Source organism: Triticum aestivum, chromosome 4D, assembly GCF_018294505.1.
Source record: "Triticum aestivum cultivar Chinese Spring chromosome 4D, IWGSC CS RefSeq v2.1, whole genome shotgun sequence".
Taxonomy (NCBI): domain Eukaryota; kingdom Viridiplantae; phylum Streptophyta; class Magnoliopsida; order Poales; family Poaceae; genus Triticum; species Triticum aestivum.
In genome coordinates, this window is record NC_057805.1 from 180078992 (window position 1) to 180151080 (window position 72089).

The 72089-nt window shown below is 46.0% G+C and overlaps 1 protein-coding gene across 1 annotated transcript; it reads right to left on the minus strand.

The window, feature by feature from the left end:
* Nucleotides 1-16200: 16200 nt before the first annotated feature.
* Nucleotides 16201-51940, minus strand: LOC123097204 (O-fucosyltransferase 1). The gene is made up of 9 exons (XM_044518924.1): nucleotides 51793-51940; nucleotides 51580-51715; nucleotides 46860-46941; nucleotides 46685-46761; nucleotides 46306-46394; nucleotides 31166-31289; nucleotides 30811-31094; nucleotides 29560-29689; nucleotides 16201-17099 (listed from the first exon to the last, which is right to left on the minus strand). The coding sequence occupies exons 1-9, from the start codon at nucleotides 51798-51800 to the stop codon at nucleotides 16467-16469; spliced, it is 1563 nt and encodes a 520-aa protein (XP_044374859.1). The 5' UTR covers nucleotides 51801-51940; the 3' UTR covers nucleotides 16201-16466.
* Nucleotides 51941-72089: the final 20149 nt, after the last annotated feature.

Below are 72089 nucleotides of genomic sequence, written 5' to 3' on the forward strand. Positions count from 1 at the left end.
GGGTGCGTTCTAAGGGAGCTTCGACGTAGAGGGCTTCGTCGCCATGGAGTCCTTCTTCCTGGGCGCCATGGATGAAGAAAATGATGAAGAAGAACTAGATGAAGTTGACGCGTCATCTGCTATCCAAGTTTACGCCAGTGCGATCCCCCTGCCTGGCGCGCCAAAGATGTCGGTGTGGATTGACTATCTATTGGGTGATTTGATCCCCTTGTGGTTCGGCGAGGGGTTGCAAAAAAATCAAAGACCAGGTGTAATAGAAGACGCCAGGATTTACCCAGGTTTGGGCCACCTTTGAGGTGTAATACCCTACTCCTGCCTTTGGTGTATTGATGATGTTGTGGAGCACAAGTACACGGAGCGCTCTTCCCCGACAAGGTGCAAGGAGAAAGCAGCTAAACGGGTAGGCGTGCATAGAGTTGGAATGGGTTTGAACCCTTGTAAAGGTTGCCCCGGCCCTCCTTTTATAGCTCAAGGGGTTACCATAGTGACAAAAGGGTCATTACATAATGATTAGATAGTGTACAATGCTATCATACCTAACTCTGCTAGTTAGGACAAAAAGCATTTAATGTATCGCTAGGTGTCACGAGGAGGACGAGCCCCGGCAAGAATGCAGCACCGCCTACCCAGCTAACTCCTATTAGCTTGACACGCCATTTGGATGGGTGTCGATAAAGGTAATATTCTCTCTAGAGTGCCGACACATGCTGGCAAACGCCATCTCGCTGCTGGCAGGCTCGACACCTCACCGATGGGCGACCACCTGGCTGGTGAGGTGGAGCGCTAGTAGTTGGCGGGGATTTGCCAGCCTCGGGGCTTGCCGGGCCTTCTTCTTCTTGCCGGCAAGGGATGCTTCTGTACTGGTGATTGTCTTGTCTTCTCCTTGGTCTTCTTGCGCTCCTCGATCATGGTCCAGCCTCCGTCAAGACCTTTTGTCGGGAGTGCTGCCACCATTCGTGCATAAGTCTGGGGTACTAAGGACCCCGTTCTTAGTGCACCGACAAAGACGCCTCCTAGAGATAAGATGGAAGCAATTCCTATCTAATCCCGAACAATCTCTAAACGAGAAAGCTAACTTCCAAATGATCGTAAGGTAACGACAGGTCCGAACGGCCCGGCAACCGCTCGATCCGCTTCTCTCGCGCGACAACCGCCCGATCCTCTTTTTTCAATCTCCCGCGTGAAAAGAAAAAAAAAAGGTGCTACTAAGAATCAAACACACGACCTGTTGGTTGAGGCCATAGCACATTACAACTAAGCTAACTTACTGTTCTAGTTTTTTATGCAAATTAGATGTATTTTTATACCTTATTAAGTGAATGCAAAAGAAAAACACTCGATCCGCTTCTCTCACGCGACAAACCGCTCGATCCTCTCTTTTTCAGTCTCGCGTGAAAAAAAGGGGGCTCTACTAGAGAATTGAACACACAACCTACCGGTTGAGGCCACAATGCGCTAACACTTAAGCTAAGTTTTTGTTATGTTTTTCTATATAGATTATATGGATTTTATACCTTATTAGATGAGTCGAAAAGAAAATCAACCGTGCCTACTTTGACGAGTGGAGAAAACCATCTGATCCAAGTTTTTTAATGAATTGATGCATCGTGTTATACTTTTCCTTTTTTATATGATGAACATTTTCTAGAGAAATAAATGTTCCACACCCTATAAAATTCGAGCAACGATCTTTTTCTCATGTGTCATCAAAAAAGAGTTTGTTTTGAAACATTGCTAATAAATTCTCTGTAATGGTCCTGATAATTTACGCACCACAAACATGATAGCTTGCGTACAAACATCGCAGTAGCTTCTTTTTACCTGAAAAAACTATTAAAAACATCATGAGTAACTTCTGTGTAAATGGTATGATAATATACGTATCGCGGACCTGATAACTTACATATAAATACCATGGTAACTTATAAGCCAATGAAAAAACTGTCCAAACATACCCTTATAAGTTTTGTGCAAGTGTCGTGGTAACTTACGTACCACATACCAAGCAATTGACACAATTAATTATCCAGATACAAGGTAGTCTCTCCTCCAAGAAAAGGCGGGTAGGGTTTCTGCCTCCCGTCGGCGGCGCCGTCGATCTACCATGTCGCCTGTGGCCTTAGCGCCATGGGTGCGCGGTGGATCCCGGCGCTTGCCGGCGGGAGGGCTTCATTTTTTTTGTGGCTTTAAGTTTTGATGGGGTTTGTGTCTCGCTCGGGAAGACGAAACGGCGGTAGCTTCTTCAAGTTATCGGGCTAGATGTACTATAGTTATCAACATAGCTATTTTGTAGTTATCGGGCTAAATGTACTATAATTACCAACATGGTTATTTTGTAGTTATCGGGCTAGATGTACTATAGTTACCAATATGATTACTATGCAGTTATCGGGCTAGATGTACTATAGTTATCAACATGATTAATTTTTGGATCAGATACACCGTCAATACATGGTTTAGACACCCTTCACCTCATACTGCAGACGGTTTTTTATAGTTTGGCTTGTTTCGTCATGCTAGAACAAAAAGACACGCCAGCGACCAGGATTCGAACCATGGCCGTGCACTATGGGGCGGTGTCGGTAAAGTAGCAGGCACATACGTCTTTATACTAGTACTATCGACATGTCCTAGCCATTATGACCGTTCCTTTTGTTTATATGTCTTTTTTCGATTTCTTTTATCTATTTTCAGATTTTAGTATTCTTCGTCTTGTATGCAGTGTGCGTATTGTATATTAAAAACTTATACACATTATACACAGTGACCATAATTTTATAATATACCTTGTAGAAATATTATAGTCACTGCGTACTACTCAAAAACTATAGTCACTGCTGTGACGCCCCCGGTTCGACCGTACACTAATCATACACGCAAATGTGTACGATCAAGATTAGGGACTCACGGGAAGATATCACAACACAACTCTAGACACAAATTGAAATAATACAAGCTTCCTATTACAAGCCAGGGGCCTCGAGGGCTCGAATACATAGCTCGATACACAAGAGTCAGCAGAAGCAACAATATCTGAGTACAGACATAAGTTAGACAAGACTGCCTTAAGAAGGCAAACACAAAAGCAACAACGATCGAAGAGGCAAGGCCTCCTGCCTGGGACCTCCTAACTACTCCTGGTCGTCGGCGGTCTCCACGTAGTAGCATCCGTCGGCGATGGCATCTGACTCCAGGGATCCACCATCTGGTCACATCAACCGGAAAGAAGGAAGAAGGGGAAAAGGGGGTAGCAAAGCAACCGTGAGTACTCATCCAAAGTACTCGCAAGCATCAGATCTAAACTAAGTATGCATTGGTATCAAATGGAAGGGTTGTGTCTGTGGACTGAACTGCAGAATGCCAGAATAGAGGGGAAGGCCTAGCCTATCAAGACTAGCATCTTCAAGCAGCTCCAAGCATCTTGCAGCATGTAGAAGAGTAAAGAATAGCAGTTTATAATTCACAAGCATGTTGTAGAATTAATGCCCAGAGATCCTTCCTCGACTCCCTGCGAGAAAGCAATCCCGGAGCCACATATCCATCACATATATCAAGTATCCATTTCTAGTTGTATAAGATCAGGATACAATTCTGAACGTCCATTACCGTGGACACGGTATTCGAATATATATCTTCCCTGCAGGGGTGCACCACATTACCCAACACGCTCGATCACTCTGGTCGGACACACCTTTCTCGGGTCAATGCCCGGCCTCGGAAGATCAACACGTCGCAGCCCTACCTAGGCTCAGCAGAGAGGTTCCTGCCGGTCTACATCCTAAGCGCCCCGGGGTCTTGGGCCCATCGCCCGTTGCACTCCGGGTCGTTGCGTGCAGGCTGGATACCAGCACCGCCTCGGATGGCCAGCACGATCCGACCGTGCCGCCATGCTGAACTGGACGTCTGACAAAGCTTTGGCTGATACTGCGACGTCGAGGCCCATAACTATTCTCGCGTGGTGGTTAGTGCATACAGGCCAAAGGCCAATTCAGAACAAATACCCAAACATGTTAGTGCATTAACAATTAAAGTAGTGACGGTTGTCGGGACAAGCCCGGAGCTATCATCCCTCCTGGGCTATACCACTAAACAGCCAGCCGCCACCGTCACATCACATGGGTGCTCTCCGGGCCCGTCCGGCTTTCACAACGGTCTCAAGAAAATTCAAGGTAACTGTGTGTCCAGACATCAAGGGGAAAACCCGAGGAATCACCACCGATGGATTCCACTCAATGTAATCATCAAGGTGAACGTAAGAGGGACCACCCTCGAGGTTCACACTTGAGGTGTTGCACGACAAAGCCGTATCAGAAGTGATTAAGGAGGAAATCACCCTCGATGACCACGGCCGAATAGCTACACTACAGAGATCTCATCAGGAGTGATGTATGAGGTTCCACCCTCGGCACTCGATGGTAACCCTGCAGAGTCGAGCAACAAAAGGGGCGTCATGTGATGTGAGGTGTCAGGCTCTGGTCGTCGATCACGTTGATCAGGTCGTCGATGATGAAGCAGGGGCAACAAGGACAAGGTGGGGGTCACTGATGGATCACTAACCAACCTATAGTAAGCAGTTTAGGATAAGCAGGTAGGTAACAATAGCAGGTACAAAAGCAGGCTATGCATCAGAATAGGAGCAATCAAATACTATAGCAAAATCTAATGCAAGCATGAGAGAATGGAATGGGCGATATCGGGATGATCAAAGGGGAGGGCTTGCCTAGAAGCTCCGCTGAAAGGGAAGAAGGGTCGTCGTGGACGTAGTCGGTCACAGGGGCATCGGCAGCGGTCTCGGGGTCTACCGGATAGAAGAGGGGGAATAAACAATAAATACAAAGCAAACAAGTGCAATACTATGCATGACAAGTCAAAACCAGCGCTAGGGGTGTTCTAACGCAGTGCTACACGATACCGGCGGAGGGGGATAACATCCGGGAAAGTTTTCCTGAAGTTTGGCATTTTTGGACAGATGAAACGAATGGGGAAGGTTGCATGTTTGCTACGCTAAGGGCGTGTGACAGAAGAACGGAGGTCGTATTCCGATTCGTCTCGTCGTTCTGAGCAACTTTCATCTACAAAACGTTTTCATCCGAGTTATGGATTATTTTATATGATTTTCTATAGTTTTAATCAATTCTAAAAAATTTGGTTTTATATTAATTTGTTTTAATCCGAGTTGACCAAGTCAACTTTGACTAGTCAAAATGGCAGGGTGTGGCCCACATGTCATAGGTTGTACCTAAACAATAAAATAAAACTAATCTAATTGAAAGGGGCCCACATGTCATCTACACATATTCTAATCAAGTAATTTAATTAACCAAACTATTGCTAGACTAATCATGCTGGGCACTAGCATGTTGGACGAACATGGTAGGCACGCATGCACGGGAGTGCACAGCGGCCATGGCCTACGGCGGCAGCAGCAAGCAGTAGCCAAGAGCAACAGCGGTAGGGATTAAGAGCAGCAGCGACAGGGATTAGAAGCAGGGAGCAGCAGTAGTGGCGGCATAAGCAGCAGCAAAGCAGCAGGCGCGCGCAGCAAGCGATGAGGAGCAGCAGAACGCAACAGCAGTTCCTGCAGGAGGCACGCGGGCGCGGGCGCGGGCGCGCGCAGGGAGCGGCCGGCACGCGGGCTGGGCGCGGGGCAAGGCGCAGCTAGGGGAGCCCAGTGCGCGGCCACGGGCAGGGGGCGCGCCCAAGGAGGTCCGCGGGGCGCAGACAGCACATGGTGAGCGCAAGGTCGACGACGACGGCCTACGGCGTCTACGAGGATAGATCGAGGACGGGAAGGGGGGAACCGGAGAAGAGGCTCACTGCGGGTCCGATGGCGCGCTCGAGGAGGCCGGTGAGGTCGCGGTGGTGTAGATCGACGACGACGACGTGCGGTGGCCGAAGCAGAGGAGACGAGGTTGATGGCGATGGCTACGCAGCTCCGCTCCTAACTCCGATGCCCGGAACAGACGCGGACGAACGCGACGAATGTCCAGGACGTGCTCCCGCCCGCCGGAGAGGTCGGTGGACGCGTCAACGACGGCGAGGAAGCGGTGACCGCGTGAGCTTGCGAGCTCAAAATCGACCCACATGAGAGAGGGGGGCGATGGGGATCCAGGGGGAATGGGAGAGGGCGAGCTAGGGTTTCAGGGATGCTACCTTATAGGCCGAGGGGGGCTCGTGGCGGCCATCCATGGCCATGGCGTCGTGGATGCGTGCCACGCCCTCCCTGTCTCCTGTACAGAGGAGGGGATGAGGCGGAGGTGGGCTGGGCCTGTACTATGTATGATGGGCCAAAGTGCACAGTAGTTAGGTTCCTTCTTCATTTACTATTTTCTGTTTTCTATTTTTGTTTTATAAAAGACACTGCTTGTATTTATTTAAGCTATTAAAAGATTTTGCAAAATATGGAACTTGGCCATATAAATGCCCCGCAATATTTGGCACTGCCATAAAATGGTTGGGGTAATATTTTAAGTCATTTGATTTTCGAATAAATGCAAAGGAACTAAAGTGGATGTTTTAGTCACTCCTTTTGGGTGATAACTTTTGAATAAGCAAACAAGTGACCTAGTTTTTCTCCACCATAATTAACTATGGATTATTTGCCATCACATGAACTTTTTAGTTTTGACATTTGAAAACTTTAATTGTTTGACTTTATTTTAAATTTGAATTTAGAATTAGTTTGAATCAACGTGGGATCTAGCAACAGTAAAAATGATGACATGGCATCATTAGCAGGGGATTACTGTAGCTTGATTATCTGGGCATCACAATTCTCCTCCACTACAAGAAATCTCGTCCCGAGATTTTAGGAGGTAGAAGGAAACAAAGCGGGGTATTCATCGCGAAGACGTTCCTCGAGTTCCCAAGTGGCTTCATCTTCAGAAGGATTTGACCACTGAACTTTTAGAAATTTGATAGTCCTCAGAGGGTGCGACATTCAGCTTGAACGAGAACGCAGGTCGGATGCTCTTTGTAAGTGAGATCATTTGGCATGGGTTGAGATTTATAAGCCATGGGGTTGTTCCAATAAGACTTGTGACTCAAGGCATCGGCCATGTCATTAGCCTTGCCAGGGGTATAAGAATTACCGTAGTCATAGTCTGAAATTGTTTCCATACATCGTTGTTGACGGAGATCCAGATCTAGCTGAGTAAACAAATACTTCAGACTTTGATGATCGGTGAAGATCTCGCAACGAGTACTAAGAAGGAAATATCGCCACAACTTTAGTGCAAATTTAACTGCAGCAAGTTCAAGGTCATGGACTGGGTAGTTCTTCTAGAAAGATACCTCAGAATCCACAAACGACTGGAGTGGTTTCAATTCTCACAAGAGGAGAAGCATTTCACGCATTCAAGGAATAAATCCGGGCTTTGGCATTATGAACAAGATGAGCATGGTAGCTTACTATCTCACTCGAAGGATGTAGTAGATGGACGATTTTAGTGGCGCAAATGATAGAAGCGGTATGTGTATTCAACCATTCCATGCCCAGAATGAGTTCAATATTGGGTGACTTCAAAACAATCGAGGAAACATGGAATTCCAACAATTCAATTTCCACGGGGACGTTGTGACTAACCATGGTGGTCTGATATTGGCCTGCAGAATGCGGCTTGGAATTCTGGCCAAGTGATGGCGGTTGCAGCAGGTAAGGAACACGTGTGGCGGTCCCACCATTGAGCAGCAGGGCCTTTCAGGTAATAAGCCGCGAAGTTGACATAGTTGGCAGGGGCTACATCAGCAGACTCCAACTCGAGAGTGATGTGACGGAGCTAGTCATCAGCATCCAGTGGCTGAGTTGAGCCGTGGTAGATGACAGGGTTGAGACGCGCAAAGCATTGCAGAGTCACTGGGGCTAGTTGCGGATTCATATTGGGACGCGAAAACTAAGCCACGACTCCTACCATGAACTAGTGATTCAGCATCAAACTGTTGTATCATACCGGCCATGTATTCGGGAGGTGGTGGATTGTCGCCACCACGGCCACGATCAGCGGGTCTAACTATCCTGCTTAGATGCAAGATGGTGTAGTTTAGAAAGGGGCGGAGCAAGTGTATTGAGTCATTCATGATGTAATTTGAACATGAGCAAAGGCACGGTATGTACAAAACAGTAGTCATTAAGACATACATATACATATACAGAGCCATTTGCACGTTGTTAGTATGAGTTCGGACAAGAGAATCATCCTAGACATACTAGGCGTCACGTATGCATGCGAGGGAGGGATACAATAGCGGGACATAACAAAGGCTACATCAGCGTCGGTGAAAACCTCTGAAGCGAGGGATTAGCAAGTGACGACGCAGGGTGCCCTCGATAGGAGGATCTACGGTCAGTGAATATTATGAAGCAGAACTTGGCTCTCAATTCAAGAAAGGCATATTACCAAACTCCGGATGAATGTGATCATGAGAACCTAGGATAGAGTTAGCAAAATCATTTAACCCGAATAGAAGAGAGATTAGAGTCCCACAGTATAGACGAGGAATAAAAGATCCTAATACCACCCAATTGGCGACGTGGACCCATAAGCCACGCAGCCATGTTAGTAAACCCGTTTTTCAAAGACTAGACTCAACTTCGGCCAAGGAGTTGGAAAGGGGGATCCTACAGGCAGTCGGCTCTGATACCAACTTGTGACACCCCCGGTTCGACCGTACACTAATCATACACGCAAATGTGTACGATCAAGATCAGGGACTCACAGGAAGATATCACAACACAATTCTAGACACAAATTGAAATAATACAAGCTTCATATTACAAGCCAGGGGCCTCGAGGGCTCGAATACATAGCTCGATACACAAGAGTCAGCAGAAGCAACAATATCTGAGTACAGACATAAGTTAGACAAGACTACCTTAAGAAGGCAAACACAAAAGCAACAACGATCGAAGAGGCAAGGCCTCCTGCCTGGGACCTCCTAACTACTCCTGGTCGTCGGCGGTCTCCACGTAGTAGCATCCGTCGGCGATGGCATCTGACTCCAGGGATCCACCAGCTGGTTGCATCAACCAGAAAGAAGGAAGAAGGGGAAAAGGGGGTAGCAAAGCAACCGTGAGTACTCATCCAAAGTACTCGCAAGCATCAGATCTAAACTAAGTATGCATTGGTATCAAATGGAAGGGTTGTGTCTGTGGACTGAACTGCAGAATGCCAGAATAGAGGGGAAGGCCTAGCCTATCGAAGACTAGCATCTTCAAGCAGCTCCAAGCATCTTGCAGCATGTAGAAGAGTAAAGAATAGCAGTTTATAATTAACAAGCATGTTGTAGAATTAATGCCCAGAGATCCTTCCTCGACTCCCTGCGAGAAAGCAATCCCGGAGCCACATATCCATCACATATATCAAGTATCCATTTCTAGTTGTATAAGATCAGGATACAAGTCTGAACGTCCATTACCGTGGACACGGTATTCGAATATATATCTTCCCTGCAGGGGTGCACCACATTACCCAACACGCTCGATCACTCTGGCCGGACACACCTTTCTGGGGTCAATGCCCGGCCTCGGAAGATCAACACGTCGCAGCCCTACCTAGGCTCAGCAGAGAGGTCCCCGCCGGTCTACATCCTAAGCGCCCCGGGGTCTTGGGCCCATCGCCCGTTGCACTCCGGGTCGTTGCGCGCAGGGTGGATACCAGCACCGCCTCAGATCGCCAGCACGATCAGACAGTGCCGCCATGCTGAACTGGACGTCTGACAAAGCTTCGGCTGATACTGCGACGTCGAGGCCCATAACTATTCCCGCGTGGTGGTTAGTGCGTAAAGGCCAAAGGCCAATTCAGAACAAATACCCAAACCTGTTAGTGCATTAACAATTAAAGTAGTGACGGCAGTCGGGACAAGTCCGGAGCTATCACCCCTCCTGGGTGATACCGCTAAACAGCCAGCCGCCACCGTCACATCGCACGGGTGCTCTCCGGGCCCGCCCGGCTTTCACAATGGTCTCAAGTAAAGTCAAGGTAACTGTGTGTCCATGCATCAAGGGGAAAACCCAAGGAATCACCCCGATGGATTCCACTCAATGTAATCATCAAGGTGAACGTAAGAGGGACCACCCTCGAGGTTCACACTTGAGGTGTTGCACGACAGAGCCGTATCAGAAGTGATTAAGGAGGAAATCACCCTCGATGACCACGACCGAATAGCTACACTACAGAGATCTCATCAGGAGTGATGTATGAGGTTCCACCCTCGGCACTCGATGGTAACCCTGCAGAGTCGAGCAACAAAAGGGGTGTCATGTGATGTGAGGTGTCAGGCTCTGGTCGTCGATCACGTTGATCGGGTCGTCATGATGAAGCAGGGGCAACAAGGACAAGGTGGGGGTCACTGATGGATCACTAACCAACCTATAGTAAGCAGTTTAGGATAAGCAGGTAGGTAACAATAGCAGGTACAAAAGCAGGCTATGCATCAGAATAGGAGCAATCAAATACTGTAGCAAAATCTAATGCAAGCATGGGAGAATGGAATGGGCGATATCAGGATGATCAAAGGGGAGGGCTTGCCTGGAAGCTCCGCTGAAAGGGAAGAAGGGTCGTCGTGGACGTAGTCGATCACAGGGGCATCGGCAGCGGTCTCGGGGTCTGCCGGATAGAAGAGGGGGAATAAACAATAAATACAAAGCAAACAAGTGCAATACTATGCATGACAAGTAAAAAGCAGCGCTAGGGGTGTTCTAACGCAGTGCTACACGATACCGGCGAAGGGGGATAACATCCGGGAAAGTTTTCCTGAAGTTTGGCATTTTTGGACAGATGAAACGAATGGGGAAGGTTGCATGTTTGCTACACTAAGGGCGTGTGATAGAAGAACGGAGGTCGTATTCCGATTCGTCTCGTCGTTCTGAGCAACTTTCATCTACAAAACGTTTTCATCCGAGTTACGGATTATTTTATATGATTTTCTATAGTTTTAATCAATTCTAAAAATTTTGGTTTTATATTAATTTGTTTTAATCCGAGTTGACCAAGTCAACTTTGACTAGTCAAAATGGCAGGGTGTGGCCCACATGTCATAGGTTGTACCTAAACAATAAAATAAAACTAATCTAATTGAAAGGGGCCCACATGTCATCTACACATATTCTAATCAAGTAATTTAATTAACCAAACTATTGCTAGACTAATCATGCTGGGCACTAGCATGTTGGACGAACATGGTAGGCACGCATGCACGGGAGTGCACAGCGGCCATGGCCTACGGCGGCAGCAGCAAGCAGTAGCCAAGAGCAACAGCGGTAGGGATTAAGAGCAGCAGCGACAGGGATTAGAAGCAGGGAGCAGCAGTAGTGGCGGCATAAGCAGCAGCAAAGCAGCAGGCGCGCGCAGCAAGCGATGAGGAGCAGCAGAACGCAACAGCAGTTCCTGCAGGAGGCACGCGGGCGCGGGCGCGCGCAGGGAGCGGCCGGCACGCGGGCGCGGGCGCGCGCAGGGAGCGGCCGGCACGCGGGCGCGGGCGCGCGCAGGGAGCGGCCGGCACGCAGGCTGGGCGCGGGGCAAGGCGCAGCTAGAGGAGCCCAGGGCGCGGCCACGGGCAGGGGGCGCGTCCAGAGAGGTCCGCGGGGCGCAGACAGCACATGGTGAGCGCAAGGTCGACGGCGGCGGCCTACGGCGTCTACGAGGATAGATCGAGGATGGGAAGGGGGAACCGGAGAAGAGGCTCATTGCGGGTCTGATGGCGCGCTCGAGGAGGCCGGTGAGGTCGCGGTGGTGTATATCGACGACGACGACGTGTGGTGGCCGAAGCAGAGGAGACGAGGTTGATGGCGATGGCTACGCAGCTCCGCTCCTAGCTCCGATGCCCGGAACAGACGCGGACGAACGCGACAAACGTCCAGGACGTCCAGGACGTGCTCCCGCCCACCGGAGAGGTCGGTGGACGCGTCAACGACGGCGAGGAAGCGGTGACCGCGTGAGCTTGCGAGCTCAAAATCGACCCACAGGAGAGAGGGGGACGATGGGGATCCAGGGGGAATGGGAGAGGGCGAGCTAGGGTTTCAGGGATGCTACCTTATAGGCCGAGGGGGGCTCGTGGCGGCCATCCATGGCCATGGCGCCGTGGATGCGTGTCACGCCCTCCCTGTCTCCTCTCCCGTACAGAGGAGGGGATGAGGCGGAGGTGGGCTGGGCCTGTACTATGTATGATGGGCCAAAGTGCACAGTAGTTAGGTTCCTTCTTCATTTACTATTTTCTATTTTCTATTTTTGTTTTGTAAAAGATACTGCTTGTATCTATTTAAGCTATCAAAAGATTTTTTAAAATATGAAAATTGGCCATATAAATGCCCGGCAATATTTGGCACTGCCATAAAATGGTTGGGGTAATATTTTAAGTCATTTGATTTTCGAATAAATGCAAAGGAACTAAAGTGGATGTTTTAGTCACTCCTTTTGGGTGATAACTTTTGAATAAGCAAACAAGTGACCTAGTTTTTCTCCACCATAATTAACTATGGATTATTTGCCATCACATGAACTTTTTAGTTTTGACATTTGAAAACTTTAATTGTTTGACTTTATTTTAAATTTGAATTTAGAATTAGTTTGAATCAACGTGGGATCTAGCAACAGTAAAAATGATGACATGGCATCATTAGTGGGGATTACTGTACCTTGATTATCGGGCGTCACAACTGCATTCAAAAAATTATACACCGCCTATATATTGTATAATTTTTTTTCGTGCAGTATATATTGTCTAATGATCTAATATACAATATACGATGTTTCTTTATATAGATAATATACAATATGTATATTGTCAACATTATGGGCAGTGACTATAATTATATAATACAATACGTATATTGAAATACTTATACTATATTGAAAAAAGTCACAGTTAACATTATAGTATAAAGAAATACGTATATTGAAAAACTTATATTATATAATTTTTAAATTTATGATTAACATTTACTATGCGATATTTTTTGTAAGAATGTTCATCGTATATATGTTTGTTCGTGTTTCCCTATTTACAAAAAGTTCACCGTATATATGGTTGTTCGTGTTTCACTATTTATAAAAATGTTACACGATACTGAAAATGGTATATGATATTAAAAAAATGTTCATCGCATCATATAATTAAAAATATGTTCATTGCATCATATATTACAAAAGTGTATTCTATATATATATATTCATCACCCAGGGTGCAGAATAAGTTATTCTTCACCCGAGGTAACCTTACGATCGCTTCATAAATAAATTACGTTTGGAATACAAATAGTTACATTCATATTGATTCACTACGTAAAATTTGATATAAAAAATAAAAAAGTAGATTATAAGACCAAAAATATCGCATTTTATGTATGTTTTACACTATGTTTTTACGTTCATAATTTTACGTAACATAAAATATTCTTTACGGCGAGTATATATTTTCTTACATTCTTTTTTTACGTATAAAATAAGACAAAATTTATGAAACCTAAAAATACGATGCATTGACCTCAGAATAGAGAGGGGGTGAAGAATAACTATTCCTCACCCAAGGTGACGAATAGCGCTATTTTAATATCAATGCACCGTAGTTTTACATTCCGTAAATTTTGACAACTATCAATGCACCGTAATAGCGCTATTTTAAAATAGCTCTATTCGTCACCCTGGGTGAGGAATAGAGAAACGGTGAAGAATAAACCTAAAATAGCGTTATTCGTCATCCTGGGTTATTCCTCACCCAGGGTGACGAATAGTCAATCCCTAAATATAAAATTAGGGTGAAAAATAGTTATTCCTCACCCAGGGTGACAGAATGTAAAATTACGGTGCTTTAATATTAAAATAGAGGAAGGGTGAAGAATAACTATTCCTCACCCAGAATAGAGAGAGGGTGAAGAATAACTATTCCTCACCCAGGGTGATGAATAGTCAATCCCTATATATCACGGTGCATTGATATTACGGTGCATTGATATTAAAATAGCGCTATTTTAGGTTTATTCTTCACCCTCTCTCTATTCCGTAAAAAGCACTATTCACCCTGGGTGAGGAATAGTTATTCTTCACCCTCCCTCTATTTTAATATTAATGCACAGTAATTTTTACATTCCGTAAATTTTAGCTTATTTCATATGTAAAAAGAGATTGTAAGAAAATATATGATCGCCGTAAAAATATATTTTATGTTACGTAAAATTACAAAGTAAAAACATAGTGTAAAATATAAATAAAATGCAATTTTCTGGTCTTATGACATATAATTTTGTTTTCTTATGTCAAATTGTACGTAGTGAATCAATATGAATGTAACTATTACTATTTCAAATGTAATTTATTTATGAAACGATAGTAAAATTACCTCGGGTGAAGAATAACGTATTTTGCACCATGGGTGATGAATAGCATTACTATATATAAAAATGAACATTTAAATATATATTGAATACTTTTAATATACAATGATCTTATTTAAATATAAGATGAACATTTAAATATACGATGAACTTTTTCCCTATTATAAAAAATGTTCATCATCTACATATATTTTCACTGCGTACGGCCCGAAGAATACCCAAAATCTGAGAAAAGATAAAAGAGACACGAAGAAAACGAGTACAGCAAAAAAAAACAAGTGTGCCAAACTATAACAGAGGATGTGCGAAGAATCTTGTGTTGCAGTGGCAGCGATGTCTAGCTGCGAACCTGAAGGCGCGGGTTCAAATCCAGGCACGCGCGGTTTCTTTTTTTTATTTAAATCCCGTGGCAGGACCCTCTTTTAGGCAAACAAGGGATGAATGCGTGATTAAATAAAAAGTAAGGGCCTTTTTGCAAAAAGCAGCACCTGACCGGCGGGCCCCAACGGTCAGATACACCGTCAATACACTATTATACGTGGTTTAGACTATTTTGTAACAGACTGCCTCAAATATGGTACTGGCATGTAAAAATTATGAAAAGTTGTACCAATCTGCACGCACTATCCTAATTGTGGTACCTTCTTGCAATTAACTCATTGAAAACATACCTTCGATAAATTATGCGTAAATAGCATGGTAATATACAAACCACAGGCATGTTAACTCACGCACAAACATCACGGTAACTTTGTCATGGAAAAATAGTTGTTAAAAATGTACCACGATAACTCATGTGTAAATAGCATGATAATAGACACACATCAGACCTGATAACTTACTTAGCCCAGCCCTGCTAACTATTTGCATGAAAAAAAGTCGTCAGAACATGTCAGTATGAGATTTAGTTTCGAAGGTCTCATCGCAATGGATTTTATATGTGAAAACAATTTTTCTATTGGACCAACGATTTTGAGCTATAAAATATTTTGAAGTCTCGAACACGGAGGACTAGGATGACATTAAACATTTTCTCTCTAATGCATGCACGCATGTGCTTGTGAAGAGAAGGTTGGAGGAACTTTTTTTGTGCCCCGGTAATTTCTGTGTAAACAACATGATAACTTGTGCACCATATGCATGATGGTAATTTTTTATTAAAAAAAGTCATCAGAATGTATCAACATGGGATCTAGTTTCGAAGATCTCAGTCGCCACGACTCTTTTATGAGAAAACAGTTTTTTAATCAAAGCAACGATTTGAGTTATAAAACATTTAAAAATTTTGAATTCGATGAAATCTCTGCTGACATCAACAATTTTGTCTTACATGCATGTATGCAACCATTAGGGGAAAATAATACTGTATGAGTTTGGTTTAGGAAAAAAAAAGGAGCACCGCGTACACCTAATAGATATACTACTTGATCAAGTCGTTCGGATGTGTAGCTACCTTCCGACTGTTCAAAAGTTAGCACAGTCCATCTCTAAATACCAAATATTCTCTAACACTCCCATTATGCGGCGCTTGCTGAAACTTGAAAATTGCACTTAACAGATAGCAAGTGAAAGAGACATCTGCAAATGCCCTCGCCGTACCAACTTTGAAGACCACAATGGCGTGCCGCTAGAAACAGCTCAAGAAACCTATGGTTGAGGCATCACCTAACGAGACCTAGTGACTAATGAAACCGATGGTTGGGGCATCATCCCACGAAACGTAGCTTGCAATCTTTCACCACTGGCCAGAGGGTTGGCGGTGTGCTTTCATTCGTAATGTAAAGTTGGGTTCTTGTTCCATCATGTGTCTCCAACAAAACACCAAGCTAGTAATCATCACAGAAACGAGAAACGGGGAGCCAACAAAAGAACACTTTGGTGCACCCGCTCCAGTGAGCACTATATTTTCAATAGTGCCAAAATGGTATTCTGAAGTTCCAAAAAAACTAGATGCACATATGGATGTACACTACATGTGTAATTTTTTGTGATTTTTTTGTGATGAAATACTACCTCCATCCCAGTTTATTAGGCCCGACCGTACCCTCGATAGTCAATCCATTCGAAAAAGCAATAATCTGCTACGGGCATAAATGATCCAGTCTCGTCCTCTTAAGACAATAACAGTTTGGTTCCTCAGTTAAATCACAGTCTCTTCGGTTTGGCTGATTGAAACAGTCTGACTAGTGGCTTTCACTTCTATACTTTCTTCATTCTCTTCACTCCGAAATTGATTCTCCAGAACCTCGTATATATTGTCTGGTGGGCATTTGTCTGCATGATTCCTAGGGTTCTCCTGGCAAAAGCACTCTGGCCATGAGTTTGTATAGAAAGGTTCCGGATGAATGCGCTTGTGGGGGCCACCAACATATGTCTTCATCATGACCTGCCTCACTCGCTCCTCAAAACCAGCTGTCGAGCCTACTTCCCTGTCCATGAATATCGGAGCAAGGGCCTTCCTATTTGGTGTGATGGTGGTACGGAAACCATAGTATAGGCGGTGACCAATGAGGTTGTTTGCAAAGTTGCTTGGACCGTCATATGTGGGCATAAAAATGTCTGATAGGAGACAGACCATGTAATCAACTGCAGAACCTGCCAGCCCACGGGTATTTTCTTCCAGCTTTCCAGGTCCAACGGAGCTATGGTTTTCTAGGCGCGGAAACATAGCCTTGAAGGGCCTCATGAAGCGTTTCCCACCAAAGAGCTCTCCAGAAGCAAGGTAAATGTGTGTTGTATTATCAAAGCCCAGTGCACGAAGGATAAGACCTACCTGCACAACAACATTAATGTTTATTTGAATTAGCCATGTGAAGTTTTCTTCAACCAAGAAGTTCAGCTATGAAATGTACATATTTTAATGTCTGTGAACAATTTTGAAATGTTTACCAAGCATATACTGTTTTCCTGCATATGCTTCAAACTTTGATTCCTACTCCCTCCGTCCCAAAATAAGTGTCTCAACTTTGTACTAACTTGTACAAAATTGTACTAAGCTTTAGACACTTATTTTGGGACAGAGTATAATTAATCTTAGTCCATCAAGATGTCCCATTTACAACATGATAGTATATGGCATCAAAAATGCATCGCAGCTCTCGGGTGCCACACCCCCCTATATGAATATAGCATTAAAAAAAATCAGAAAATTTCAAAAAAAATCTGAAATTTTGGGATATCAAACCTGGGTGCCCATTGTACACCAGTATTCAGTTTCTTGGGGAATGGGTGGCCGTTGTATCCGTGGCGAGGAAAATACGGTCCATCCAAATTTCTTTTTCCTATACATAGGAATTTTGTAACTTTTTTACCTAGATTACCACGGGCATCCATTCCCCACCAAACTGAACACGGGTGTACAGTGGGGACCCAGATTTGATATTCCAAGATAGACTAGAACAGTCAAACAGTGGTGTAGATCAGAGTATATGGATCTTGCTTTCAGAGGAAGGATAAACTCCACGAAGATTAAGGTGGAGGTACAGAATAGCAGTTGTGCACCAAGCTTTCTGTCAAGCCAGCTATATATTAGACTAAAAAATGGTCCACTTTTCAACCCTGAACCCTAAAACCATAGGAGTGGCAACCTCAAAGTATCAAAACCGTCTACTTCGCATTCTCGGGTGGCTATACAAGTGATTTTGGCTGACATGGATAGTGCATGCCTGTCATGTCATGTCATCAAACAAACCACTTCATGCTGACGGAACGGGTAAGGTTTGTGTTACCACAGTAAGCTCTCACCTTCACCCGTGCCATATTTCACCATCTATCTATATCTTTCCCTGTTTGATGATGTGGCAAACAAATGGCATCAACAGTCTGACATCAGCCAAGTCTTGATATCACAACAGTGGGTTTCGAAGAGAAATACTTGGGCCCTCCGGTACATCAAGGACAAGTTTAGCAAAAGATGTTTGGATTGGAGTGAGAAGTACCTCTCTGATGGTGCTAAGGAAGTTCTTATCAATCCATGGTGTAAACAATCCCAACTTATGCAACAGTATTTTCAAGTTTTCGCCAGGGCTGTGTGATCGCAAATTACCCGGAAATTCTGGTGGGTTGAGGAGACAGATAAAAGGAAGGTACATTAGATGGCTTGGGACAAAATTGTTTGACCAAAACTTGAAGGTGGCATGGGCTTTAGGGACCTGAGACTGTTTAATCAAGCACTTCTTGCGAGACAAGCCTGACGCCTTATTGCATACCCTGAAAGTTTGTGTGCTCAGCTACTCAAAGCGAACTGTTACCCTTCAGGCGATCTTGTTGATTCTTCTTTTAGTCAGAATGCTTCGGCTTGTTGGCAAGGGATCGTTCACGATTTGGAGCTGCTAAAGCAAGGTGTCATTTAGCATGTGCACACAGGAGAGAAGATCCGTATATGGAGAGATAGCTGGATTCGGAGGAACTCGAATGCACCGATACTTCAGGCAACTAGCGAATCGGTATCGGATACCGTATCCGATACCGATACTCCTCTGATACGCCCCTGATACGTATCCAAGGAGTATCCATGAATAAACGATTTAAAACAATTCAGATACTTGAAGGATACTTTTTCAGTTCATTTTGGATACGGCCCAGCCCATTTAAGAGACCACTGAGCCCAGTTAAGAGGCAGACAGCAACCCTAGTACCCCAGTGCTCCCTTCCTTTCCCTCCCAGTTTTCGTTCCTCTCTCCCGAGCTCACACCAGGCGGCGGCTGGTGGCTGCGTACCTAGCAGCTACTCACCCAGGGCCGGCGACGAGCTGCTACTCCTCACTAACGCCTCCTGTCACGCAGCAAACAAGCATGTACACTTCTCTTCTCCTTTTCTCCTGCCCAGCCAAGCTCATCCCCTCTTCTTTCTCCTCTGATATGTGAAGATCTCATTTTTCTCATCAGATGGCTCCTCCTGCTGAACCTCCTACTGTACCTACAAATCTAAGCGCACCATTGTGGAGCCATGTTCAAATCATAGAGAAATCACCTAGAGGGGGGCAACACTAAATGGAAATGCGACTACTGTGGTCATGAAGCTTTGAGTAGCTACTCTAGAGTTTCTGCTCATTTGCTAAAGAAGACAGGGAACCATGGAATCCATGCATGTAAAAACGTCACAGTTGGCATTCTGAATCCTTTTTTTTTTTGAAAAATAAATAAATAGTAAAACGTATCCGTATTGGCACTTTTTCAAAATGACGAATTTACGTATCCGTATTGGTCCGATACTGATACCCGTATCCGTATCGGTGCATTCGAGGGAGGAACCTAAAGGTCTCTAGTCTGAGGGGCCGCTCCAGACTGTCTGAGTTAAAAGACCTTATACATGTAGCCGATAGTGGCAATGAACACAGCGAGCGAGAGAGAGTTGTGTGCTGTGAACTTGCAGCTTTTCTGTCATCGTTCTTCTGCTTTTATTCAACCGAAAACGATCGTGGCTTGTGCCCACGATGCCCTACACGAGCCATGCCATCCCACATCCCAGGCGATCGGTTTACAAGTGCATGTCGTGCAAAGACTAATTTAGCTGAAAACTAGCTACGGCTAAAACTAACAAGCTGAAGAAATAACAAGATTAGCCAACAAACTCCCCCTAATCTACTTATTCAGCACTCTGACAATGCCGATGCGGTCGCACAGCTCCTGAAAATGGGCACGTCTGAGAGCCTTCATCAGAACGTCGGCGAGCTGATCGCCAGTGCGCACATACTGAATGTCAATGTTGCCTGTCATCGACGCACTGGAAAAGGAAATGGTAGCGGAGCTTGATATGTTTGCTCTTGTCGTGGAAGACATTATTCTTGCTCAGCTCACTGGCTGACTTGTTGTCGATGCAGAGCTCGACGGTGTTAGAGTTACAATATAAGTCATGTACCCCTTTGTATTTATCCCGTTGTATAAGGGGTTTCCTGCATATGTTCCACACCTGTACATGTATATATATCGGCCTATGGCCTCATGGGAATACAAGTTGCATATTCCTAACATGGTATTAGAGCCTAGGTTTTTTTTTCCGCACTAGCAACTGGTGCTCTCCCGATCAAATCTCTCGCAACGCCGCCGCAGTTGTCTTCTTCCCCGGCCGTGTTCCTGCTTCTCTCCCACCTGCCCGCCTCATCCTCCCAGCCGCAGGAGCTCTTCCCGCTCGTGAACTACCTGCTGCAGATCGATCGGCGGGTTGAGGCTGCCCCGGTCAACACCGTTGGTTTTTCGCCGCCTCTCACCCGATCCGGCCGCCATCGCTGGTCTTCGCTGGATCTGGCCGACCCTTGCTGGTCTTCGCCGTCCCTCGCCGGATCCGGCCGCCCCTTGCTGGCCTTCGCCGTCCCTCGCCAGATCCCGCCATCTCCGGCTGGATTCGTTACCCGGGCGTTGGCTGCGGCCGTCTGCATCGGGAGGTCTTGTTCCGCGAGCGCTAACTGCTACCACTGCATCGGGACCCTCTGTGTTGCCTGATCCGATCGGGCTCGGGTCCTTTGACCTGGCCGTTGTGTGTGGATTTTCCACTGATTCGGCTGATTACTAAAAAAAAAAAAAAAAACATGGTGTCTCTCGCCTGCTCTGAGGTGATTCCTGACGGTGTTTTCAGTGTTTGCTATACTGACCCCGTCTCGCACATGTGCCTTTCTTCAGTGCTTGGTGCTCGTCCGTCTGTGCTATCGTCCCCTGTGGCGACTCTCGCACGTGGTGATTGTCGCTCTACATCAACTCCTCCTGCGACTTTCATCGGTGATTATCGTTCTACACCGGCTCCTCTCACGGCCCCCATCGGATGTGTTGATGCATATGACTCTATTGACCCGCGTCTTCCTTTGGCGCTTGGGGCTTGTCTGCATGTGCCCTCGTCTCCTTCACCGGCCTCTACGGATGATGTTGGTTATGCTATGTCGCCTCCTCTGGCGGCTTCCACAGGTGGTGGTGGGCCTGGTGGCCGCTCCTCTCCCAGTGCTACTGCGTCGTCTACTTCAGCTATGTACTTCACCGAGCAGGAGATTGTGGGACTTCGTGGTCTGCTGACCGCCTCCGGCTCTTCATTGCCGGGTGCATCTACGTCGACCTCTTCAGTTGAGCTCCTGACTGAGCAGGAGATTACGCGCCTTCGGTGCTTGCTCGTTGCATGCTCTGGTTCTTCACCGATGGGTTCTGCTGGTTCTGCTACTGACTCCTCTGGCATTGTGAGACCACCTTCAATACAGTCAGGTACATCTCCATGGATTCTTGATACTGGAGCATCTTTTCATATGACTCATGATTCATCCACCTTGTCTTCTATTCGTGCTCTTGATTCTCCTATTCATGTTCTTACTGCTGATGGTACCTCCCTCCCGGTTAATGGTCGAGGCATTCTTAGCACCTCATCTTTTCATGTTCCTAATGTTGCTCATGTTCCTCGACTTACCATGCAGCTCCTTTCTGGTGGTCAGATTGTTGACTCCGGTTGTCGGGTGATTCTAGACTTTGACTCTTGTTCTGTTCTGGACCATCACACTGGTGCTCTCCTTGGTGCTGGCCCCCGACACCGTGACTCTCAGGGTCTCTGGGAGCTTGACTGGCTTCACCTTCCCTCCGCTGCCACCGCCGCCAGTCTTTCCCCCTCTGTTGCCTTGTCTACCAGCTCTTTTCAGCAGTGGCATCATCGCCTTGGTCACTTGTGTGGCTCTCGTCTCTCATCCTTAGTTCGACGTGGTCTTCTTGGATCTGTCTCCGGCGGTGTGTCTTTAGACTGTCAGGGTTGTCGGCTTGGTAAACAGGTCAGTTACCTTATCCTCATAGTGACACTATGTCTCAGCGTCCTTTTGACCTTGTTCACTCCGATGTCTGGGGTCCAGCTCCTTTGCCTCGAAAGGAGGTCATCGCTACTATATTATTTTTATAGATGATTTCTCTCGATACACCTGGATATATTTTATGTCTTCTCGTAGTGAGGTGTTATCTATCTATAAGCGTTTTGCTGCCATGGTTCACACTCAGTTCTCTACTCCTATTCGTGTTTTCCGTGCTGACTCTGCTGGAGAGTATATCTCCAAGATGTTGCGTGGAGTCCTTGCTGAGCAGGGTACTCTTGCCCAGTTCTCTTGTCCTGGTGCTCATGCTCAGAATGGCGTGTCTGAGCGCAAGCATCGTCACCTTCTTGAGACGGCTCGTGCGATGATGATCGCTGCCTCTCTTCCCCCTCATTTTTGGGCCGAGGCTATCTCCACTTCCGCCTATCTCGTCAACCTTCAGTCGTCCGCTGCTTTGCAGGGTGGTGTTCCTTTTGAGCGTTTTTTTGATCGTTCTCCCGATTATTCGATGCTTCGCCTGTTTGGTTGTGTTTGCTATGTTCTTCTTGCCCCTCGCGAACCCACCAAACTGACCGCTCAGTCTGTTGAGTGTGTCTTCTTAGGCTACAGTGATGAGCATAAGGGCTATCGTTGTTGGGATCCTATCGGTCGTCGGATGCGTATCTCTCGAGACGTGACTTTTGATGAGTCTCGTCCTTTCTACCCACGCCCATCTTCCTCGATTTTTCAGTGGAGGATATCTCTTTCCTCACTTTTCCTGACTCACCTATCACCCCCGTCGCGCCTGTGCCTATTCGTTCCACTCCCTCTGCTTCTCCACCCTCAGTCGATTTGCAGCCACCATCTTCCCCGGTCTCCTCGCCTAGCATGTCACCGGATTCTACACCTTCATCTCCGGTGACTTCTTCGTCGCCACCCCCCGATTCTACCTTGGCGATTCCTCCTTCTATTGTTCCATCTTTTCCTCAGCATTACACTCGTCGTTCACGACCTGTGGATGCCTCCTTGGATGAGTCGTCCTCTTCCTCTCAGCCTACTTATGGCTTGCGTTCTCGTCCTCGTCCGCCTGTTGATCGCTTTGGATTTCCCACCGCTGGTGCTGCTGTTCTTGAGCCGACTTCTTACCGTCAGGCTGTTGTTCATCCTGAATGGCAGTTTGCGATGGCAGAGGAGATTGCTGCTCTTGAACGCACTGGTACCTGGGATCTTGTTTCTCTTCCTCCCGGAGTCCGTCCCATCACTTGTAAGTGGGTCTACAAGGTTAAGACTCGCTCCGATGGTTCTCTTGAGCGTCACAAAGCTCGTCTTGTGGCTCGTGGTTTTCAGCAGGAGCATGGTCGTGATTATGACGAGACTTTTGCTCCTGTGGCCCATATGACCACTGTTCGTACACTTCTTGCTGTTGCCTCTGCACGCCACTGGTCTATATCTCAGCTTGATGTTAAGAATGCCTTTCTTAATGGTGAGCTGCGTGAGGAGGTGTACATGCAGCCACCACCTGGGTATTCTGTTCCTGATGGCATGGTATGTCGTCTTCGTCGCTCTCTCTATGGCCTTAAGCAAGCCCCTCGCGCCTGGTTTGAGCGTTTTGCCTCTGTGGTCACTACTGCTGGTTTTTCAGCAAGTGCTCATGATCCAGCATTGTTTATTCACCTTTCTCCTCGTGGTCGGACTCTTCTTCTTCTCTATGTTGATGACATGATCATCACTGGGGATGACCCCGAGTATATTGCCTTTGTAAAGGCCCGTCTTAGTGAGCAGTTTCTTATGTCTGATCTTGGACCTCTTCGCTACTTTCTTGGGATTGAAGTCTCTTCTACCTCTGATGGCTTTTTTATATCCCAGGAAAAGTATATCCAGGATCTTCTTGCTCGTGCTGCTCTTACTGACGAGCGCATTGTTGAGACTCCTATGGAGCTCAATGTTCACCTCCGTGCTACTGATGGTGATCCTCTCCCTGACCCGACGCGTTATCGTCATCTTGTTGGCAGTCTTGTCTATCTAGCTGTCACTCGTCCGGACATCTCTTATCCGGTTCATATTCTGAGTCAGTTTGTCTCTGCTCCCACATCGGTTCACTATAGTCATCTCCTTCGTGTTCTCCGATATCTTCGGGGCACGATCTCTCACCGTCTATTCTTTCCTAGCTCCAGTTCTTTACAGCTTCAGGCCTATTCGGATGCTACGTGGGCTAGTGATCCTTCTGATCGCCGTTCACTTTCTGCTTACTGTGTTTTTCTTGGTGGTTCTCTCATTGCCTGGAAGACGAAGAAACAGATTGCAGTTTCCCGTTCGAGTGCTGAGGCTGAGTTGCGAGCCATGGCTCTTTTGACGGCAGAGGTGACTTGGTTACGGTGGTTACTTCAGGATTTTGGTGTTTCTGTCACTACACCGACTCTGCTCTTATCTGACAGTACAGGTGCTATTAGCATTGCGCGCGATCCTGTGAAGCATGAGCTCACCAAGCATATTGGTGTTGATGCTTTCTATGTGCGCGCTGCTGTGCAGGATCAGGTTATTGCTCTTCAGTATGTGCCTTCCGAGTTACAGTTGGCAGATTTCCTGACGAAGGCCCAGACTAGAGCACAACATGGCTTTTATCTCTCCAAACTCAGTGTTGTTCATCCACCATGAGTTTGAGGGGGGGTGTTAGAGTTATAATATAAGTCATGTACCCCTTTGTATTTATCCCGTTGTATAAGGGGTTTCCTGCATATGTTCCACACATGTACATGTATATATATCGGCCTATGGCCTCATGGGAATACAAGTTGCATATTCCTAACAGACGGCACCGTCCTGGCGCCCGAGCAGCTCACCTATCAGATACCCTGGCATGCCACGCCCACCATGGCAACATACTCCACCTCTCTACCTCACAAGACGAGAGCACCACTATGTTGTGATTTGCCAATTTCAAGGACACGGGGCACCTTCCGAGGATGAAGATGGTGCCGCTTGTGCTCTTCCGATTGTCGACGTCGCCCGCCAGATCTCCCACTTGAAGCCATTGATCTCCGCCGGTGACGATCAAGTCGTCGACGTACACTCCAACGAGAAGGCGCTCGCCTACAGCGCTGCGCATGTACACCGCATGCTCTGATGGGCACTTGTCAAAGCCGAACGCAGCGAGGCTGCTGTCAAGCTCCACGTTCCAGGCGTGTGGTGGCTGACAAAGACTGTTGAGGGCTTTGTGCAGGCTAAGCACCTTGCTCTCGGCACCATCGCACACGAATCCAGGAGGCTGCACCACGTACACCTCATCAAGGTCACTCTTGAGGAACCCGACTTGACGTCATGGTGCTGCACATCCCAGGCCTCCTAGGCAGCGACAGCGAGCAGCACGCGCACAGAGTCGAGGCGAGCTACTGGTGCAAACACCTTGAAGTCGATGTCGGCGCGCTGCACGCAGCCCTTTGCGACGAGCCGAGCCTTGTGCTTGATCATCTCGCCGACGGTGTTCTTTTTCTCCTTGAACACCCACTTCAGACCAATGGGTCGCTGACCTGCGGGAAGATCAGAGAGGGACCAAGTCCTATTAGATTCAATGGGCGCCATCTCGTCCATCACCGTGGCCCGCCAAGCAACATAGGGCTCCGCGTCGGGAAAATTCGCCAGCTCGCCCTCCGACATCAAAAGGCAGCGCTCCGCCTCTCCCGGGTTAGTCGCACCCTGATCAAGCAGATCGGTGACGCGGCGACACCAGTGCACGGCGTCGGGGTCGTTGGCATCATTGAGCATCTATAGTGGCGCGAACTCCACTTCCTGCATGCCGGCAAGCTCTAGGGTGTTGGCTGCCATGGCAGCGTTCCTAGGTGTTGAGGAAGGACCGCTGGGGTGGCTGCCATGGCAGGGTTTTCGCCCGCTGCCGCAGATGGTCCTGGTGCTGCCATGGCCGCATTTCCGCCTGACGCTGCCGTCGCCCCTACATGCACGATGAGGTCGATGGTAAAGGTGCCACCAAGGTGGTCCGCCTCCTAACCCCAGCTCCAGCTCACATCCTCGTCGAAAACCACGCCACAAAAGACGTGTAGACAGTGGCTGGTGGGGTGGTACACCCGATAAGCTTTGGACCCCGGCTCATACCCGATGAACACCATGGGCATTCTTCGGTTGTCCAGCTTCTTGAGATTTGGCCGCACCATCTTGACATGCGCGACGCAGCCAAAGACGCACAGGTGTTCGACCTCAGGCTTCTTGTCGTGCCAGGCCTCGTAGAGCGTTATCGCCTCGACGCTCCGAGTGTGCGCATGGTTGAAGATGTACATGGTGGTCATTGTCTTCCTCTAGTAGTCCGGCATGCCGTTCGCCTTCATCATGTTGCACGCCATCCCGACCATTGTTTGGTTCCGCATTCAACAACGTCGTTCTACTGCGGCAAGTACGGCGTTGGTTCCTCTTAGAATAATCTGAGGCGTGTAGAATCTACCGAGGACCCAAGCAATCACACAAGACACAATACCGAGATTTGTTAACAAGGTTCACCGAACATCGGCTACATTCCTAGGGCCTGACTATGAGCGCTCCTCCCCATGATACCGCTACAATACCGCACACCGGCAACCCAGGCTATCCCCACATTATATAAGAGGCCTAGAATAAGCCCTACTCGAACACGTCGCCGTACCTTATCTACACACGGTTTGAATCCAAGTCCAACTGTAACCTACCTTGTACAAGTATTTGACACAATTCCAGCAAAATCCACCGTGGCAAATGTTCTCCGCCATCTTGGATTCTTCCATGCGTCGAACCTCCATGTACATTTGATTTAACATTATACCATGTCTCTCCTGGGTAGCTAGCCCACACCACCTCAACCACCACTACAGAGAACCACCGATGATCACCAACAAATTTTGAGTACCACATTTTCATCAGACCACTGGGCCCTAGTCCGAACCACGTATCTCGCTTTACCCGCTAAAATAGGCTTCGATTCTCGATATCCTTACACCGTAGCCCCTCCATCATCACCAAATGAAGTCTTCCATCACTCCAGCTCCACCTTCAGCATGACTCCATGTAGCTGGCCGTGCTACCCCGTGCCCCGTCGACTTTAAGTTCCCATCTGTACGCTGTCTTCAATCAACCCTGTGTCATAGCCATAGTCTTGTCGAAGCAGCACAAGCCCTCAGGTCCGCACCACGTGTTTCCACACCCCATAAGTCGGTCACTATCAGCATCACGCTCATATGTCATCGTCGCTGAAATCACCGCCGTTTTCTATACTGACCGACTCACGTCGATCCATTAGACTGTATAATCCAACCCAGCTGAACTTAACCGACTGGCGACTGCAACCGTGCTCCACCCTACGTCATGTCAACCATGCTCCCGGTCAAGTCTCCTGGAAGCCGCACAAGCCCTCTGTGTATGCATGATCAAGGGCAGAGCTACGGCTGGGCCAAACCAGGCCATGGCCCACCCAGCCCAGCAGGAATTCAATGAAGACTGGTACTGTATCTGGGCCCTGAAAGCGAAATTTCAATGGTATTTCCTAACCAGACCTGTTTTGGCCCGCCCAGAGAAGTGGCTGAAGCTCCGCCACTGTGCATGATCCTGCATTCCTGCCACAACGCGCTCCAGACTCCTCTGAGCCTTATACACACGATTCGCCATCCTCGGTTCCCGTTTGACTGCTAGCCGAACAACACCACTGCTGCCATGCCGCCATCTCCTTGGCGTACGAAGCAAAAAAACAGTAGTCCAAGCAATTCCATTACTATATCAGCTCCACACCTGTAGCACCCCGTGACTTCCTGACTAATTTTCTTGTTCTCTTTTTTTCCACGCTCGAGATAAACATGCTAGCAGCCAGCGAACCCCATGTTCCAACGCGCTGCAACACCTTCCAGAACCGATTTTTATTTCTTAACCAAATCTCATACTGGGCAGCTTGCCGTGGCAGCACCACTCCCCACCTAGGTTTTGACCTTCATAGCAGCTCTCTACCTAGGCTTCCGTCAACAGCTGCTTCCGCCATCCCACAGCGCACCAGCCAGCCCCTCTTGAGGCCAACCCGCCTCACTCAAGCCTCCAGTAGCTGTACGCTAGGTCTTCTACTGCTACCCACGCGCATGCGCACGTGCACGTGCCCCTGCCACATGCCACGTAAAATCGTCCGCAGCCACCACTGAGTTCTGCCAATCGAATCAATCTCGCCGAGATCACCCACGATGAGGGCCTCTGCTGCTACATGTCTTCGCATTCCAATTGCTTCATCGTGCCCATACCTTGATAGCCACATCGCGTGCAGTCTCAAACTCATCGCCTCTGAACCCGATCTGATCTTCGCTCCTGCTGCCATGTGAATCATACGAAATTGGCACTCTTCCTCTAGATCAACAATCCGTGACCTCCTTGAACCTTCCTCATGATACCACTTGTTAGAATAATCGAAGGCGTGTAGTCGATCTACCGAGGACCAAGCAATCGCACGAGGCACGGCCGATTTGTTAATGATGTTCACCGAACATCGGCTACATCCCTAGGGTCTGACTATGAAAACTCCTCCCACGGCTACAAGACCACACACCGGCCACCCGGGCGCCGTCACATGCCGCCGGCTCCCCCTGCATGCCTGTGCTAGTATGTTGGCATAGATTATATATGTGTCTACCACGACATTATATAAGAGGCCTAGGATACAAGTGTCCTACTAGAACATGTCTCTGTACCCTATGTACACAGAGCTTGAATCCAAGTCTAACTGTAACCTGCCTTGTACAATTATTCGACACAATTCCAACAGTTCCTCCTGTCTATAACAGGACTGCCCATGAGCTTGCTCAATATGGGTGTACTGTGTCGTGTGGGGGTGTTCTGCAAGGCTCTGTCCCAACCTGCGTCTCCACGGCAGTGTTGCACGATTTTATACCAAATTATTTCTTCCTAAGTAATACACCTTTTCAAAACAAAACAAAAAACTAATCGTAAAACCACCTAAGGTTGTACAGAGGACAATTTATACAGTTCAAGTTTCCAACTCAGAATGTAGTTGAGGGCTGAAAGCTGAAGTGGACTTTTAAAAAAGAACATTCAACGTTCAAAATAATAATTAGCGAAGTAAACAAACTGCAATATTTGGTTGTAGCCAGAAAGTGGCACTCTGGCAGGTAAGGTATGTGCACTAAATAGCAATAATATTTGGTTGTAGCTTTGGATATACTAGACGGGTAGTATCGAAATCACTAAATTTACTCATAGTTCTGGATAGACTTCTGGTCCAGAACAATCGTTATGCCATGAAGGATAAAATTTACTCAGTTGGCCTTCAATTTGGTATTCCAGTTTACAAGTACTCCCTCCGTTCCAAAATAAGTGTCGCGGTTTTAGTTCAAATTTGAACTAAAAGCACAACACTAATTTTGGAATGGAGGGAGTAACTCCTAATTTCAGAACATAGTTGAATAAGTACCACTACAGAAATATCCAGAGCAATGTATCTAAAAAGATTCATTACCTCTTCTGGAGTTAAAGGGCACTTTCCAATGAGCCGTCTTTCCCTATAGACAAGTTCTTTTTCTGCAAAATTTTCCTTGCGGTACTTGATCAGAATTTTCTGTTCCTGAGGTGTAAATATATCAATGCACCTGCATTTTTCATGTAGAAAATAAGCCATGGCCAGCAATGTAAAACTAAGATATGCAAAATAACCACTGCATTTATCAAATCTTTGTTATCAGCGATGTAGCATCAAGGTTTTGGATTCCAAATGCTAAAAAATCTCATGGGGCACCGAGATTTCTGGTTACCGTGGTAACCAGAAAAAACAGGCCGTTACCGGAGGCCTTTTTTAATGAATTTTGGATCCAAACAAAATTCATTCAAAATTTATTGAGTTTGAAATTCGGGATTTTTCACCCGGTAAGGCGATTTCTCATGGGGTACCAAGATTCACGGTAACCGGTTTTTTCTCCCGGTAACCACATCCCTGTGTAGCATAGCTTGTCTCTAGTAAAAAAACAAGCTGATCATCTGTAGAACTATAAAAATGCAATATAAATGTATCCCAAAGTTCTAGTACAAGAGAGCACAAATGACCATGATACAGAATATCAATGGTGTGAGTTTATCATTTCCCATCTTACTTCTAAAGGTTTTGAGTTGGTGGCAGATTCACCCACCCTTCTCTACTCTCACATGTGGGATCTTTTTGCCAAAAAAAGGCAGAAATAAACAATTGAGGCAGCAGCGGAGTCAAACTTGGCACCTTATCAAGAGGGTTCTAGCTTCTTACCATCTAATCCATACACAAAGGGTATAACAAAGAAATCAAACGGTATTTATTGAACTAGCCCACAATCGAAGTGCTGTGTTTTTATTTTATTTTGAGAGGATTGTTATACAACCCAAATCAGGATGAAGCCTAAGTTAGATGGTATAACCTATTTAACTGTTTTTAAGATTTGCGAGCACATTGATTTATTATGAGTCCAGTGCAAGCCACAGGTACTTTGCTAGTTTGGTTAATGACATCATTTCAAAAATTTGATGAAAAGTTGAGTAATGTTATGATATCTAAGGCTCTACAATGCTCTTGTTAGCTTTTCTGTAGCCTACAATGAACTGCAATAAAGAATACATGGATGCGTTTCTCCATTTCTGGATGCATAGCAAAGCATATATGATGACAAGTGAATAACAAACTGACTATTATAAATGTGAATGACTGAATTGTGTAATCACACAGTGTGGTTAGTCAATGTTCTACCCAGCAAAAGCAAGCATATCCATCTCAAACCGAAGATGAATCGACATGAAATGGCCTTCTGAGCGGAGCTTATTCACTATCTCACTGCTTGTTTTCATGATGTTTGGCTTGAATCGTAATGCATGATAATTCACCCGGCATCGAAGTCTCTGGATCTCTGGATCATTTATATCTTCTGCCAAGCGATGTGAAAATGGAGTTAAATAGATAGCCCCATAACTCTTCATCTTCTCTAAAGCAACTGTCGTGTACCAAGTTACCGGTGCATCTCGAGGTGGCCGGATCTGTTAGCAACACATATTAGTCTCTGGAGTTATTCACTCGTATAACTGAAACTAGTGAGCTTTTCTTTCACCTGGTAGGCTTTCAGCTTCTTAGTTTTTCCGTTTGTAATGATATCTGGAACGCTCGTAGCAATACGGACATCATATTTTAATGTCTTGATGAAGTGGGGAACATCATAAATACCTATGAAACCACTGGTTGCATGTATAAATAGAAACCATAAGTAAAAACATCAAACAGGAACCATCATGCCAAGATCATTCAGAACAAACCAAAAATGCTGACAAAAAGGCAGTTTCAAATATATAGAACAGCAAAGCTGAATTTAAATGTTCCTACGAGGAATGAAGCACACTACATGTAAATCATTTGTGAAGCCTATTATCTTACTTGATTCCTATAACAGAAAGATACTCCCTCTGTAACTTAATATAAGACGTTTTTTCACACTGTCACGGTGTCAAAAAACGTCTTGTATTAAGTTACGGAGGGAGTACCACGTAGCTGGAACTCGAAAATCGAACAAACAGTACTTAATTTTGAGAATATGCAGAAGTGTCTTTTGCTTAAGAAATGGAAATAATCTGTTTTTACAGATGAAGGGCTAATTCAGTTTTACAAGCAAATCAGAGGAATAGAAAAAGTAAAGGATTAAGATGCCCTACCCAGGGCTTCGCCCTTTTAGGTCTCTGAAAAACCAGTTGACATGTGCGACCCAATCAAGGACGCAGTACTTCTGCCTGAGTTCCTCTGGATCCTACTCATCAGGATTACCGTGCTCTCTAATCCTTCGGAATTTTCAATGAGGTCTTACCAAATACTAAGAATCCTAAGGAATCAGGTCAATATGGACGGACACAATCCTAAGGAATCAAGTACTTCTATTCCTATGAAACGAATGCTAAACATATGAAGAAAATCCCATAGGAATCCTCCAAAATTTCCTCCAAACCGAATGAGCCCGGAAAGAAAAACGACGATAAAAGGATTTGCCTGGCATTAGATTGCAGCACAAAGAGGAACTTATGTCATAGAAACAACTTAATTCTGGCATTACTGCATAGCTACAGGTAGAAGGTCTAAGCAATGAAAAGTAAATGTAAATGCCACATGTACAGCTATTACACAATTTTATAGTGTAATGCGGGGCAATTGGTTTTGTGCCATTTGTCCAACCCGAAATGCTAAGAGTTACTTTTAAATGGCTTGTACTGAATATGCCAATGATTCCATTACTTGCATAAGACCTCATTTGTAAAACTTGGTCGGAAATTGCACATTTAGAACACCTTTTATAATTATGAAGCAGCATTTGTAAAACCTGGTCAAAATGCCAACTAGCCGAGGCCAAGAAGGTTTTGACTGAGTTAAATTTTAGATTTTCTCATTTTACAGGGGGGGTAATCTCCAGCCCAAGCATGTATGGACAATGGCCCCAAAGATGCTGCAACAGAGCTCGCAACAAGGACCAAACAGCACAATTGCATTGATAGCCACATTGATGAGTTGGGCAACAACAGACGCACATGTGATATGGCAGCAGAGTGCATGAACCGCTCAGGACTCAAGACTCCATAAAATGGTGGCACAAACTAGGCAAGGCACCCACATATGGCAAAGGTCACAGTGTCAACGTGTGCGAGCCAGTGTGGCTAAGCGACAAGGCAGCAGCCCAGGAGTAACTACGTAAGGTTAGGCAGTGATCGAGGTGTGATTCGACGGCATTTGCCACACGAAGCAGTCGACGGGCACATTGTTGTGAATTGTGACTACATAGCCTGGCACTGCACCAGCAGAGTGGTGCGCAGCATCGTCTATTATGCTATTCTCATTGCCGACCTGTAACTCCCATAGTATGCCTGCTTGATTGGCTCCCATAAGCCCTACTACTCGTGACGAGACTCACGTCCTTCGGTCCAAAAGCTAGAATTGCATTACGGTCTGCTTGCTTCCGAGAAACCCGAACTTCATAATGTTTGGGATAGTTATGTGATATTCTTGGAACTGAAAATTGTTTTCAAAAACAAAGGCTAGAAAGATATGCGATATCTAAAGGAGTGTTCTGTTTGCAAATTCTAGAGAAGTGTTCAACTATGTTTAAGACTGAAATGTGTAAGATCCGGAAGAAAGCCAGTCATGTGTTGACGGTGAAAACTTGTAGAGAAAGAACAGAACCAAAGGATGTAATGAGACTCACACGCCTAGGGAAGTTCAGGGCTCATGCCACTCTTAAAGTTGTTGTTTCTTCTGAGAATAAAAGAAATATTGAAGTAAAACTATAAGTAAAAGGCAGAAAGAAAAGAAGACCGGAATGTCCAGCTCAGGTATGAATGTCATACAAGTTATGAGATGTAAAGGTGGTTGGTCAAGTAAAGTGTAATTCTTTGGAAATATGATCAATTTGTTGATCACTAATTCTTCGGTATTGTGGTTAAAAGGTTAATCACAAGGATATCGACTCGATTGCATATTATTGCCAATCATTGCAAAGAAACTCCGAACGGCCTAAATGACCAACATATAATGAGGTTAAAATATTTTGATGGATTGTAAAAGGTTACAGTATTTCTATCAGTGTATTTCCTCTGTATTTATTATCATAATTCATTTTAGAGTTTTTGTACACTCTAGCCCATTGCATAGAAGTTGCAAGGAGGTTCTTCATGACAGAACAATAGTTGTTCGATGTTATGAAGGAGGTTGTTGATGACAGAACAATAGTTGTTCGATATTATGAACAAAAGGGCATACTCTTATTGTGAATAAGATGTATATTATGAATATCGATAATAAAATTGAACATCCATAACACAGACGCTAAATGTCGCAAGACTAAAAGAATACCATATCTGTGTGGCACTGCATTTAGTCACATTGGAGAAACCAGCATGGAGAAATTTCATAGTGATGAATTTTGAAGTCAACTGATTGAGAATCATCTGACACTTGCAAGTTTCGTCCAATTAATGAAGTAAACTAAAATGTTGTTCGCAGGCCATAAAGAACGAGCAACAAAAATAATTGGAGATATGCATATCGATGTATGTAATCCAATAAGTGTTGTTGCAAGCAGTGGATTTATCTATCTTCAAGATGACTCAAGTAGATATTTATATTTACTGAGACATAAATCTGGATCTTTTGAAGTGTTTCAAAAGGTTTTCAGAATGAAGTAGAAATTATTGTAACAAGAAAATTATGTTTCTACAATTGGATTGCAGAAAAGAATATTTAAGTTACAAATTTAGCAAATGTCTGATGAGCTATAAACGAATTGTATAGGTTGCACCTCCTAGAAACACTACTGAGAGTAGATTGTTTTGAGTAGATGCAATCAAACTATGTATGACATGGTGAGATCAAAGATGATTCAAAGTGATGCTTTAGAGACTGTGGCTTTTACACTGAAAAAGGAGCGCCATCAAATTTATTGAAATAAGTGCTACTTTGTAGGTTATCCCAAATAGTTGGGTATTCCTCTATCACTACGCCGAGGCAAAGTGTTGCCACAGAGTGCGAAAGTTTTGAAGAAAATGTTTTCTACAAAAGAGTGAATGGGGGACAGTGCAACTCGACAAGATTATGGAATCTTCGTAATCAGCTCAAAGAAAAGAAACACTGGAAGTAATTCTATAATTTCTTACTGCGACGGATACGAAAGCCTCTACATGAGATATAGAGACTACGGTCGAACTTGCAGCTGAACTATATAGGTTGGGAAAATTCATGCAGACCTTTGTGGTATGCAGACGAAATATTGTTGGGCAAACAATGAACCTATAAATCACAAAGAAGCGTTGATGGGCCCTGACTCCGAAAATTGGCTATATGCCAACATAATCCGAGATAGTATCCATTCATATAATTCAAGCTTAGAACTTGATGAACCCTTCGAAAGACTTAGAGTCTAAAGAATACTAATGGATCTATAAACTGACAAAGATAAAGATGTTTTACAATACTTGACCTGCTACAAATAGTTTATGACAAGATCAAAGAATTGACTATGACGAGATTGTCTCATCATAGTAATACTGTAATGCTTAAAGTCAGTTCGGGTTAAACTAGCAATTATTAAATAGTTCAATTATGAGATAAAACAGATGGATGTCAAAATGATACCCATGAGATGAAAATAGAACCAAGGTTGCATGTTTGATACGATCCAAGGTAATTTTGTCGATCCAAAGGATGCTAGTAAGTATGCAAACTTCAAGAGGTCCTATAATGATCTGAAGCAAGCAGAGTGGAGTTGGAATCTTCGTACTGATGAAATGGTCAAATAAATTGATTTCATCGAGTAAAGCGAAGATGCTTGTATTTACAAGAAAGTAAGTGGGAGCATGATAATATTTCAAAACATTATATGTATATGACATATTGTTGATTGGAAGATATGTAAATTTCTTGACACAGATTGACTTTACTGAAACTAGTTTTTCAGTAAAATACTTAGGCCATGAATAGTCTTGGTATTAGACATAATGACCTATGGAGATAATAGTGTCTAATCAGACTTAGCCAAGATACATATTGACAGAATACTAAAGCGGCTTAGTATGTAAAATGTCAAGAAGAGTTTCTTGTCAATGTCACATGGAAGGAGTCGGTATCCTGAAATACTAATGAGCAAAATATGATTTCAACTACACTTGTATTCCATGTATGTAAACAATCAGATATTTCCAATACTCCCAAGTTAATTGTAAGTAAAAGTTACTAGTATGGTCAAATTGTTGATCATAGGACAAAAATGAAAAATGTCGTTAAGGATTAATGACATTTTCTCACACACGAAGAAAATGAAGAGATCGTTGTAAGGAGTTACATCAATGAAGGCTCGTTGTAAATAGTATATCGATAAAATCTTCATCTGTGCTCCAAGTGATTTTTTTATTTCAAACTAAAAGTGATTTATGGTGGCATAGTAAGTTGGAATTGGTCCAAAAAGTTACTATGGTGAATTCTATAACAGAAGGCTAAGTATATTATTGCTTTAGAAGCAAAAATGAAGGGTGATGAATCGGAAGTTCATTCATGAGCTTGGTATGGTTTCTAGATGATTGTATCACTGGAACACTATTCTTAATAGTGCTTCCATAACTCGGTCTAATGAATCAAAGGTTCTACCAGTGATTCAATATATATAAAGCCGGTTTCACACAAATTATGAATTCATATGGAAGCATGATAGATGCATAGAAATGCAAATGATACACGTGGATGAAGTTATCAGATTCGATAGACGACGTCTATACCACAAGCAAAGCATGGACTGACACCAGAATGCCATTGGTGTAAAAGTTAAAAGTGCTAACAAGATTATTAACTCTAGTGCAAGTGGGAGACTGTTGGAAATATGCCCTAGAGGCAACAATATTGTATTATTATATTTCCATATTCATAGTTAAGAGTTTATATTTCATGCTATAACTGCTATGATCCTGGAATATGCGATTCAGTGAAAAACTCATATGCACGTGTGGAATGATAAACGGTAACAATAGGTTCCGGGTCTCGCCTCTAAGACTGGCTCAAGTGTTGGTGGTGATCACGTTTTCCGGATCTTGGGATATCGTTAAGTGTAATGATAGTCCTAAAACAACATTGAGGGTATGACGTTAGAAGAACGATCATATTGAATCGACCCAATACTTGTCTGTTATACTATGTGATTATATCGTCTAAAATCATCTGTTATAACACGAATTGTTAGCATGAGTTTTAGTTCCTCAGACCATAAGTGTCTCGGTCACTTCGACTGTGGGCTTTGGGGTTGCTCAAACGTCATCTGTAACAAGGTGATCATAACAACAACTTTCAGGCACACCGAAAAGTTTGACAAGTGACCGGACAGCTCGAGAGTGGGATTTGCTCCTCCGACGATGGAGAGATATTCTTAGGGCCCTCTCGGTGTGACGGCATCCATCGTCGTCTGGCAGACACAGGTGACTACATCACGGGGATGTCGGAACACGTCAACAAGAAAGAAGAACAAAACCGGTAACGGGAGCAACGGTTTAGTGAGCATGGTGTTGACTCGGGAGGATACTGATGCACACCGGGTTTTGTAAAGTATCGCGAAGCAAAGGGAACATTACATGATAACCAAAGGTTCACTCGAATATCATTCATGTAATCATAGGGACCGATATGGATGTCCACGGTTCCGCTATCGGCCATTGAATGAAGGGTTTCGTTCATGTCTATGGTTTACCGAACCTACGGGTTCAGAAGCTTAAAGTAATCACGATCTGCTGAGTGTTAATAGGACGGGAGTGATGAGAATATATTTATGGAATTGTTTCATTAGTATCCAGAATAGTTCCAAGAGGTTCCGGAAGCGCAGAATAGTTCCGAGAGGTTCCGGAAGCGTTTCGGGGTCACCGGAAGGGTTTCGGTGAATATCGGGTAATACCAGGTATTACCGATTAATATATATAGGTGGGAAATGTTTCCGGGGATGTTAAATTTTATATATAATGGTCTGAAAATGTTTAGAACAAATATATATTTAATTTAATATCAATGGGCCTAATAAAGACAATAGGTGGAAGGAAACTTGGGCTATGAAGGCCCAAGTGGAGGTGGCGCCCCCCCCCCCCCCCCCAAATACGAATCCTAGTTGGGGTGGGAGTTGGACTCCCCCCATGGCTAGCGCACCAAGGGAGGCTTTCCTCCCTTTGTGGCTGCCCTCTCCTCCCCTCCTAACCTATATATACTAGAGAATTTCTCCCTATTGGGACACAAGTTTTGGAGCCTCCTCTAGTTGATCTAGTGCACGTTCTAGTTGATCCTAGTTGACTAATTAGAGCGAGCCCTAGCCACCTCTAATCCTCATAATTAGAAGCCCCGTGTGGTTCTAAACTCCTCCCTCTAATTCTCCGTCGACGATTAGCTCTGGACAGCGAAGCGCTGCCAGATCGTGAAGACCGTATGCTTGCAACCAAGTAGAGAGGCCGTGCTTTCGGTCTTCTGTTCAAGGGATCGTTCGAGGCGGTTCGCGGAATCGTCATCAACGTTCAAGAGACTCCAGGTACAATCTACACCGACTCGTCTACTTTCGCTGCACTCCCGGGGTCAGTAACGATCGTTGATCACAACCCGTTATGCATCTTCATATTGTTCCTGGGTGATCGTAGGGCGAATTTTTTTTGCTTTTTCTACTATGTTTCCCAACAAGGCCGGATGAAGCTGGCAGATTTATGTATGAATATAGAGTAATATGTCTTGTCACAGAGGCAAAATTGGGAAACATGGAATGATGAACCCTAGCCACAACCCAACTGGTTATATAGGTAGCGGGGTCAGGAATAATACGCGGTAAAAATGACTATGTTGTTACAGTAGTAATCAAGCACGGGGCAATCAAGGCCATCGAAGGAACATAGATAGTGGAGGCTATTTGATCTAGCAAAACGATAACTGAATGATTGACACCTACGTTTCAATGTGACATCGTAGTCTGTTACTTTGAATACTATACCTAACACTAGGACCATATGACAAGCACAAAAGAGAAGGGCATTGGCTAAGCAATGCACCGCACTGCAGACAGCGATAACGCGACGACGCTAAGCCAAACCATAGCGTTATGGTATTGCACAACTACACGAATGAAAGGGGCAAGGTAGGCTGCATGCTAGCGTGCATGTAGATACGCCACAGGTGTCCAGTAGTGGCCCTATGGCAGCAGTGGCGGAGCTTGACGAAGATGTCAGGGGGGGCTAAAGAGAAAACATGCATGCTTGGGGGGCTAATTACTACACTTGTATTTAAGATCCCAAAATATTTTTTCCTTAGTAATTATATCAAGGCGCACATCAGTGCTAACCAATAGAAACATGATTTATTGTTCATATTCATTTTTATAAAAGCCTTGGATTCATCCTAACACGTTCGTGCATGAACTTTGATTCTTGATTTAATTTAGTTTTATATACCATACTAGTGAATGGACAATTTTGAATTGGGTGTTCAAAGTTGTACTAATTACCGTGGAATTTGTCAGGAATATGCAACTTGATATTATTAGGAGGCCAAAGTCATCATATATACAAGTACAAGAGAATGCCAAGAAGCTAGAATACAAAAGGCCAAAGGCCATCATCAATATAACTCTAACACCCCCCCCCCCCCCTCCCTCAAACTCATGGTGGATCCACAACACTGAGTTTGGAGAGATGAAATCCATGCTGCGCTCTAGTCTGGGCCTTCGTGAAGAAGTCTGCTAGCTGTAACTCGGAAGGCACATGTTGAAGACCAATAACATGATCCTGCACAGCAGCGCGCACAAAAAAGGCATCCACACCAATATGCTTGGTAAGCTCATGCTTCACCGGGTCCCGCGCAATACTGATAGCACCTGTACTGTCTGACAAGAGGGTGGTAGGTGTAGTAACAGAAACACAAAAATCCTCTAGTAACCATCGTAACCAAGTCACCTCTGTCGTCAGAAGAGCCATAGCTCGTAACTCGGCCTCTGCACTCGAACGAGAAACTGCAGTCTGTTTCTTCGTCTTCCAGGCAATAAGAGAACCACCAAGGAAAACACAGTAAGCAGAAAGTGAACGGCGGTCCAAAGGATCACTAGCCCACGTAGCATCCGAATAGGCCCGGAGCTGTAACGAGCTGGAATGGGGAAAAAAGAGACGACAAGAGATCGTGCCACGAAGATAGCATAGAACACGAAGAAGGTGACTATAGTGAACAGAAGTGGGAGCAGAAACAAACTGACTCAGAATATGGACAGGATACGAGATATCCGGACGTGTGACAGCAAGATAGACAAGACTCCCAACAAGATGACGATAATGTGTCGGATCAGACAAGGGCTCGCCATCAGAAGCATGAAGGTGAAGATTGAGCTCCATAGGAGTCTCAACAGTGCGCTCATCACTAAGAGCCGCACGAGTAAGAAGATCTTGGATATACTTTTCTTGGAAAATATAAAAGCCATCAGAGGTGGATGAAACCTCAATCCCAAGAAAGTAACGAAGAGGACCAAGATCAGACATAAGGAACTGCTCACTGAGGCGGGCCTTGACAAAGGCAATGTACTCAGAATCGTCGCCAGTGATGATCATGTCATCAACATATAGAAGAAGAAGAGTCCTACCATGAGCAGAAAGGTGGACAAACAATGTTGGATCATGAGCATTGGGCAAAAAACCAGCGGCAGTCACCACAGAAGCGAAGCGCTCAAACCAGGCACGGGGGGCTTGCTTAAGGCCATAAAGAGAGCGGCGAAGACGACAAACCATGCCATCAGGAACAGAATACCCAGGTGGCGGTTGCATATAAACCTCCTCGCGCAACTCACCATTTAGAAAGGCATTCTTCACATCAAGCTGAGACACGGACCAATGGCGAACAGAGGCCACGGCAAGAAGTGTACGGACAGTGGTCATATGGGCCACGGGAGCAAAAGTCTCATCGTAATCGCGACCATGCTGTTGTTGAAAGCCACAAGACGAGCTTTATAACGCTCAAGAGAACCATCAGAGCGAGTCTTTATCTTATAGACCCACTTACAAGTGATGGGACGAACACCGGGAGGAAGAGAAACCAGATCCCATGTGCCGGTGCGCTCAAGAGCAGCAATCTCCTCTGCCATGGCAAACTGCCATTCAGGATGCACAATAGCATCTCGATAAGAAGTCGGCTCAAGAACGGTCGGAAGACCATAGCGAGAAGGAGAATATCGATCAAGGGGCAGACAAGGCCGAGAACGAAGACCATAAGTCGGCTGAGAGGAGGAAGACGACACACTAGAAGTAGAGGGCACATCAGTAGACTTGTCCACAGTACGTGGACGTCGAGTATAATGAAAAGGAAAGGAGGGAAGAGGTGGAATCACTGAAGATGGAGACGGGGAATGTATCGATAAAGGTGGAGAAGGGGAAGGTATCGCAAATGAAGGTGGAGAAGGTGAAGGTGTCGATGATGAAGGTGGAGAGTCATGTGATGAGGGAGGAGAAGAAACCGTAGGAGAGGACGGTGTCGAATCTGCAACAGCGGGACGAGGAGTAGGAATACTGGGCACAGGGGGAGGTGTATCTAGAAATGTAAGAAAAGAGATTCCTCTGTGGAAAAGGACGAGGAGGATGGACGCGGGTAGAAGGGACGAGACTCATCAAAGGTCACATCCCGAGAAATACGCATCCGACGACCGATGGGATCCCAACACTGATAGCCCTTATGCTCATCACTGTATCCGAGAAAGACACTCAACAGACTGAGCGGTCAGTTTGGTGCGTTCACGAGGGGCAAGCAAAACATAGCAAACGCAACCAAACAAGCGAAGCACCGAATAATCAGGAGAGCGACCTGAAAGACACTCGAGAGGAATGCCACCCTGTAGAGCAGCAGATGGCTGAATGTTAATAAGATATGTGGAAGTGGTAACAGCGTCAGCCTAGAAGTGAGGCGGCGATCATCATCGCACGTGCCGTCTCAAGAAGGTGACGATGCTTGCGCTCAGCCACACCATTCTGAGCATGAGCACCAGGGCAAGAGAACTGAGGAAGAGTACCTTGCTCAGCAAGGAATCCTCGCAACGCATGTGAGATATACTCACCAGCTGAATCTGCGCGAAAAACACGAATAGGAGTGGAAAACTGGGTTTGAACCATGACAGCAAATTTTTTGTATATAGATAAGACCTCACTACGAGAAGACATGAAATAGATCCAAGTGAAACGCGAAAAATCATCTATAAAGATAATATAGTAGCGATGACCCCCTTTTGAAGCAAAGGGAGCCGGACCCCAAACATCAGAGTGAACAAGGTCAAAAGGGCGCTCAGACACCGACTCACTGTGAGGATAGGGTAGCTGAATCTGCTTACCTAGCCTATACAACCCAGACAATCCAACGAAGCGTTACCGGAGACAGGCCCCAGAACACCGCGATGAACCAAAGACGAGAGACGAGAACCACATAAATGGCCAAGACGATGATGCCACTACTGAAAAGAGCTGGTAGATGCAGCAACAGGGGTTACGAGACTGGCAGCGGGGGCAGCGGAAGGAAGACGTAGCCAGTCAAGCTCCCAGAGACCATCAGAGCGTCGAGGGCCAGCACCAAGTAGAGCACCCGTGCGACGATCCTGGACAGAACACGAATCAAAGTCGAGGATGACCCTACAATTAGAATCAACAATCTGACCACCAGATATGAGCTGCATGGTAAGTCGAGGAACATGAGCGACAGAGGGAACATGGAATGAAGAAGTGCTAAGAGTGCCTCGACTAGCTACAGGAAGGGGAGTGCCATCAGCCGTAAGAACACGAAGATGAGACTCAACAGGTCGAACGGAGGTCAAAGTGGAAGAATCGTAGGTCATATGAAAAGATGCTCCAGTATCAAGAATCCATGGGGATGTACCTGAATGAGTAGAAGGTGGTTTCTTATTGCCAGAAGAGTCAGTCACGGAACCTGCAGAACTTGTCGGTGAGGAATCCCAAGTAGCAAGCAGAGACTGCAGCTGCGCAATCTCACGAGGAGACAGGGACATGGCGGAAGGGGTCGAGGTAGAAACACCTGTCGATAATAAGCAGACTCCACCACCCGTGGAAGCCGTGTGTAGAGTCAACCGAGAATAGCGAGTCGACGTAGAGCCGGATGTGGAAGCCACTGGGAGAGCCGACATAGAGCGATCACCGTCGTGCGTGGAAGCCGCGAGAGTCGGCGTAGAGCGGTCACCGCGCGCGGAAGCCGCGAGAGGTGTCAACGTAGAGCGACCACCACCGCGCGCGGAAGCGGCGGGAGGAGTCGACGTAAAGCGACCACCATCGCGCACGGAAGCCGCGGGAGGAGTCGACGTAGAGCGACCACCACCGCGCGCGGAAGCCGCGGGAGGAGTCGGCTTCGAGCGACCACCACCGCATGCGGAAGCCGCGAGAAAAGACGTAGAGCAGGCGCCATACCGTGCGAAGGCCGCAAAGGAAGTCGATGAAGAGCGGCTACAACCGTGTCCGGAAGCCATAAGAGGAGTCGATGCGAAGCGGCCACTGCCATCCGAGAAATTCGGAGTAACAGACAACAACGCCCGAGGAGGGGCACCGAGCAAAGATGGAAGCTGCCTCTGTGAGCTGATGACCGAAGGACAACCAGCGGATGAAGACAATGACATAGTACTCCTTTCTTTTCTTTTTATTAAATTTTTTTATTGAAAGAAACGGGCCAATTCTAATCAGCCAAGGGCCAAGCCAGCCTGCTTCGCGGAAAGGCCAAACCACACAACGCAATTCAGCCTCCGCGACAGCAGACCAACGCGAGATGGCGGCGGCGCACGGAAGGTAGCGGAAATGGCGGAGCTGGTGCGACAGCCGGCAAGAAGATCAGCGACGACGGCAGAAGCCAGGGATCCACGGCAGAGGCAGTGGGGTTGAAGGACGGAGGAGCACTGCGACCGAAGCTTGTAGTTGAGGCGGATCCGCGCCGGACTTCAGTGGCCGGCCCGAAGAGCAAACGGCGGCCGGAGCTAGCAGGGCGGCGGCAGGAGGTGCAGCCGGTGGAGGAGCTGCGGCGCCAGGAGGGAGCAGCGATCAAGCATACAAGCTGCCAGACCCAGCCTCTTCGATCTAGACGGGGAGGCGAGCCCTTCGTCGATCTGGACCAGCAGGGGCCTGAGAAGGCAGCGCCCCGCACACCCACTCGAGGACAGTCCTGAGAACGGCGACTACCAGATCAGCGACCGAAGGGCGGTGGCAACCGAAGTTGGGGATGAGATGGCCGCCGATTGATTCAGCACGAGTTGCAAACGTGCGGAAAAAAAGAACCTAGGCTCTGATACCATGTCAGGAATATGCAACTTGATATTATTAGGAGGCCAAAGCCATCATATATACAAGTACAAGAGAATGCCAGGAAGCTAGAATACAAAAGGCCAAAGGCCATCATCAATATAACTAACAGAATTAAGCTGATGAAGCCATACAAGGAAGCTATGGGAGAGTCATTGAGCATTGCTTAAGAAGATTGACAAGCGTGACCAAAAAACATTATGGTTTCATGCCTAGGAGGTCGATCCTGGAAGCCATTTTCTTGGTTCGACAACTTATGGAGAGATACAAGGAGCAAAAGAAGGACCTGTATATGGTGTTCATTGACTTGGAGAAGACCTGCGATAAGATACTGCAGAATGTCATATGATGGGTCTTGGAGAAACACAAAGTCCCAACAAAGTACATTACCCTCATCAAGTAAATGTACGATAATGTTGTGACAAGTGTTTGAACAAGTGATGGGGACACTGATGACTTTCAATTAGAATAGGACGGCACCAAGGGTCAGCTTTAAGCCCTTATCCTTTTGCTTTGGTGATGGATGAGGTCAGAAGGGATAATATCAGGAGATATCCCATGGTGTAATGCTCTTTGCGAATGATGTGGTGCTAGTCAGAAATAGCCGAACGAGGGTTAATAGAAAGTTAGAGATGTGGAGACAGACTTCAAAATCACAAAGTTGTAGGCTTAGTAGACGTAAAATTGACTACATGAGGTGCGATTTCAGTTCTACTAGGCACGAGCAGGAGGAAGTTAGCCTGAACGGGCACGTGGTACCTCGGAAGGACACATTTCAATATTTGGGGTCAAGGTTGTAGAAGGATGGTGATATTAATGAAGATGTGAGCCATCAAATAAAAGCTGGATGGATGAAGTGGTGCCAAACTCCGCCTATGCCTTCTAGGCATAGCCGGTCCCAAGCCCGGGTAAAGGAGGAGGGTTGTGATAGGCTTGGCGAGCCAACGTAAAAACTAGCCAGTCCCATAGGTATGAAACCCATTTGAGCGAGAGTAGTACTAGGATGGGTGACCTCCTGGGAAGTCCTCGTGAAAGGGTTTCATATCTAAGGGTTGTGATAGGCTTGGCGAGCCAACGTAAAAACTAACCAGTCTTTTGGGTATGAAACCCATTTGGGCGAGAGTAGTACTAGGATGGGTGACCTCCTGGGAAGTCCTCGTGAAAGGGTTTCATATCTAGCCTACCCCAACTTGTTTGGGATAACAGGCTTCATAAGTAAGTAAGTATGAAGTGGTGCCAAGCTTCTGGAGTTCTCTGTGATAAGAGAGCCACACAAGTTAAAAGGCAGGTTTATAGGATGGCGGTTCAACCTGCGATGGTTGTCTAGCGTTGAATAGTGGCCAACTAAAAGGCGGCATGTCCAACAGCTAGGTGTAGCAGGGATGCGCATGTTAACATTGATATGTGGCCACACAAGAAGATTCGGGTTCAAAATGATGATATACTTGATAGAGTTGGGGTGGCACCGTGCCTGAGATGGTTTGGGCATATATAGCGCAGGCCTCCAGAAGCGCCAGTGCATAGCGGATGGTTAAGGCGTGCTGATAATGTCATGAGAGATCAGGGTAGACCAAACTTGACATGGAAGGGGTCCGTAAAGAGAGATCGGAGATATAAAGGACTGGAATATCACCAAAGATTTAGCCATGGACAGGGGTGTGTGAAAGTTAGCTATCCATGTGCCAGAACAATGACTTGGTTTCAATATCTTATGAATTATTTGCTGGATAATTTTCAATTGCATCATACTTCTTGGTACATTAATACTATCGAGTCCACCGCCAAACTTTCCGTTGCCTATTATCGACAATATAAACGATACAATAATCTACAAAAGGAACAATGATTTGCAACTACACAATCAACACATAATTTGAGAATATTTTCAAGTAGGATACTGGTGTGAGCATGGACCGGTCACTATTCATGAAATTCTATATAAAGGACCTGAACTAAATTTTAATTTGTTCAAAATGAAAAAAAAACTTCTTATATCCCTCCAAATATACACACGTGTTGTGGCCTTGCATGCATAAATTTATAGGCACTTTTCAGAACTCTGGAACTATTCTACTGTCCAGTATTTCATCTACTAAGTGCTAAATATCTTGCTTCAAATGCTTGTAGGGACTAGGGAGTTGACCGAGATAGTTCACTGGATGGAAATATTTGGGTCAATCATTCTCATGTTAATGTCACATAATCAGGCACAAAAAGAAGAGGATGAAATTATATAAGCAACTAAAACCAACTATAGAATATGAACACAATGGAAATATGATTGTTTTAAAACTTATTAAGTTTTCTGCAAAAATCAACAATTTTCACAAAGAACACAAGGTTTTTATCTAAATGCATACATTGTTACTGCATGAGATGCCATTTCGGATAAAAGTGATACCTCTCGTCACGCCAGAAAGAGTTTGTATCTAATTCTGGCAGCACTAGTGTAGCATTCATTATTCGTGCAGCAACAACAGCATTACATATCTACAAAAACAGGACAATAGCAACCTTAATTTTGTTACCATCAATCATATAATCATAGTAACTCCAGCGATTTAGTGCTGGTGGTTTTCGTCCCATAGTTCGTCTCCAAGAATGGTGTTGGACAGTGGGTTTCCCACTAGTGCGTTGAACCCGTATTCTCGTTTTCACTTTCTTTTTTTTACTTTCTGTTATGGAAGTTACGGAAAATGTGGAACCGGGTTCAAAAAATAGCAAGTATTGTGATCAAACATGCTTCTTAGAGATAAAGGGAGAGCTTATTCATTAATCACCGCGGTACGTTGTTGGTTCAAGCCACCATTGCATCGGACACGCAAGTACCCATTAGTCTCAGACTCAGTTGGTGGGGCTGCAGGTACATTAATTAACTTCAGCATATCCACTTTTACCATCATTTGCTAAGAATATGACCGTCAACTTCCAGAGAGGTTACAGAGACAAACATACGAGGCCAATATGATCGTGGTGCAGAAGAAGCTCTCCAGCCATTTGAATTTGCAGTTCTCCACAACTTATTTACATCAACATCCTTGAATAATAGCATCGATGTTAGTATAAGAAATCATTTCATTGAGAATTCAAATACACAATGCACATATTGTCATTGTAATAGTCCACATGCAATTAGTTAAAATCAGCTTATCAGCCCACAAACTAAAATGATGCATTTCAAAAGGCATATTGCCACTAAACAATATTTATTTCTGATACTATTGTTTATCATTAGAATAGAATATTTTAAAATGCATAGTCATCCAGTTCACCACTAGGAAATACATCCTCGTGAGCAATCAAAGTGTCCCAATGATTTCCACAGAGAAGGTAGTAATTCTTGCTAACCAATTTAAATGCATTTGCATTGTCTCCAATTATATCATCCAAATCCACAATAAACTAATAGCAGCAACCATATATATCTTTTCTTGCGGATCACCAACCATATAGATCAACTACACAAAATAATGAAAGTTCTGATAAACCGTCTTAACTGCCGGAGGAATGCCTGGGCATTGCCAACCGTCTTAACTGCCGCTTGGGCTCCTTCCCCACGACCTACTTGGGGACGCCCATTAGTGACTCTCGGCTCACCGTCACCGACTTGCGTCCGACCATGGCCAAGCTGCAGACGAGCATTGAGCCTTGGCAGGGTAGGTGGTTGTCGAAGGCGGCCCGGACGATTCTCATCAACTCCTCCCAATCCAGCCTCCTCTTGTTCCTCCTGAGCTTCTATAGCCTGCACGAGACTCTGCATCATGAGATCGCCAGAGTCCAGTCTCGTTTCTACTGGGCGGGTGACAACAATAAGCAGAAATACCATATGGTCAGCTGGCCGGACATCTGCAAGCCGAGGGAGCAAGGAGGCCTCGGGATCATGTGCTCTAAGCGCATGAACATCACCCTTCTATCCCGCTGGCTATGGCGCATTTCGCAAGGGCAAGGTGGCCTCTGGTTAGACATCATTCGGAACAAATACCTGCGTGGGCAACCCCTCGCCTTCTGTCAGAGATCTGGCGGCTCCCAGTTCTGGCAGTCGGTCATCCAACTACTCCCGGTTCTTCGCATTGGGACCTCCATTTTAGTTGGATCTGGGGCGGCGACTCTGTTTTGGTTCGACCGGTGGGCGGGAGACTCCCCCTTCGCCGCACGCTTCCCCGACCTCTTCTCTATCGCCGTTGACCCTTGGATCTCTGTTGAGAGGGTCCTTATTAACTTAGGGCGCCTCGCCTTCCGGAGGCCATTTGGGCCTCCGGATTCTGCCGCTTGGCATGAGTTGCTCGACTGCGTCGCCCTACACGAGCCTGTGGTGGACGCTGGCACGGATCAGGTCCAGTGGCGCCTAGAGCCGTCAGGCCAATTCTCCGCCAAATCCCTCTACCGGGCCATTGCCCCCTCCTCCCCCCCCCCCTCCCCTTACGGCGGTTTGGTCCATCCGCCTGCCTCTGAAGATTCGGATCTTCATGTGGCAATGGATTCGCGGGCGGACCCCGTCCGGGGTGGAGGTTCGCAAGCGTAATGGCCTTGGTAGTGGCCTATGCCCGCTCTGTGGTGTCCCCGAAGACTCGAATCACATCTTCTCTTGTGTGTCCGCTCAATTTATTTGGAGCTGCTTCAGAGAGGTGGTTGGTGGCAGTTGGTGCCACACCAATTTCACCGACCTGTTCGCCGAACTACAGAACTCCCCCCTGCATTCTCGCCACATTAGGTGGTTGGAGATTGGGGCCCTCGCTTGGACGCTCTGGACGATCGGCAATAGGCTTGTGATTCAGCGCATCCCGCTTCGACGTGCTACTGACGCCCTCTTCAAACTCTCTGGTTACTTGCAGCTTTGGCGGCCGCTTAGCCGCCACTAGGACCGGGACGCCATCTCTGCCTTCATCGCCGACCTCCGCTCGATGGCTTTTTGTCTGTCGCCGCCGCCTCCTCCGCCACCCCCCGAGCCGGATTAAGGGCCGGGCGCGCTCTCCGGCCTCCCCCGACCGTTCTTCTTCTTTTTGTTTGGGCTTGTTGAGTTGTGCCCTCAGCAGAACCTTTTGTACTTATCGTCGTGAGACTTGGGTGTGTGAGTTGTGGACTAGTCCTTGTATGGTTGCTCTGTGGCGGTTTGCTTTATTTATAAAGCGGGGCGAAAGCCTTTTTGGGTAAAGTTCTGGTAAACACACTATCCCCCTCCACCGGTCCCTCCCATCGTAACAACGATCGTTCACATACTTTTCTTTTGCAGCGGCTTGGAGTTCTTTGACCCCCAAGCCTCAGAGAAATGCCCCACCACCATCTATTGGTCTTTCCCCAAAGCAATAAAAAATATTAAGAAAATACCATCACTCATGACTTGCGTGTTCGTGGCACTAAAGCGGTGATTCTAAAGCTAGATTTCGAGAAAGCTTACGATTCGGTTAGTTGGAATTTTCTTCGTCAGGTGCTCCTGGCCAAGGGCTTCGATGGGGCTGTGGTACACAGGCTTATGCAGTTGGTCACGGATGGCCATACTGCGGTCTCGGTGAGTGGGACCATCAGCAACTTCTTCGCCAACGGCAGGGGCCTGAGGCAGGGTGACCCGGCATCCCCCTTCTCTTTAATTTCGTGCTGACTCGCTCTCCCACATCTTGACTCGGGCGGCGGCTGCTGGACATATAACCCCTGTCAGCTCCCATCTTGCTCCTAATGGCATATCCCACCTCCAATACACGAACGATGCCATCATTATAGTTGAACTTAACGATGAAAGTGTGGCTCACCTGAAGTTTCTTCTCCTCTGCTCCGAAGCGCTCTCTGGTCTCAAGATAAATTTTGCCAAGAGCGAAGTCATTGTTACTGGGGTCTCGTACTCTGAGGCTCTTAGAGTTGCTCATTTATTAAATTGCTCCCTGGGCTCTTTCCCTTTCAAATACCTTGGCCTCCCGATCTCCCCTCACAAACTGTTGGCTAAAGATTTCGCCCCGGTGGTCTCGAAGGTGGGCAACCGGGTGATGCCGTGGAGAGGCCGCTACAACACCCAAGCTGGCAAGGTTGCCTTAATCAACGCCTGCCTTTCCTCCCTCCCCATGTTCCTGATGGGCTTCTACCTCCTTTCGGGAGGGATCCACGCTGGGTTTGACAAACACAAGGGTGCCTTCTATTGGAACTCGGCGGACAACAAGCGTAAATATAGGATGGTCAAATGGAAGCTTATTTGCAGACCTAAAAACCTTGGGGGGTTGGGCATTATTAACACTGCCGTCATGAACAAATGCCTCATCATCAAGTGGTGGTGGAAAATCATGTCCTCTTCGGAGTCCCCACTGTGGCTTAGCATGCTCAAAGCTAAATACTACCCTGAGTCTAGCCCCATGTTTGCGCCGGCCTCGGGCGGCTCCCAGTTCTGGCAAGACCTCTGTCAAAGTTCGCCCGTTATTCCAATCCCTGGTCAAATTTGTAATCCGGAATGGTAAATTTACTCGCTTTTGGTTAGATTGGTGGTGTGGGGAAGCCACTCTTGCAGTGACATTCCTGGTTTTATTTTCTTACTGTCCTGACCCGGAGATCTCAATCTTCGAGCTCTCTGTGAATAATTGGGATCTGGACCTTCGTAGGACGCTCTCTCCTGTAGAGTTGGAAGATTGGCACCGTCTTACTGCTTGCTTCCCTTTGCTCTCGAAGGAAGAGGACTCAGTGGTCTGGCCCCACTCTGCCTCTGGTTGCTTTTCGGTTAAATCCCTATAGGCTAAAATGAGTTCGGGCTCACCTACTTCCAAGTTCAAGTGCATATGGAGTGCCCATGTCCCTCCTAAGATCAAAAAATTTCTGTGGCAAGCTTTTCGTGGGAAGCTTCCCGCGGCCGACCAAATCCGAAGAAGGAACGGCCCTGGATCGGACAGATGCGCCTTGTGTGGGGAGCTTGAAAATACGGAGCACATTTTCTTTCGCTGTTCCTTGGCTAAATTTGTTTGGTGTTGCATCCGCTCCTGGCTCCATGTGTCTTGGAACCCTTCTTCTTTCGAGGAGCTTAGGGCCCTAGTCAACGGCATCTCTTGGAGTTCAAAACGGGTTTTCTGGGTGGGGTTTGCAGCGATTTGTTGGTCGTTGTGGACCACTAGAAACAAGTTTACCATTGACCACATCTTCCCGGCTAATCTTGTTGATTGCTTATTTAAAACTGGCGTATTCTTGCAGCAGTGGAGATCATTGACTAGGGATGCTGATCACGAGGCCTTCAATATTATGTCGTCCAAGATTCGGGCTACGGCTTCTTCCCTGGCGCGCAGACAACGTGAAGCTTCTTAGACCCTGGCGACACCTTCTACTCTTCCTATCTCTAGCCTGTGTGCCATGTTTGGCTTGATAGCCATGTATCAGAACTTCTTTGCTTTCGTCTGTCATGTGTCTGTGGTTGCTTGGTTTGCTGGTTGTGCTACTCTGCCTGGTGGCTTTATTTATAAAGTCGGGCGTATGCCTTTCATCTAATAAATAAATAAACAACACGAAAAATAACTTGAACAAATACCCTGTTGAAGAGAAGATGGGGAGAAATTCCGTAACATCATCTAACTAATGCAGCAGTTACATCCCCAGTTGGCCCGCAAACAGCACAAGCATATCGTGTGCTTCCATTGCCATAGAAATAGCCAAGCAGATCAAACAATACAGCTAAGCTACACACCGGTAAGCAAGCACGGTCCAGAGAACGAACCTGGGCCTTGTAGGAGGTAAGGGTGAGGTCGGTGGAGGAGGACCAGAGCCAGATAGTGCAAGTGACGAGCGCCGCCACGGCGACCAACAGTCGCGCCGGCGCGCGGCGGCGGCGGAGGGACGCCTCTCCAGGACCCCTACCGGAGAGATCACCGAAAAATTCAGCAAAAAATTGAAACGATAAGGGGATATGGCGAGGGAAAGCGGTGCTCACCTGCGCATTGGGGCGGGGTTAGGTTTCGGAAACAGATGGGAGATTGGGCACGATATGCGGTAAGATCTGGGAATCGGGGGCCTGGGAGGGAGTGGGAATTGAGCCTGTGTCCTGCGCGCGCGGGTAGGTGAAACGTGGGATGTGAGGTTTTGTTTAGCGGCCCTTTTCACTTTTTTTCATTTTTTTTCCTGAAATGGAAAAGCGGCATTTTTTTTCCAAAGCCGATCACTAGTGGAGTTGCATGTGCGCCACTTGTCGCAACCTACGAGTTTTTTTCTTTTTTCGTCGGAAACACTGTGGGCGTTAGCCAACTCGCCCACACGCCTCGACCGCCGTCCAGTGCCTTTTGCACGAATCTTGGCACGAAAAGGCTGATTTTGTGTGCCACGTAGGACAGCTCGTGTGTGTGGTGTGTGATACGTCTCCAATGTATTTATAATTTTTTATTGTTCCATGCTATTATATTATCTGTTTTGGATGTTTAATGGGCTTTGTTATGCACTTTTATATTATTTTTGGGACTAACCTATTAACCGAAGTCCTAGTGCAATTTGCTATTTTTTTGTCTATTTCAGTATTTCGCAGTCCTACATGGAGATCAATAGTTATTAGTATGGTTGCTTCTCTCTCTTTGAATCTCAATACAAAGTTCTCCTCAATTCTTTTGTAGATCTATTTGATGTAATTTTTTTGCGGTGTGTTTGTCGAGATCCGATGAATTATGGGTTTATAATCAAGATTATCTATGAACAATATTTTATTCTTCTCTGAATTCTTTTATGCATGATTTAATATCTTTGCAAGTCTTTTCGAATTATCAGTTTGGTTTGGCCTACTAGATTGATCTTTCTTGCAATGGGAGAAGTGCTTAGCTTTGGGTTCAATCTTGCGGTGTACTTTCCCAGTGACAGCAGGGGCAGCAAGGCACGTATTGTATTTTTGCCATCGAGGATAAAAACATGGGGTTTATATCATATTGCTTGAGTTTATCCCTCTACTTCATGTCATCTTGCCTAATGCGTTACTCTATTCTTATGAACTTAATACTCTAGATGCATGCTGGATAGCGGTTGATGTGTGAGGTAATAGTAGTAGATGCAAAATCGTTTCGGTCTACTTGTCACGGACGCGATGCCTATATACACATGCCTAGATATTCTCATAACTATGCGCTTTTCTATCAATTGCTCGACAGTAATTTGTTCACCCATCGTAAATTATGCTATCTTGAGAGAAACCACTAGTGAAACATATGGCCCCGGGGTCTATCTTACATCATATTAATCTCCCGCCAACGTGTTATTCCTGCCGCTTTTTATTTTGCAATCTTTACTTTTCAATTTATACAAAAAAATACCAAAAATATTTATCTTATTATCTTTAACAGATCTCATTTTTGCAAGTGACCGTGAAGGGACTAACAACCCCTTTACCGCGTTGGTTGCAATGTTCTTAATTGTTTGTGCAGGTACGAGGGACTTGTGTGTAGTCTCCTACTGGATTGATACCTTGGTTCTCAAAAACTGAGGGAAATACTTACGCTACTTTGCTGCATCACCCTTTCCTCTTCAAGGGAAAACCAACGCATGATCAAGAGGTAGCAAGAAGGATTTCTGGCTCCGTTGCCGGGGAGATCTACGCACAAGTCAAGACATACCAAGTACCCATCACAAACTCCTATCCCTCGCATTACATTATTTGCCATTTGCCTCTCGTTTTTCTCTCCTCCACTTCACCTTTGCCGTTTTATTCGCCCTCTTTTTCATTCGCCTCTTTTTACTTGCTTCTTGTGTGCTTGTGTGTTGGATTATTTGTCACGATGGCTCAAGACAATACTAAATTGTGTGATTTTTCCAATAGCAACAACAATGATTTTCTTAGCACTCCGATTGCTCCTATTACCGATGTTGAATCTTGTGAAATTAATGCTGCTTTGCTGAATCTTGTCATGAAAGATCAATTCTCTGGCCTTCCTAGTGAAGATGCTGCTACACATCTAAACAACTTTGTTGATTTGTGTGATATGCAAAACAAGAAAGATGTGGATAATGATATTATTAAATTGAAGCTATTTACGTTTTCACTTAGAGATCGTGCTAAAACTTAGTTTTCGTCTTTGCTTAAAAATAGTATTGATTCATGGAATAAGTGCAAAGATACTTTTATCTCTAAGTATTTTTCTCCCGCTAAGAGCATCTCTCTTAGAAACGATATTATGAATTTTAAGCAACTTGATCATGAGCATGTTGCACAAGCTTGGGAGAGGATGAAATTAATGATACGTAATTTCCCTACTCATGGATTGAATTTATGGCTGATCATACAAAAAAATTATGCTGGATTGAATTTTGCTTCTACAAATCTTTTAGATTCGGCCGCGGGAGGCACTTTTATGGAAATCACTTTAGGAGAAGCTACTAAACTCCTAGATAATATTATGGTTAATTATTCTCAATGGCACACCGAAAGATCTACTAGTAAAAAGGTTCATGAATAGAAGAAATTAATGTTTTAAGTGGAAAGATGGATGAACTTATGAAATTGTTTGCTAATAAGAGTGTTTCTTCTAATCCTAATGATATGCCTTTTGTTAGGAGATATGCAACTTGTATTACTAGGGAGGCCAAAGCCATCATATATATGTACAAGAGGATGCCAAAAGGCTATGATACAAAAGGCCAAAGGTCATCACCAATATAACTCTAACACCCCCCCTCAAACTCATGGTGGATCTACAACACAGAGTTTGGAGAGGTGAAATCTATGTTGCGCTCTAGTCTGGGCCTTCGTGAAGAAGTCCGCTAACTGTAACTCGAAAGGCACGTACTGAAGAGCAACAACATGATTCTGCATGGCAGCACGCACATAAAAAGTATCAACACCAATATGCTTGGTAAGCTCATGCTTCACGGGGTCCCGCGCAATACTGATAGCGCTTGTACTGTCGGACAAGAGGGTGGTAGATGTAGTAACAGAAACACCAAAGTCCTCCAGTAACCATCGTAGCCAAGTTACCTCTGCCGTCAGAAGAGCCATAGCTCTCAACTCGGCCTCTGCACTCGAACGGGACACTGCAATCTGTTTCTTTGTCTTCCAGGCAATGAGAGAACCACCAAGAAAAATATAGTAAGCAGAAAGTGAACGGCGATCCGAAGGATCACTAGCCCACGTAGCATCCGAATAGGCCTGAAGCTGTAGCGAGCTGGAACGGGGAAAAACAGATGATGAGAGATCGTGCCACGAAGATATCGTAGAACACGAAGAAGGTGACTATAGTGAACTGAAGTGGGAGCGGAAACAAACTTACTCAGAATATGGAAAGGATAGGAGATATCTGGACGAGTAACAGCAAGATAGCCAAGGCTCCCAACAAGATGACGATAATGCGTCGGATCAGACAAGGGCTCACCATCAGAAGCACGAAGGTGAACATTAAGCTCCATAGGAGTCTCAACGGTGTGGTCATCACTAAGAGCCGCACAAGAAAGAAGATCCCGGATGTACTTTTCTTGGAATAAAAAAGGCATCAGAGGTGGAGGAAATCTCAATCCCAAGAAAGTAGCGCAGAGGACCAAGATCAGACATAAGAAACTGTTCATTAAGACGTGCTTTGACAAAGGCACTGTACTCAGAGTCGTCGTCGGTGATGATCATGTCATCAACATATAGAAGAAGAAGAGTCCTACCATGAGCAGAAAGGTGGACAAACAACGCTGGATCATGAGCACTAGGCGAAAAACCAGCGGCAGTCACCATAGAGGCGAAGCGCTCAAACCAAGCACGAGGGGCTTGCTTAAGGCCATAGAGAGAGCAACGAAGACGACAAACCATGCCATCAGGAACAGAATACCCAAGTGGTGGATGCATATAAACCTCCTCGCGCAACTCACCATTTAGAAAGGCATTCTTCACATCAAGATGAGACACAGACCAATGGAGAACAGATGCCACGGCGAGAAGTGTGCGGATAGTGGTCATATGGGCCACAGGAGCAAAAGTCTCGTCGTAATCACGACCATGCTCCCGTTGAAAGCCACGAGCCACAAGACGAGCTTTATAACACTCAAGAGAACCATCAGAGCGAGTCTTAATCTTATAGACCCACTTACAAGTGATGGGACAAACACGTGGAGGAAGATAAACCAGATCCCACGTGCCGTTGCGCTCAAGGGCAGCAATCTCCTCTGCCATCGCAAGCTGCCATTCAGGATGAACAATGGCATCGCGATAAGAAGTCGGCTCAAGAACGGTCGAAAGACCATAGCGAGAAGGAGAATATCGATCAGGGGGCGGACAAGGACGAGAACAAAGACCATAAGTCGGCTGACAAGAGGGAGACAACACACCAGAGGTAGAGGGTACATCAGTAGACTCATCCACAACACGTCGACGACGAGTGTAATGGAAAGGAAAGGAAAGGAGGGAAGAGGTGGAATCACTGGAGGTGGAGACGGGGAATGTATCGGTGATGAAGGTGGAGAAGGGGGAGGTATCGGTGATGAAGGTGGAGAGTCATGCGATGAGGGAGGTGAAGAAATCATAGGAGAGGACGGTGTCGGAACTGCAACAACGGGACGAGGAGTAGAAATACTGGGTACAGAGGGAGGTGTATCAGGAAACATAAGAAAGAAGATGTCCTCTGTGGAAAAGGCCGAGGATGATGGACGTGGGTAGAAGGGATGAGACTCATCAAAAGTCACATCCCGGGAAATACGCATCCGACGGCCAACAGGATCCCAACACTGATAGCCCTTATGCTCATCACTGTATCCAAGAAGACACACTCAACAAACTGAGCGGTCAGTTTGGTGCATTCACGAGGGGCAAGCAAAACATAGCAAACGCAACCAAACGAACAAAGTGCCGAATAATCAGGAGAATGACCAAAAAGACGCTCGAGAGGAATACCACCATGTAGAGCAGCAGATGGCTGAATGTTGATGAGATAGGTGGAAGTGGTAACAACCTCAGCCCAGAAGTGGGGTGGAAGAGAGGCGGCGATCATCATTGCGCGTGTCTTCTCAAGAAGGTGACGGTGCTTGTGCTCAGCCACACCATTCTGAGCATGAGCACCAGGGCAAGAGAACTGAGGAAGAGTACCTTGCTCAGCAAGGAATCCTCGTAGCGCATGGGAGATATACTCACCAGCTGAATCTGCGCGAAACACACGAATAGGAGTGGAAAACTGGGTATGAACCATGGCAGCAAATTTTTTGTATATAGATATGACCTCACTACGAGAGGACATGAAATAGATCCAAGTATACCGAGAAAAATCATCTATAAAGATAATATAGTAGCGATGTCCCCCTTTCGAAGCGAAGGGAGCTAGACCCCAAACATCAGAGTGAACGAGATCAAAAGGGCGCTCGGACATGGACTCACTGTGAGGATATGGTAGCTGAATATGCTTACCAAGCCTACAACCCAAACAATCCAATGAATCATTACCGGAGACAGACCCTAGAACACCGCTATGAACCAAGGATGAGAGACGTGAACCACATAAATGGCCAAGACGATGATGCCACTGTTGAAAAGAGCTGGTGGATGCAGCAACAGGGGCTGTGAGACTAGCGACAGTGGCAGCGGAGGGAAGACGAAGCCAGTCAAGCTCCCAGAGACCATCAGGGCGTCGAGGGCCAGCACCAAGCAGAGCGCCCGTGCGACGATCCTGAACAGAACACGAATCAAAGTCGAGAATGACCCTACAACTAGAGTCAACAATCTGACCACCAGATATGAGCTGCATGGTAAGTCGAGGAACATGAGCGACAGAGGGGACATGAAATGAAGAAGTGCTAAGAGTGCCTCGACTAGCTACAGGGAGGGGAGTGCCATCAGCCGTAAGAACACGATCAGGAGACTCAACAGGTCGAACGGAGGTCAAAGTGGAAGAATCATAAGTCATATGAAAAGAAGCTCCAGTATCAAGAATCCATGGGGATGTACCTGAATGAGTAGGCGGTGGTTTCTCAGTGCCAGAAGAGTCAGTCATGGAAACTGCAGAGCCTGTTGGTGGAGAATCCCAAGCAGCAAGCAGGCATCATAGCTGCGCAATCTCATGTGCAGACAAGGACACGACAGAAGAGGTCGAGGTAGTAACACCTGCCGTCGATGAGCAGTCGCCATCACCCATGGAAGCCACTGGGGGAGTCGACGTAGAGTGGTCACCGCTGCACGTGGAAGCCGCGAGAGGAGTCGGCGAATAGCGACCGGCACAACTTGCTGAAGACGTCATAGAAGACAACATCACAAACGGACGAGCACCAAGCACCGAGCGACGACGTATGCGCGAGACTGGGTCCATGTAGGGAACCCCGTCGAATATCACGTGGCGGTATGGGATGGCGACATAGCTCGATGACATCAAAGACATGGTGCTCCTTTTTTTTCTCGCTCTCTCTTTTTTCCCTCTTTTTTCTTCTCTTTTTTTGGCAACAACAGACTAACAAGTCAGTCCACAGCCAGGCCAATTCAGCCAAATAGCACGTTGGCCCACGAGCAACCCAATCAAGTAGACACGCAGGCAGCAGCTAGCAATCCATGCGAACAGGCACGTAGCATATACACCCGTGAGGAAACGGGTGGACCCTTGACCCACAGGAGAGGAACCGACGAGGCGGCAACGTCCTGTAGGATTGACTCTGGATGGCCAGCTCGATCTGGAGTAGCAGCGGCCGGATAATCATGCGGTGGATGCGGAGGACGGAGGGTCACCGTGACCGGAGCTTGTAGGGGAGGCGGATCCGCGCCGGACTTCAGCAGCCGGCAGGTAGAGGCAGCGGCGGCCAGAGATAGCAGGGGTGGCAGCGGGATGTGCAGCAGGTGGAGGTGGTGCAGCGGGATGTGCAGCAGGTGGAGGAGGTCCAGTCGGTTGAGAATCTTGCGATGGCCAGAAGGAAGTAGCGGACCAGGTACAGGCTGCCAGACCAGAGATCAAGACGGGGAGGTCAGAGAAGGGGAACTGGCAGCCTGGGAAGCGATGGCAGCCAGGGCGTCGCGGCCAAGCCGGAGAAGATCGGAGAAGTTCATCCGGCCTGAAAGAAGACAGCGGCAGCGGTAGTACTAGATGGATCCAGCACGAGTTGCAATCATGCAGAAAAAAGGACCTAAGCTCGATACCATGTTAGGAAGATATGCAACTTGTATTACTAGGGAGGCCAAAGCCATCATATGTACAAGAGGATGCCAAAAGGCTAGGATACAAAAGGCCAAAGGTCATCACCAATATAACTCTAACACCTTTGTCTACTTTGATTGAGAATAATAATGAATCTATGGATGTGAATTTTGTTGGTAGGAACAATTTTGGTAACAACGCATATAGAGAAAACTTTAATTCTAGGCCGTTTCCTAGTAATTCCTCTAATAATTATGGTAATTCCTACAACAACTCTTATGGAAATTTTAATAAGATGCCCTCTGATTTTGAGACTAGTGTTAAAGAATTTATGATTTTGCAAAAGAATTCCAATGCTTTGTTTGAAGAAAAATTGCCTAAGATTAATGAGTTGGCTAGGAACGTGGATAGAATTTCTCTTGATGTTGATTCTTTGAAACTTAGATCTATTCCACCTAAGCATGATATCAATGAGTCTCTCAAATCTATGAGAATTTCCATTGATGAGTGCAAAGAAAGAACCGCTAGGATGCGTGCTAAAAAAGATTGCTTTATGAAAGCGTGTTCTTCTAGTTTTCATGACAATAAGGATGAAGATCTAAAAGTGATTGATGTGTCACCTATTAAATCCTTGTTTTGCAATATGAATCTTGATAATGATGGGACTGGATATGAGTCAATTTTAGTTAAAAGCGTCCCAATGATTCGGAGTTTTTAGATCTTGATGCAAAAATTGGTAAAAGTGGGATTGAAGAGGTCAAAACTTTACATAGCAACAAACCCACTATTTTGGATTTCAAGGAATTCAATTATGATAATTGTTCTTTGATAGATTGTATTTCTTTGTTGCAATCCGTGTTAAATTCTCCTCATGCTTATGATCAAAATAAAGCTTTTACTAAACATATCGTTGATGCTTTAATGCAATCTTATGAAGAAAAGCTTGAATTAGAAGTCTCTATCCCTAGAAAACTTTATGATGAGTGGGAACCTACTATTAAAATTAAGATTATAGATCATGAATGCTATGCTTTATGTGATTTGGGTGCTAGTGTTTCCATGATTCCAAAAACTTTGTGTGATGTGTTAGGTTTCAGTGAATTTGATGATTGTTCTTTAAATTTGCATCTTGCGGATTCCACCATTAGGAAACCTATGGGAAGGATTAATGATGTTCTTATTGTTGCAAATAGGAATTATGTGCCCGTAGATTTCATTGTTCTTGATATAGATTGCAATCCTACATGTCTTATTATTCTTGGTAGACCTTTCCTTAGAACGATTGGTGCAATTATTGATATGAAAGAAGGAAATATTAGATTCCAATTCCATTCAGGAAAGGTATGGAACACTTTCCTAGGAAGAAAATTAAATTACCTTATGAATATATTATGAGAGCCACTTATGGATTGCATACCAAAGATGATAATACCTAGATCTATTCTTGCTTTTATGCCTAGCTAGGGGCGTTAAACGATAGCGCTTGTTGGGAGGCAACCCAATTTATTTTTGTTTCTTGCTTTTTGCTTCTGTTTAGTAATAAATAATTCATCTAGCCTCTTTTAGATGTGTTTTTATGTTTTAATTAGTGTTTGTGCCAAGTAGAACCAATAGGATCTTCTTGGGTGATAATTATTTGATCTTGCTGAAAAAGACAGAAACTTTGCGCTCACGAAAATAATTATTAAAATTCACCAGAACGTGATAAAATACCAATTCTTTTTGCAGAAACAAATTATCCAGGTTGTCCTAGTTTTTCAGAATTTTTGGAGTTCCAAAAGTATTCGAACAATTTAGATTGCTATAGACTGTTCTGTTTTTGACAGATTCTGTTTTTCGTGTGTTGTTTGCTTATTTTAATGAATCCATGGCTAGTATCGGGGGGTATGAACCATAGAGAAGTTGGAATACAGTAGGTTCAACACCAATATAAATAAAGAATGAGTTCATTACAGTACCTTATTGTGGTGGTTTGTTCTATTTCGCTAACGAAGCTCATGAGATTTTCTGTTGAGTTTCGTGTTGTGAAGTTTTCAAGTTTTTGGGTAAAGATTTGATGGATTATGGAATAAGGAGTGGCAAGAGCCTAAGCTTGGGGATGCCCACGGCACCCCAAAGGTAAAATTCAAGGACAACCAAAAACCTAAGCTTGGGGATGCCCCGGAAGGCATCCCCTCTTTCGTCTTCGTCTATCGGTAACTTTACTTGAGCCTATATTTTTATTCACCACATGATATGTGTTTTGATTGGAGCGACTTGTATGATTTGAGTCTTTGATTTTTAGTTTACCACAATCATCCTTGCTGTACACACCTTTTGGAGAGACACACATGAATCGTAATTTATTAGAATACTCTATGTGCTTCACTTATATCTTTTGAGCTAAATAATTTTTGCTCTAGTGCTTCACTTATATCTTTTAGAGCACGGTGGTGGTTTTATTTTATAGAAATTATTGATCTCTCATGCTTCACTTATATTATTTTGAGAGTCCTTTAGAACAACATGGTAATTTGCTTTGGCTATAAAGTCAGTCCTAATATGATGAACATCCAAGATAGGTATAATAAAAACTATCATATAAAGTGCATCGAATGCTATGAGAAGTTTGATTCTTTATGATTGTTTTGAGATATGAAGATGGTGATATTAGAGTCATGCTAGTTGAGTAGTTGTGAATTTGAGAAATACCTGTTCTAAAGTTTGTGATTCCCGTAGCATGCACATATGGTGAACCGTTATGTGATGAAGTCAGAGCATGATTTGTTTATTGATTGTCTTCCTTATGAGTGGCGGTCGGGGACGAGCGATGGTCTTTTCCTACCAATCTATCCCCCTAGGAGCATGCGTGTAGTACTTTGTTTCAATAACTAATAGATTTTTGCAATAAGTATGTGAGTTCTTTATGACTAATGTTGAGTCCACGGATTATACGCACTCTCACCCTTCCACCATTGCTAGCCTCTCTAATACCGCGCGCCTTTCGCCGGTATCATACACCCACCATATACCTTCCTCAAAAAAGCCACCATACCTACCTATTATGGCATCTCCATAGCCATTTCGAGATATATTGCCATGCAACTTACCACCGTTCCGTTTGTTATGACACATTTCATCATTGTCATATTGCTTTGCATGATTATGTAGTTGACATCGTATTTGTGGCAAAGCCACCCTTATAATTCTTTCATACATTTCCTCTTGATTCATTGCATATCCCGGTACACCGCCGGAGGCATTCACATAGAGTCATATTTTGTTCTAAGTATTGAGTTGTAATTTTTGAGTTGTAAGTAAATAAAAGTGTGATGATCATCATTATTAGAGCATTGTCCCAAGTGAGGAAAGGATGATGGAGACTATGATTCCCCCATAAGTCGGGATGATACTCCGGATGAAAAAAAGGATAAAAAAGAGGCCATAAAAAAGAGAAAAGGTCCAAATAAAAAAAAGAGAGAAGGGACAATGTTACTATCCTTTTACCACACTTGTGCTTCAAAGTAGCACCGTGATCTTCATGATAGAGAGTCTCCTATGTTGTCACTTTCATATACTAGTGGGAATCCTTCATTATAGAACTTGGCTTGTATATTCCAATGATGGGCTTCCTCAAAATGCCCTAGGTCTTCGTGAGCAAGCGAGTTGGATGCACACCCACTTAGTTTCTTTTGTTGAGCTTTCATACACTTATAGCCCTAGTGCATCCGCTGCATGGCAATCCCTACTCACTCACATTGATATCTATTGATGGGCATCTCCATAGCCCGTTGATACGCCTAGTTGATGTGAGACTATCTTCTCCTTTTTGTCTTCTCCACAACCACCATTCTATTTCACATATAGTGCTATGTCCATGGCTCACGCTCATATATTGCTTGAATATTGAAAAAGTTTGAGAACATCAAAAGTATGAAACAATTGTTTGGCTTGTCATCGGGGTTGTGCATGATTTAAATATTTTGTGTGATGAAGATAGAGCATAGCCAGACTATATGATTTTGTAGGGATAACTTTGTTTGGCCATGTTATTTTGAGAAGACATGATTGCTTTGTTAGTATGCTTGAAGTATTATTATTTTTATGTCAATATTAAACTTTTGTCTTGAATCTTGCAGATCTGAACATTCATGCCACAATAAAGAGAATAACTTAGAAAATTATGTTAGGTAGCATTCCACATCAAAAAAATCTATTTTTATCATTTACCTACTCGAGGACGAGCAGGAATTAAGCTTGGGGATGCTTGATACGTCTCCAATGTATCTATAATTTTTTATTGTTCCATGCTATTATATTATCTGTTTTGGATGTTTAACGGGCTTTGTAATGCACTTTTATATTATTTTTGAGACTAACCTATTAACCGAAGGCTCAGTGCAAATTGTTGTTTTTTTGCCATTTCGGTGTTTCGCAGAAAAGGAATATCAAACGGAGTCCAAATGGAATGAAACCTTCGGGAGAGTTATTTTTGGAACAAACGCAATCCAGGAGACTTGGAGTGGAGGTCAAGGAAGCAACGAGGTGACCACGAGGCAGGGAGGCGCGCCCAGGGGGGTAGGCGCGCCCTCCACCCTCGTGGGCCCCTCGTGGCTCCACCGACCTACTTCTTTCGCCTATATATACTCATATACCCTGAAAACATCCGAGAGCACCACGAAACCCTATTTCCACCGTCGCAACCTTCTGTACCCGTGAGATCCCATCTTGGGGCCTTCTCCGGCGCTCCTCCGGAGGGGGAATCGATCACGGAGGGCTATCAACACCATAGCCTCTCCGATGATGTGTGAGTAGTTTACCACAGACCTTCGGGTCCATAGTTATTAGCTAGATGGCTTCTTCTCTCTCTTTGGATCTCAATACAAAGTTCTCCTTAGTTCTCTTGGAGATCTGTTCAATGTAATTATTTTTGCGGTGTGTTTGTCGAGATCCGATGAATTGTGGGTTTATGACCAAGATTATCTATGAACAATATTTGATTCTTCTCTGAATTCTTTTATGCATGATTTAATATCTTTGCAAGTCTCTTCGAATTATCAGTTTGGTTTGGCCTACTAGATTGGTCTTTCTTGCAATGGGAGAAGTGATTAGCTTTGGGTTCAATCTTGCGGTGTCCTTTCCCAGTGACAGCAGGGGCAGCAAGGCACGTATTGTATTTTTGCCATCGAGGATAAAAACATGGGGTTTATATCATATTTCTTGAGTTTATCCCTCTACATCATGTCATCTCGCCTAATGCGTTACTATGTTCTTATGAACTTAATACTCTAGATGCATGCTGGATAGCGGTCGATGTGTGGAGTAATAGTAGTAGATGCAGAATCGTTTCGGTCTACTTGTCACGGACGCGATGCCTATATACACATGCCTAGATATTCTCATAACTATGTGCTTTTCTATCAATTGCTCGACAGTAATTTGTTCACCCACCGTAAATTATGCTATCTTGAGAGAAGCCACTAGGGAAACCTATGGCCCCCGGGTCTATCTTCCATCATATTAATCTCCCGCCAACGTGCTATTTCTGCCGCTTTTTATTTTGCAATCTTTACTTTTCAATCTATACACAAAAATACCAAAAATATTTATCTTATTATCTTTAACAGATCTCACTTTTGCAAGTCGCAGTGGAGGGACTGACAACCCCTTTATCGCGTTGGTTGCAAGGTTCTTGATTGTTTGTGCAGGTACGAGGGACTTGCGTGTAGTCTCCTACTGGATTGATACCTTGGTTCTCAAAAACTAAGGGAAATACTTACGCTACTTTGCTGCATCACCCTTTCCTTTTCAAGGGAAAACCAACGCATGCTCAAGAGGTAGCAGCGTGTGAGGGAGTTCGCCCGCACGCCGGTTTTCTCTCCGCGGTCAACGGTTGCCGGTCGAGGCGTGCGGTGGAACTGCCGTCACGCCCGCATGCCACGCCCGACTGCGATTGCCGTCTACCACGTCTCGCCACTTCGCTCCCCTCCCCTCACGGTTCCATTACTCCCCTCCACTTCATTACTCCCCCAACCCACCATGCACACCAGTTCAGTCGATTGGAGGAGAAGCCAAGAGGAGAAGGCGGCGGCGGAGGCGGAAGAGTCGACGGCATTCGCGGCCGTTGGTGGGGCTCGCCGGACCGGAGCGTCGTCGCCGGAGAGCCGCAGATTGAAGGTAATGCTCCATCCCACGCTCACATTCCTGCCTGCATTTCCGCCCCCCCTATGTGGTCAATTTTCGCTCGAGATTCCGGTGGTTTCGCGGTGCTCCGGCGTCCCCGTCGGCAGTGGAGTCCGGTGCTTGCCGTTTAGGGCGGCATTGCGCAGTTTTGTCGCTGCCGGGGTGGCAGCCATGCCGTTGTGGATCGGCCTGTCCGCAGCCACATCCGGGTTCTGCCTTGCGATTGAGCCCACGATTTTTCTAGATGTTAGTTATGTATTGCTTCGGAATGCTATGGCCATCAGTGTAGGGAGTTTTTTGTTGTTAAATTTCAGGATATGATAGTTGCGAATGAACCCTAGATCTAGTTAGGTGCATTTCAAAGTGTAGGATAATGGCAGCCATGGCATTTTCAACAACTATCTTCACTGATGGCAACTAATTTCCTGATCAACCGTGTCAGTTGCCACAAATATGCTTTCCATGTGGCAACTAATTTTGTGTACACACTACGGCTGTTGCCATGCTGTAGGCAGGATAATGGGCAAATTCACTGTACTATAGAGTCAATTTGCGTTTTGCCATGCGACTTGTGATATCTGAACATATTTGGCTGTATTACATGGCAACTCATTTTTTATATGAGGCCAGGGTGTGAATTGCCACATTACATGCTGTGTAGTGGAAGTTGTCTGCCCTTTTTTGAAGTGCCTTGCATTTAACATGGCAACTTGAACCTAGTACATTTGCTTGTGAACACATGGCAACTCATTTTTATATGAGGCCAGGGTGTGAGGGTTGCCACATTATATGTTTGTGTAGTGGAAGATGTGTGCCTTTTTTTGGAGTGTCTTGTGCTAACATGGTAACTTGAACATTTTTAAAGTGTCTTACGATCTGTACATTTTTTATGAAACCAATGTGTTTAGTTGCCACATTTCTTGTTGGACAATCCTAGGGTGTGTGGGTGTTCCTATGATCTTGCCTCATTTGCCACTTTCAATTGAGCCAATATGGCAAGTAGATTCTGCTAGCTGGCAACTGCTTCCTTCATAAGCTCATACACGTCCAGTTTGCCATGCTTCTGCAATTGCTTTTCCATTTTGATTTATTTTTCTGCCTTTTTGTGCATGTTCAGCACATGGCAGTTACTGTCCTCTTTCAGATGCTTAAACTTTGGGGCAACCATTAGAGTTTTAGTTTTTTGTTCATCGAGATATCAAGTGAATACTTACTTTATGCAGTTCTTTCTGTATCTGTCGGCTGTGTTTTCACTTCACGCTGACATGTGTTTTGTTCTTACCTCAGCACAATGGCTCGCGATGACCATCAAGACGATGATGATGACTTCATGGAGTTACCGCAACAGAATCGTGCAACTGGTCGTACAAAAGATGGCGATGAGGTCACTTTCCACGCTATATGTTTTAATGTCACATTGAATTTGTAATCTTCTGTTAGAAACCAAATTTTCACGACATTCAAACATGGCAACAAATGATCATTTGTCTGTTATGAAGAAGAAGAAATGTTATCGCAATAGGGCTTCGCAAGAACGCCTGACTATATTGACCGAGGGATTTACTGACGAGCAGAAGGGAGCTGCTGGTGAGATGGGGATGCAGGCTCTGATGGATGTTCGGTGCAAGAACCTAGTGAACCCTGTATGCGACTGGCTCGGTGAGATTTATGATCCTGCCTCCAGGAAATTTGTGATTCCGAGACGTGGAAGACTGCCTTTGGACGAGGAATCTGTGTTCTGCACTTTGGGTGTGCCCCGTGGAGAAATCAAAGTCCCGTACGAGGTGAATAATAAGATTGAGGAAGTCTTGGTTGCCCGTTTGTTTCTGTGACGCCCCCGATTTGACCGTACACTAATCATGCACGCAAATGTGTACGATCAAGATCAGGGACTCACGGGAAGATATCACAACACAACTCTACAACATAAGTAAGTCATACAAGCATCATAATACAAGCCAGAGGCCTCGAGGGCTCGAATACAAGTGCTCGATCATAGACGAGTCAGTGGAAGCAACAATATCTGAGAACAGACATAAGTTAAACAAGTTTGCCTTAAGAAGGCTAGCACAAACTGGGATACAGATCGAACGAGGCGCAGGCCTCCTGCCTGGGATCCTCCTAACTACTCCTGGTCGTCGTCAGCGGCCTGCACGTAGTAGTAGGCACCTCCAGTGTCGTAGGTGTCGTCGTCGACGGTGGCGTCTGGCTCCTGGACTCCAACATCTGGTTGCGACAACCAGATAGAAAGGAAAGGGGGGAAAGAGGGAGAGAAGCAACCGTGAGTACTCATCCAAAGTACTCGCAAGCAAGGAGCTACACTACATATGCATGGGTATATGTGTAAAGGGGCATATCAGTGGACTGAACTGCAGAATGCTAGAATAAAAGGGGGATAGCTAGTCCTGTCGAAGACTACGCTTCTGGTCATCTCCATCTTGCAGCATGTAGAAGAGAGTAGATTGAAGTCCTCCAAGTAGCATCGCATAGCATAATCCTACCCGGCGATCCCCTCCTCGTCGCCCTGTTAGAGAGCGATCACCGGGTTGTATCTGGCACTTGGAAGGGTGTATTTTATTCAGTATCCAGTTCTAGTTGTCATAAGGTCAAGGTACAACTCCGGGTCTGTGACACCCCCGATTTGACCGTACACTAATCATGCACGCAATTGTGTACGACCAAGATCAGGGACTCACGGGAAGATATCACAACACAACTCTAAAACATAAATAAGTCATACAAGCATCATAATACAAGCCAGGGGGCTCGAGGGCTCGAATACAAGTGCTCGATCACAGACGAGTCAGCGGAAGCAACAATATCTGAGTACAGACATAAGTTAAACAAGTTTGCCTTAAGAAGGCTAGCACAAACTGGGATACAGATCGAACGAGGCGCAGGCCTCCTGCCTGGGATCCTCCTAACTACTCCTGGTCGTCGTCAGCGGCCTGCACGTAGTAGTAGGCACCTCCAGTGTCGTAGGTGTCGTCGTCGACGGTGGCGTCTGGCTCCTGGACTCCAATATCTGGTTGCGACAATCAGATAGATAGGAAGGGGGAAAAGAGGGAGAGAAGCAACCGTGAGTACTCATCCAAAGTACTCGCAAGCAAGGAGCTACACTACATATGCATGGGTATATGTGTAAAGGGGCATATCAGTGGACTGAACTGCAGAATGCCAGAATTAAAAGGGGGATAGCTAGTCCTGTCGAAGACTACGCTTCTGGTCATCTCCATCTTGCAGCATATAGAAGAGAATAGAGTGAAGTCCTCCAAGTAGCATCGCATAGCATAATCCTACCCGGCAATCCCCTCCTCGTCGCTCTGTTAGAGAGCGATCACCGGGTTGTATCTGGCACTTGGAAGGGTGTATTTTATTCAGTATCCAGTTCTAGTTGTCATAAGCTCAAGGTACAACTCCGGGTCGTCCTTTTACCGAGGGACACGGCTATTCGAATAGATAAACTTCCCTGCAGGGGTGCACCACATAACCCAACACGCTCGATCCCAATTGGCCGGACACACTTTTCTGGGTCATGCCCGGCCTCGTAAGATCAACGCGTCGCAGCCCCACCTAAGCACAACAGAGCGGTCAGCACGCCGGTCTAATCCTAAGCGCGCATGGGTCTGGGCCCATCGCCCTATGCACACCTGCACGTTGCGAACGCGGCCGCGAGCAGACCTAGCAACCCACACGATCACGGCGGTTACGTCAAAGCGGTCCAACACGGCGCGCGCCACTCAGTCGCTGACGTCACGAAGGCTTCGGCTGATACCACGACGCCGGGATACCCATAACTACTCCCGCGTAGATGGCTAGTGCGTATAGACCAAATGGCCAGACTCAGATCAAATACCAAGATCTCGTTAAGCGTGTTAAGTATCCGCGAACGCCGACCAGGGCCAGGCCCACCTCTTACCTAGGCGGTCTCAACCTGCCCTGTCGCTCCGCCACAAAGATCCACTTGCGGGTACTCCTACGAGCCGACCCGACTTTAGTCATCACATGTGTCATGTATATAGTATATAAGTATATACCCGCGATCACCGCCCAGGTGATCACGGCCCGATAGTGTAGCATAGCAGACGGACAAGAATGTAGGGCCACTGATGGAAATCTAGCATCCTATACTAAGCATGTAGGATTGCAGGTAAAGGTATCAACAGTAGTAGCAAGGATAGGCTATGCATCAGGATAGGATATCGGAAAGCAGTAACATGCTATACTACTCTAATGCAAGCAGTATAGAGGAGAGTAGGCGATATCTGGTGATCAAGGGGGGGGCTTGCCTGGTTGCTCTGGCAAGTAGGAGGGGTCGTCGACTCCGTAGTCGAACTGGGCAGCAGCAGTGTCGGTCTCGTAGTCTACCGGAGAGAAGAGGGGGAAGAAACAGTAAATACAATGCAAACACAAGCATGACGATGCGTGACATGACAGTGAGCGGTGCTAGGGGTGTCCTAACGCGACAGTAGGTGGTACCGGTGAAGGGGGGGGAACATCCGGGAGAGTATTCCCGATGTTTTGCGTTTTCGGACAGAAGGACCGGAGGGGGAAAGTTGCGAGTTCGATAGGTTAGGGAGGTGTGGTGGACGCACGGACTGCGTATCCGGATTCGTCTCGTCGTTCTGAGCAACTTTCATATAGAAAACATTTTCATCCGAGTTACGGTTTAAAAGATATGAATTTTCAAAGTTTATTTGAATTTCTGGAATTATTTAATTAACAGAAAAAGGGATATGACGTCAGCATGACGTATGAGTGACGTCAGCGGTCAACAGTCCGGGTTGACTGGTCAAACTGACAAGGGGGACCCACCTGTCATAGACAGTGGGTTAACAGAGGATTAAACTAATTAGTTTTTAGTTAATTAACTACTGGGCCCACCTATCAGTGAGAGATTAATTAAACTAATTATTTTTATTTATAAAACATTTTCTTTTTTAATTTTTGCGGCGGGGCCCGCATGTCAGTGACTGGGCCTGCCCAGTCAGCAGTTGACTGGGTCAACCCAGTCAACTGGGGCCCGTGGGGGCCACTGGCAGTGACCCAGGGGGTGGCCCCAGGTGTGCCACGTCGGCGGCCGGCGCCGGAGCAACGCCGGCGACCAGACGCACGGCGGCGCGGCTCGGGAGGGGTACGGGTTTCACGTACAGGGGGTCTCCGGGGGCGTGGCTGGGCGCGTTCGACGCGGCTCGACGTCGCGCGTCCAACGGCGGTGGTCGGAGGGGCTGGAACGGCCGGAGACGAGCGCTACGAACTCGCCGGCGGCGAGGAGCTACGGGTGCCCGACGGAAACATATCTACGGCGAGCTAACGAGAAAGCGGAGGGGCTGGGGGGCATCTACAAACGGCGGGGAGTGCAACGGGCTTGACCCCGTGACCATTTGGTCACCGGAGACCCGCCGGCGGCGAGCTCCGCGGCGCGGCGTTCGGGCGCGCGTGGGGGGAAAGCTAGGGAGCGTGGGCGAGCTAGCGGAGTGGGGGAGGAGGTAGAGGAGCTCACCGCGTGGCGCAAGAAAGGCCCGTGGGTGCTTAGAAGCAGCAGGTCGGCGCCGGGGAAGAAGGGGGTCGCCGGCGTCCGAGGTTGAAGGCGAGCTCGGGGAGGCCGTTGCGGTGGCTCCGAGCTTCGACGGAGAGGCGGAGGGGGTGTAGTCGAGGGCGGCGACGTCGTACGACACGGCGAGGTGGCGAGTGGGGCACGGTGGCCGCGTGAACGACGGGAACGGCGGCGAGCGCGTCGGGCGTGGGGCAGAGGAGAGCGGCGCGGATCCGGGGGAGGGAAGAGGGAGGCGCGGGGGCCGAGAGGGAGAGCGGGGTGAGTGGGAGGGAGGCCCGAGGAGGCGGGGGAGCTGGCGACCTTATCCCCTCCGGCGTCGGTGCCGGCGAGGGGGTCGGGCGGCAGCGCGCCCCTGTTCCGACCCGGTCGGGGGAACAGGGAAGGGGCGAGGGAGGAGGTGGGCTGGGCCGGGGGCGCGGCTGCGGCCCAGTTTGGGCCGGGGGGGCAGTGGGGGGGAAGCGGGCCTTTTCCCCTTTTTTTTTCTTTTTCTCTGCCTGGGTTCTGTTTTCTCTTTATTTGCTTATTCCCTTTTCTGTTTTATTTCATTTAAAAGTATTTAGACATTTTATAAAAATGTGTTTTCTCCACCATAATTACCAGTGTATTATTTAGCACCCACTGAACATTTTTGTTTGAATTTTTGAAAACTTTTATTTTTCACTTTAATTATATTTGAAGTTTGAGCTAGGAGTTTGAAAGGAAGGTGATTCAAATGTGATCAAGCCCTGCTTAGCAACATGATTAGCTTAATCACAGGGGGTTACTGTAGCATGATTCTCAGGGTGTTACAAATCTCCTCCACTACAAGAAATCTCGTCCCGAGATTTAGGAGGTAGAAGGAAACAGTGCGGGGTATTCTTCGCGCAGACGATCCTCTCGTTCCCAAGTGGCCTCATCTTCAGAATGGTGCGACCACTGGACTTTGAGAAACTTGATCGCCTTCTGACGTGTGCGGCGTTCAGCTTGGTCGAGAATGCGGACCGGATGCTCCTTATAGGAGAGGTCTTGCTGTAATTCGAGCACTTCATGATCCACAGCTCGGATTGGATCCTTGAAGCAACGGCGGAGCTGTGACACATGGAACACATCATGAACCTGAGAAAGGTTCGGCGGTAGTTCCAGTTGGTATGCCACTTTTCCACGCCTTTCGAGAATAGTGAATGGGCCAATATAGCGAGGAGCTAGTTTGCCCTTGATCCCGAAGCGGTGAGCACCCTTCATAGGTGTGACTCGAAGATAAGCCTTTTCGCCAGGTTGATAGACCATGTCTTTATGATGACGGTCATACTGACTCTTCTGACGTGACTGAGCAGTCTTGAGATTCTCGCGAATAATGCGGACTTGTTCTTCGGCATCTTGGATAATATCCGGACCGAAGAGTGGACGTTCCCCAGTTTCTGACCAGTTCAGAGGGGTTCGGCACTTTCGTCCATATAACACTTCGAAGGGGGCCAT

Bases quoted from the DNA above. Each gene is read 5' to 3' on its own strand.
- LOC123097204 (XM_044518924.1), bottom strand. The intron at 46,942-51,579 runs GTTCGTTCTCTG...CTATTATTCAAG, and splicing joins TTACCTCCTACAAGGCCCAG to GATGTTGATGTAAATAAGTT. The intron at 31,095-31,165 runs GTGAAAGAAAAG...TGTTGCTAACAG, and splicing joins AGAAGCTGAAAGCCTACCAG to ATCCGGCCACCTCGAGATGC.